At 39.0% G+C, this 72,089-nt stretch overlaps 1 long non-coding RNA gene across 2 annotated transcripts; it reads left to right on the top strand.

The window, feature by feature from the left end:
• The first annotated feature begins 29,530 nt into the window (after nt 1-29,530).
• On the top strand, nt 29,531-65,410 carry LOC123571798 (uncharacterized). Of its 2 annotated transcripts, XR_006696036.2 has the most exons (3): nt 29,531-29,582; nt 40,778-40,945; nt 65,334-65,410. It is a non-coding gene; the product is annotated as an uncharacterized lncRNA (long non-coding RNA). The 2 variants fall into 2 exon arrangements; XR_012431376.1 differs by lacking the exon at nt 65,334-65,410 and having other exon boundaries at nt 40,778-41,776.
• Nucleotides 65,411-72,089: the final 6,679 nt, after the last annotated feature.

Here is a 72,089-nt window from a genome sequence, read left to right as displayed (position 1 = left end):
GGCAGCAACATCTGCCGTTCTGCAGTATTTGCTGTTCTGCAGCCTCTGCTGGTGATACCCAGGCAAAGAGGGTCTGGAGTGCACCTCCAGCAAACTCCAGTAGACTTGCAGCTGAGGGTCCTGACTGTTAGAAGGAAAACTAACAAACAGAAAGGACATCCACACCAAAATCCCATCTGTACGTCACCATCATCAAAGACCAAAGGTAGATAAAACCACAAAGATGGGGAGAAACTAGAGCAGAAAAGCTGAAAATTCTAAAAATCAGAGCGCCTCTTCTCCTCCAAAAGAACACAGCTCCTCACCAGCAATGGAACAAAGCTGGACAGAGAATGACTTTGAGAGAAGAAGGCTTCAGACGATCAGTAATAACAAACATCTCTGAGCTAAAGGAGGATGTTTGAACCCATCGCAAATAAGCTAAAAACCTTGAAAAAAGATTAGATTAATGGCTAACTAGAATAAGCAGTGTAGAGAAATCCTTAAATGACCTGATGGAGCTGAAAACCATGGCATGAGTACTACGTGACGCATGCACAAGTTCAGTAGCTGATTTGATCAAGTGGAAGAAAGGGTATCAGTGAATGAAGATCAAAGAAATGAAATGAAATGAGAAGAGAAGTTGAGAGAAAAAAGAGTAAAAAGAAATGAGCAAAGCCTCCAATAAATATGGGACCATGTGAAAAGACCAAATCTACGTCTGATTGGTGTACCTGAAAGTGACGGGGAGAATGGAACCAAGTTGGAAAACAATCTTCAGAATATTATCCAGGAGAACTTCCCCAACCTAGCAAGGCAGGCCAACTTTCAAATTCAGGAAATACAGAGAACACCACAAAGACACTCCTTGAGAAGAGCAACTCCAAGACACACAATTGTCAGACTCGCCAAAGTTGAAATGAAGGAAAAAATGTTAAGGGCAGCCAGGAAGAAAGGTTGGGTTACCCAAAAAGGGAAGCCCATCAGACTAACAGCGGATTTCTCTGCAGAAACTCTACAAGCCAGAAGAGAGTGGGGGCCAATATTCAACATTTTTAAAGAAAAGAATTTTCAACCCAGAATTTCATATACAGCCAAACTAAGCTTCATAAGTGAAGGAGAAATAAAATCCTTTACAGACAAACAAATGCTGAGAGATTTTGTCACCACCAGGCCTGCCTTACAAGAGCTCCTGAAGGAAGCACTAACCATGGAAAGGAACAACTGGGACCAGTCACTGCAAAAACATGCCAAATTCTTAAGACCATTGATGCTAGGAAGAAACTGCATCAACTAATGAGCAAAATAACCAGCTAACATCATAATGAGAGGATCAAATTCACACATAACAATATTAACCTTAAATGTAAATGGGCTAAATGCTCCAATTAAAAGACACAGACTGGCAAATTGGATAAAGAGTGAAGACCCATTGGTGTGCTGTATTCAGGAGATCCATCTCACATGCAGAGACACACATAGGCTCAAAATAAAGGGATGGAGGAAGATCTGCCAAGCAAATGAAAAAAAAAAAAAAAAAAGCAAGGGTTGCAATCCTAGTTTCTGATAAAATAGACTTTAAACCAACAAAGATCAAAAGAGACAAAGAAGGCCATTACATAATGGTAAAGGGATCAATTCAACAAGGAGAGCTAACTATCCTAAATATATATGCACCCAATACAGGAGCACCCAGATTCATAAAGCAAGTCCTTAGAGACCTACAAAGAGACTTAGATTCCCACACAATAATAATGGGAGATTTTAACACCTTACTGTCAACATTAGACAGATTGATGGGACAGAAAGTTAACAAGGATATCCAGGCATTGAACTCAGCTCTGCACCAAGCAGACCTAATAGACATCTACAGAACTCTCCACCCCAAATCAACAGAATATACATTCTTCTCAGCACCACATCACACTTATTCCAAAATTGACCACATAGTTGGAAGTGAAGCACTCCTCAGCAAATGTAAAAGAACAGAAATTATAACAAACTATCTCTCAGACCATAGTGCAATCAAACTAAAACTCAGGATTAAGAAACTCACTCAAAACCGGTCAACTACATGGAAACTGAACAACCTGCTCCTGAATGACTACTGGGTACATAACGAAATTAAGGCAGAAATAAAGATGTTCTTTGAAACCAATGAGAACAAAGGCACAACATACCAGAATCTCTGGGACATATTAAAAGCAGTGTGTAGAGGGAAATTTGTAGCACTAAATACCCACAAGAGAAAGTAGGAAAGATCTAAAATTGACACCCTAACATCACAATTAAAAGAATTAGAGAAGCAAGAGCAAACACATTCAAAAGCTAGCAGAAGGCAAGAAATAACTAAGATCAGAGCAGAACTGAAGGAGATAGAGACACAAAATACCCTTCAAAAAATCAATGAATCCTGGAGCTCGTTTTTGAAAAGATCAACAAAATTGATAGACTGCTAGCAAGACTAATAAAGAAGAAAAGAGAGAAGAATCAAACAGATGCAATAAAAAATGATAAAGGGGATATCACTACCGATCCCACAGAAATACAAACTACCATCAGAGAATACTATAAACACCTTTACACAAATAAACTAGAAAATCTAGAAGAAATGGATAAATTCCTGGACACATACACCCTTCCAAGACTAAACCAGGAAAAAGTTGAATCCCTGAATAGACCAATAACAGGCGCTGAAATTGAGGCAATAATTAATAGCCTACCAACCAATACAAAGTCCAGGACCAGATGGATTCACAGCTGAATTCTACCAGAGGTATAAAGAGGAGCTGGTACCATTCCTTCTGAAATTATTCCAATCAACAAACAGAAAGCCAAATCATGAGTGAACTCCCATTCACAATTGCTTCAAAGAGAATAAACTACCTAGGAATCCAGCTTACAAGGGATGTGAAGGACCTCTTCAAGGAGAACTACAAACCACTGCTCAATGAAATAAAAGAGGACACAAAAAAATGGAAGAACATTTCATGCTTATGGATAGGAAGAATCAATATTGTGAAAATGGCCATACTGTCCAAGGTAATTTATAGATGCAATGCCATCCCCATCAAGCTACCAATGACTTTTTCCACAGAATTGGAAAAAACTACTTTAACGTTCATATGGAACCAAAAAAGAGCCCGCATTGCCAAGGCAATCCTAAGCCAAAAGAACAAAGCTGGAGGCATCACGCTACCTGACTCCAAAGTATACTACAAGGCTACAGTAACCAAAACAGCATGGTACTGGTACCAAAACAGAAATATAGACCAATGGAACAGAATAGAGCCCTCAGAAATAATACCACACATCTACAACCATCTGATCTTTGACAAACCTGACAAAAACAAGAAATGGGGAAAGGATTCCCTATTTCAAAAATGGTGTTGGGAAAACTGGCTAGCCCTATGTAGAAGTTGAAACTGGATCCCTTCCTTACACCTTATACAAAAATTAATTCAAGATGGATTAAAGACTTAAATCTTACACCTAAAACCATAAAAACCCTAGAAGAAACCTAGGCAACACCATTCAGGCCATAGGCATGGGCAAGGACTTCATGACTAAAACACCAAAAGCAATGGCAACAAAAGCCAAAATTGACAAATGGAATCTAATTAAACTAAAGAGTTTCTGCACAGCAAAAGAGACTACCATCAGAGTGAACAGGCAACCTACAGAATGGGAGTAAATTATTACAATCGACCCATCTGACAAAGGGCTAATATCCAGAATCTACAAAGAACTTAAACAAATTTACAAGGAAAAATCAAACAACCGCATCAAAAAGTGGGCAAAGGATATGAACAGACAGTTCTCAAAAGAAGACATTTATGCAGCCAACAGACACATGAAAAAATGCTCATCATCACTGGCCATCAGAGAAATGCAAATCAAAACCACAATGAGATACCATCTCACACCAGTTAGAATGCTGATCATTAAAAAGTCAGGAAACAACAGGTGCTGGAGAAGATGTGGAGAAACAGGAACACTTTTACACTATTGGTGAGACTGTAAACTAGTTAAACCATTGTGGAAGACAATGTGGTGATTCCTCAAGGATCTAGAACTAGAAATACCATTTGACCTAGCCATCCCATTACTGGGCATAAACCCAAAGGATTATAAATCACGCTGCTATAAAGGCACATGCACACGTGTGTTTATTGTGGCACTATTCAGAATAGCAAAGACTTGGAACCAACCCAAATGTCCATCAGTGATAGACTGGATTAAGAAAATGTGGCACATATATACCATGGAATACTATGCAGCCATAAAAAATGATGAGTTTATGTCCTTTGTAGGGACATGGATGAAGCTAGAAACCATCATTCTGAGCAAACTATCGCAGGGACAGAAAACCAAACACCGCTTGTTCTCACTCATAGGTGGGAATTGAACAATGAGAACACTTGGACACAGGATGGGGAACATCACACACCAGGTCCTGTCATGGGGTGAGGGGAGGGGGAAGAATAGCATTAGGATATATACCTAATGTAAATGATGAGTTAACGGGTGCAGCACACCAATATGGCACATGTATAGATATGTAACAAACCTGCACCTTGTGCACATGTACCCTAGAACTTAAAGTATAATAATAAAATAAAAGTGTAAGGAAAAAGAAAAAGAGAAGAAAAGTGTAGCTGCAAGAGGGAAATCAGTGGAGGGTCACCAAAGCAAAGGGGATGGTGGATGTTCTAGACTTCAAGGTGTTAGGGTCAGACAAAATCAAGCAGAGGCTGCTGGGTCTGAAAATTTATATTTTATCAGTGTCTTCAACAGAGGCTATTCATTTGTATTGGTAGCAGGAAATGCACAACCTCTGTTTTTCTTTTGTCTGTAGAAAATATTTCATTCATCTTTTTTGTCTTAACTTGATTATAAGACATGTGACATGCCTATATGAAGAAGAAATTCTGAATGTAATATATTCAGGAACAAAAAACGGAATCTTACTGAAATACAGTCAGGTTAAGATATTTTGCTTTTAGATTACTCTGTGCTGTGCAAGGCTTTTACAAAAAAAAAATTAGCTAATTCCCTTAGTTCATCATATCACGTAAGAGTTCCTTTGAAAGTATAGGAGCTATGTGTATTTTTTTTTAAAGGAGCTGTGTGTATTTTAAAGAAGGGCACAATCCTGTATCTTTCTATCACACGCTCACATTAACACCATTTGCTTCAGAGAAGCCTGCCCTTACCTCGCAATTCCATAAGGAACTGCGAGATATGTACACGTTAAGTTCCTTCAAGGTTATATAATTTATTGCTATAGTCTTATTTATCATCTGGTACCTTCCTGAGCAAATTTCCATTTTTCATGTGGACCTTAAGTTTTTTGTCAAAAAATTTTTAACCTTGTCTCTATTAATCTCGTAGAACTTCTTGAAGAACATAGCTTTTTACAAATATCTTAAATTTCTATCTCTTCAGAAAAAGCCTACTTTATAACTTTTATATTTTATAAATCTTTCATGGTGATTTTTATAATTTATTCCCACTTTCCTTTTACCAATCAAAAGCATAATCTTTCAGAATTTTCTGGAAAGAAAAAAATTGCCCTAAGTCATTTCCCATTATTTCCGGGAATAGAATTAAATTAATGCAATAAAACTTAAAGAAGAAATTTAAAAAAAATTTTTTTTCTCATCCTCTGTCAGACTGACTCCCTTGAGGATTAAAAAAACAATCTAAATTGCTCATTTATCATTGGAATTAAATAATGAAGGCACACAGAATTAAATAATGAAGGCACACAGAATTAAATAATGAAGGAATTAAATAATGAAGGCACACTGGAATTAAATGTTTGAAGGCACACAGAATTCTATTTTTCTTGTGATATTTGCATGGTGACCAAGAAGGCCTAATGTTTCCATCAGCTTGGAGAAACTTTAAATAGACTTCTTCCTGAAACTAGGCCCCTAATCTTCCATTTCTTAAAGCATTTTCCTTAGAAGCTTGCAAATGTAAATTCTTTCTTTGTCTTTTAAAAATATAAATTTTCTCCCAGCCTTTTGTCAGTTTTGCTCAGGAATGCCTTTCTTAAGAACTTGAGAGCCATCCCTTCCCCTTCGAAATGTCATCATCAAGAAAGATAGGGCCCCTATTTCCTAGTCTCTGTGGGAGAGTGGAAACCTAATTCCCTTAAGTGACAATTAACAACCACCAATAATCTCCTAATCACATGGAGCAACTTCCTCCCTAACATTCTTCATTACTTTTCCATTAGCTCACTCTAGTGTTTAAAAATCCTTTTGTTTCAGTGAAGTCCAGTTCAACTATTGCAATAGTCTAGACCCCTGTTGCAAGGGTCTTGAATAAAGTCTTCTTTGCCATTTTAACAAGAGTCCAGTGTAATTATTTCTTACAAAATTGACAGAATATTCAATAACATTAACCATATGGAAGCAACATTGTTATAATTTATAGTTAAAAACAAACAAACAAAAAACCTGGAGTTATCCTTAACTCTTTCCTTTCTTATACTCCACACTTACTCTTATTAGGAAATCAGCCTGGCTCTAGCTTCAAAACATATTTAGATTCTGACCACATCCCACATCGCCACTAAGCCACCCTGGTCTGAGCCACTGCGCTTTCTTGGCTGGATTATTACAATAGCACCTTCACTGGATTTCCTGCTTCCTCCCTTATCTCCCACCGCCAACTCTACAGTCTATTTTTCACGAAGTAGTCAGAGTGAGACAATATTAACTCTCTATTAATTATCTGCCAGTCTCCTTCCATATTCTATGAAGGAAGGCTACCAATGATGCCCTTCGCTTGAGCCCAATAGTTCTCAGAATATGGTACACGGACTAGCAACATCGGCATCACTTGGGAATGTTGAGTAATGTGAATTCTTAGGCACTACTCCTGACCTGTTGAAAAGAATATTCTTGATGTCAGATCCAGCAATATGTATTTTAAACGAAGCCCACTGGATGGCTTTGATGTATGTTAGAGTTTGAGAACCCTTTCTCCACCCTATTTCTCTTCTTGAAATGCTCTTCCTCCAGTTATCTGCTGGGCAAACTCCTCCCCATCCATGAAGCCCTTGCTCAAATCTTGCCTTTTCCTTGAGAATTTTCCTTCCTGCATTCCTTTTGCCTATCACTCAACTCTTCTTTCTCCCCTGTCCATGGCATTTAACAGCTTCTAAAGTAATGTTTACTTTTTCCTTACAATATATTATTTCTTATCTATATTATTTCTTATCCATTTCCTACCTGCCTGGAATATAAGCTCCATGGGAGTAAAAGTCTTTATTTGTTTTGCTCACTCTGTACTCTAGTTAGGTGTCTAAAACAGTGCCTGGTCTAATGTACACTTGATAAATAATTCGTGAGTGTTATTGAGGAGCAAGTCACAGCTTGGGTTAACACCTCTTTAACTTTTGCTGATGCCCCCCTACCCCCCGCCTTTTTTTTTTACTTTACAAAAAAGACCAGATCTCAGACTGAGAGCCTTTGTTTAGTAAGAACATTTAGTTGGAATTTTAACAAATCAACTTTATTTTAATTGTATTTACTTTACAACCTCTGTGTTTGGCAATAGATTCCAGTTCTCCACTAACCAGTAATTTAAGACTTCCTTTTGAAATAACATTAAGGAACTAAAAATATATATTGAATACATGGCTGGGTGCGGTGACTCACGCCTGTAATCCCGACGCTTTGGAAGGCCGAGTTGGGCGGATCATGAGGTCAGGAGTTCAAGACTAGCCTGAGCAACATGGTGAAACCCCGTCTCTACTAAAAACATTTTAAAAATTAGCCAGGAGTGGTGGTGTGTGCCTGTAAGCCCAGCTACTCAGGAGGCTGAGGCAGGAGAATTGCTTGAACCCAGGAGGCAGAGGTTGCAGTGAGCCTAGGTTGTGCCACTGTACTCCAGCCTAGGTGACAGAGTGAGACTCTGTCTCAAAAAAAAAAAAAAAAAAAAAAATATATATATATATATATATATGTGTGTGTGTGTGTGTGTGTGTGTATAACATAGGTAATAGTGCAGAAGATGTGACAAGATTCGCGAACGATGTACAAAAATGACAGTCACTTGGGAAATGCTGATTTTGGCTGCAAAGGAATGCCTAAGAGTTGTGACATGAGAGCCCAGCAAGTGGGAGATCTCTCGGGGCAGGCGAGCCTTCTAGATAGCTTCTGTCCACTTCCAGGCTGTGATCCACCCCAGGTGGGTAGGATGGGAGCTGGCAGGAAGACAAGCCAGCAACTTGATATTTTTTAGTCACTCATATATTTTGATCCCCACCTTTTGCTTTCCCTCTTGGAGTCTAAGAAACATACATGAAATAGAATTTCACAGTTCAATATTTGTATTTTATCTGGAGTTCTTGTCTTGTCTCTTTTTGTGATGAAGAAAATTCTCCTCTGTGGCTTCATTTCTGGCCAAAAGCAAGAGGCTAAGAGAACACAGGCTGCATTCCACCAAACACTACTGTTCATTAATTTCCAAATACGTCCTTTTCAGCACTGCCGCTATAGCCTGCCAAGATCTTGCTCTCTTGTGACACTCCAAGGACAGAAATTTGATCAAAATTTCTTGCATTTCTGAGAAAGACACTCAGTTCTATAGAGATGATTTAGTGTAGGACCGAGAGGTTAAGTGTTCCTCCAAGTGCTGCCAATGTCACTTAGACATACTTGAAACTCAAGATGAAGAGCACAGATGCTTTAATAAAGTAATTCTTGAAAACTATTCTTGCCTTCTTGTTTTGTATTCCAGCTTTAATTCTTTCTAGGGATGTCCAAAAATTCAGTCTAGTCCAAGGATTGTTTTAAGACAAGAAGGAATCCAATGCATGTTCATCAGTGGATGAAATATCGGACCAGATACCAGAGACCTCAGGTAGAATTCTGACAGCTGTAGCAATTGCTTGCCACAGGAAAGTAGAGTACTCTGATTCTCCAGTAGCAGATGCCGGAGGTACCTTGCCCATATCTCCTTAGTATTCAGCATTGGTGTATGTCATTAGTTTTCTATTTATTATAAGCATTTGCAATTTTCTGTCTAGGACATCTCTGACTGTAGGGCCTGATTAGTCTACAGGTAGAGTGGACTGGAAGTACTTGGGAAGTACATTCTCAGGAGCTTCCCTTAAACCACGAGGGAAAGAGCTGGTGGCTAAACATCTCAGCTTCCTCAACCTCTGTGGGGCAGCTCTGAGGGGTGATCTGTGCACTCCAGCAGGACTAAGATCCTGTTGTTCACATTAGCAGCCTGCTCATTAATATGCTCTGTCCTATCTATCTTTCCTTACCTAACTCTCTTCTATATTATATTTTTTTCTGCTGAGGCTTCCTTTCTTCCCAAAGCAACTGCTTACACTCAAACTCTTACTCAGGGTCTGAAAAATGGAACTAATAAATTTTCTAGCTGCCTCATGAGGCTTTCTTGAGGACCTGAGGGGATACTTCTTAGAAAAATATTTTCATATCATTGTACAGTTAGAAAACATGAAATATGAGGCACTCAGTGGTTAGAATCAGAGGGAAAGTCTAGTCCAGGAGTCTTAAACTTCAGAACCACCATGGTAGTCCTGTGGCCAGCCAGGGTATAAAAATGGAGCATACCCTCCAGTTCTTCACAGACCCCACCCACTGTCTTGACCTATGTCCCAGTTTCTTCTAATAATCATGCTACCCATCTTGCCCTTAAAGGCACCTAGCCCTCACGTTCTACCAGAAGTAAGGGCAAGGGTTCTTTATAATTTTATACCACCAGGATCTTAATGCTTATCCACCCAGGAGTAAAAAGGCTGATTCATAAAGAATCACCTTCACTTAGAAACATCTTCATTGCTTGTTGGTTTGTGTTTTAAGCAAGGCAAATAGTATTATAATTGGAACATCTATCAAGTACCTACTATTTGCAGAGCATTACATTAAGCACCTATTTTATGCCAACTGTTGCAACTCTTGCACTATTGAAAACATGGGGCTTAAAAATTGTTCTGGCAGTCATGATGTTAGGAAAAGCTGGCCTGTACCTGATGGGTTTCTCCTTTTCATGGGAAAAATAGGAAACTAAGTGAGAAAATGCTAAGGCAAGGTACCAACAATGGTAAAGGTAATTCAGAGATCCTTCCCTCCCACTCTCAGTTGAAAGGAGGCCATTTGCTCCAGTCACCTCTGGTATAAAGAGCAATAGTGAGAATTGTGAAGAAGCAGCAAGCTAATAAGAATAAAGAGACACTACTAAGGGTCCTTCAGGACAGATCCCTTGCTAAATTTGTCACCGTATATAATACAAATCCTTAGCTCTGCCCTGGATGACTAAAAGAGCAAAGAACACAGTACAGAAAGCAACCAAGCACCAGAGAATCTAGAGGGTAATGTAAAACAGATTTTTCCTTTAATTCTCAGAAAATGAAATTCTCTCTTCTTCTTGCCGCCTCTTCCTCTCTTAATCTTCTCCAATTTCTGTCTTCTGCCCTGTACATTCCATGAGTTTTGACAAATGTATAATGACATGTATATCTTATAGTGTCACACAGGTAGTTTCACTACCCTAAAAGTTTTCTGTGCTTCACCTATTTATCCCTTCCTCCCTCCAGACCCTGACACCCACTGATTTTTTGCTTGTCTCCTTAGTTTTAAGGCAAGTATTTTATTAGTCCCATTTTGAGATATGGAAAGTGATTCTTGAATAAATTAGCTGACTTCCTTAAGGATGCAGTTTGTGACTGAAAGACAGGGCATTAAAACCAAGGTCTGCTGAACTAATTCCCCACCAGAAGTCCAAACTAAAACTCCCACCAGGCTGTCTTCCAAACAAGATCAATGAACTGACAACACAAACGTCCAATGCGGTTGTCTTGAAGTTGACGCATGGGGAGAGCCTTACTTCCCTTGGATTCCCTATAAAGAGTTGGTTCCTGCTTCATCTATCAGTGTAAGCAAAGGGGAAGGTGCATGGAAGGAGAAACAATCAGGAAGCAGACCATGGTGAAGATGAGCAACGTAGAATTTCGCTGCACTCATTTGTTCAGCTACCATTTATGGAGTCCCTCCTCTGTGCCAGGCATTCTGCTGGGTAAACATATATCTTGGTGCTTGTTATTGAGACTGAGGCATGACCACATATGGCAATGCAAAGAGAGTCAGCTGGGAGGCTAAATGGTAGGTAAATCCTGGAATTAGCATACGCTTCCTACCCTAGGCTGGGGGGCCTTGGCCTTAGCTTTGCAAATCAAAATCCAGGCCAAGGGCTTGGAGCTGCTTAAAGATTGATCCCCGGAGGTCGCTGAAAGCTGCTAAGTGAATGTTCCCACTCTCCATCTGTCCCTCTAATCACAAACCCCTGTACTCCGGTTAGTCCCAGCAAGCTCCCACATGGAAGGCGTGGGGCAGGCAGGACCCACTCCTGCCAGATCTTTGTTAAAGCAATTCTCTGAAGGCACCTCTCCAACCTCAGAAGGAACCTGGAACTGCTGGCTTGGGCTCAAGTTCCCAAGAGCAGCAACTCAAAGACATCGTGTGGTCAGAACTAATTAGACCTGCCAAGCCCACTACCAAAGACAGCCAGCACACTAAGGCAATTAGTGATGATTTGGCCAGTGTCCACCATCACCAGATGGCCTCTGCAAGTTCTCCATGTTCCCAGAGAAATTACACATAGAGGCTAAGCTTATGTCCTGTAAAAGCACAGGAGGAATAAAGATTCTAGACATGCAATGGGAAGAAGAGATAATACCAATGATATTAATCATAAACATAGGTGCCATCTATGGAACAGGAACTACATGCCAGGCTCAGTGCTAGACATTTTACAGATTATCAACTCAACCCTAACATCAATCCTGTGGAGTGATAAGATTATGCCCATGGCTAGGTACAGTGGCTCAGGCCTGTAATTCTAGCACTTTGGAAGACCAAGGCAGGAGGATCACCTGAGCTCAAGAATAACCTGGGCAACATGACAGAATGCCATTTCTACAAAAAATACAAAAGTTAGCTGGGGTAGTGGCATGTACCTGCAGTCCTGGGTATTCAGAAGGCTGAGTTGGGAGGATCCCTTGAGCCTGAGAGGCAGAGGTAGCAGTGAGCTGAGATTGCGCCACTGCACTCCAGTCTTGGTGATGGAGAGAGACCTTGTCAAAAAAAAAAAAAAAAAAAAAAAAAAAGATTATGCCCATTTTACAGAAGAGAAAACTGAGGATTTAACAGGTTGGTTGTCTGAGTTCACTCAAATAATTTTTTTAAAGCTGGAATTCAAACTCAGATCTGTCTGGCTGCAAAGCTTTGGAATCACACAGATTATTCTGCAATAACTTGGTAGGAAAATCTTACTTAAATGTCACTTCCCCAGCCTAATTATGCTCCTCTTGTGGCTGCTCTTATAGCCCATAATAGGCATTTTTAAAATATAACCATAACTGTCATATGCTTAAGGCATGCATCTCCCATTGTACTAAGCTCAATGAAGGCAGGACTTCGTTGTTTTCTTCACTACTTTATCCACAACCCTTTGCATGATGCCTGGTATATAAAAAGTGGTCAACAAATACTTGCTTAGTGAATTAATAAAAGGAAACAAATAGGCAAGAAAAAGAAAGTGAAAGAAAGAAGACAGAGCTCTTGGGGATATGGGAAGATCATTAGGTTTTATATTTACAAATATGTAACAGTGGTGTGCTGATAAACCAGTTATTTGGGGGAAATAAAGCACCCTGATTTGTAGCATTTGCCAGTTTCCATTGTGTGAATGCTGCCACTACAACCAATTTTAAGCTCCCAGTGTGATATCACTGAATGCAGAGTTGGAAAGACATGCCCAGTGTTGACTTTTGCCAGCTCTTGTGCCACTTTCTCAGGTTTTTTGTTTTTTGTTTTTTGCTTTTTGTCTAGAGAAAATCAATCTCTCCTCTGATTTTAATTCTCCTCATCTTCTGGATTAGAGGCTTCTATTAGCTCTATTAGCTCTGACACTCTATGAGCCTATACATGATGTCTTTCATTATTTTGTCCTTCCACTAGATTCGGGTGCTGAGGTGATGGGTTAAGTATGAGATGGAGGACTAAGTCCCAAGTCGATCAAGTAAAGTGTTCAGACCAATAAATAGTTATAGCACATCAGCTCTCTCTTTTCCTTTCTCAGAAATATGTCCCAGTACATTCAAAATGCACCACTTCTGATATCCAACTAAAGGAATCCACTTGTTTGTTCCCTAAGTAAAATACAACTACATCTCACCAGTTTCAAAAGTCAAGCACCAGTGGATTTTGGAAAGCTAGTACTTAGCATTAAAAAACAACTGAAGGTAAAGCACCCAGTTACAATGTGTTGGATAACCCAGTTACACTCACAACTTCTGTATCTGAAAAAGACAAATGGATGCAATGAGAGTATGGTGACATCTCTATTTTATGCTCTTCTGCTCACTTGACCATCCCCTCCCTCCTTCACCATTTACAGTACACACACAGGCTTTCCATCTCAAGGTAAACTTAGGATGTTGCAGAATATTCCAAGGAGAATAGAAAACTGCTATTGTGATTGTAAGCTATAAGAACTGTATTTCTACCTTTGCAATATTTTCAAGGGACCCAACAGGACTGCTAAGTCACTAGTCCGAGTATTTGTCCAATAGAAAATTGAAAAACATAGGTTTCTACAAACATAAAGTTCTTTCAAGTAGTCACTACAATTTGGATAGTTCTGCATAGAAAGCCTATTTCAAGAGATTTAGAGATTTACAGACCGAATGAAGCACAAATGTTTGCCCTCTTATGGGACTCAATGGAAAATGGATTATTTTAGAGTGCTGGCAGTCACCCACATAGTCAGACTAATTAGATCTTTTGCCTTGAAGTTTCTCTCCACCCTTAGTCAATATGCATAATGCATTCAGTTCAAATTTAGATGCAGAAAGCATTTGTTGAACCATCAGTATCTGCCAGGCATGTTGATAGATGAGGGAGGGGAAATGGGTAAAGGAAACCTATTTCCTTTTCTCCATGAGCTCTCAGTATGGCACCAAAAGACAGGTATAAATGAATAACCAAGGAGAAAATATAATAAGAATGAAAACAGAAGTATGTAGGAGAAACACAGGGCTTTTGGACATGTGGTTAGAAAAGTAGGCTCTGGAGTTAGATTAAGTTTATTTGCTAGCCATATAACCTTAAATAAGTTACTTAATTCCTTTGAGCTTCAGTGTTCCTATATGTAAAATGGGATCATAACTCTCATGCCTAACTATCAGGTTGTTTTGATGATTAATGAGCTAATGCAGCTAATGCATGGAAAGCATTCAATACAGTCCTGACATATAGTAAGCACTCAATAATATCAGCTCTTATTGGTTATTTTCCTTGCAGTAGCATTTGGAGTAAGATAAATGGGGGTGTTATGGGTAGAAGCGGGGATAAGAAAGGCATTGGGGACAGAGTGACAGAGACATGAAGGTATGAAAGAGCAGGGATGCTTGGGTAACATTTAATAGACAAAACTGATCTAATTTGTATGGAATGAGTGAGAAAAAGACGACTGAAGCAAGCTTGGAAAGGACTGAGAGACCTGGTAAAGAGAATGACCTCAACCTGAAGGCAAAGGACATCCACAGGCATTTTTAAGGCAAAGCACAGAATTGTGTATTAGAGAGTTTGTTCAAAGTGGCACAATGAATTGAATGGGGGAAGAGTTTTGAGGCAGAGAGACCTGTTAGAGGACTTTTGTGCAGTGACATATATTAGGAAACCATTGGTGCTCAGCAGTAGTTGACACCATGTGAATGGAGAAAGATCACCACAACAAATGTAGGAGGAAGAGAGTCAAAAGAAGAGGCTAAGGGAATCCTACGTCTCAGGGATGAACAGAGAAATAAGTGCTGATGCTAATGCAGGAGACAGCTGGGGAGCAGTCAAAGAAGAGACTAGGGAGAGAGAAATAGGCTGGCTTTATAAAGTCAAGGAAAATGATGGCTCTGGGAGGATGGAGTGGGCTAGCAACGTCTAATACCCCTGAGATGCCAAGAAGGCTGAGACTTGAAAAAAAGCCAAGAGTTGAAGCAATTAGTGGTTCATTGATGGTCTAATTAGATCAGTTTGAGTGGAGTTTTTGGTTGCAGCTGAAAAAGAGAGGGTAAGGAAATGAAAGCAGTGAGTGTAACCAACCCTCCAAGGAATTGGAAGGCAACAAACAAAGAGAAAAAGTTAGTAACCGAAGGCTGGGGGGGAAGAAATTGGAAGTTAAATAACATAAAGCAAAAAATTGGAATACTCGAACATTTTTAAAGTGGTAGGTTTGGTTAAGAAACAGAAAATTTTAAAAACAGAGAGAAGAGATGACTGCAGAGCCCAAAGAAGAGAAGATAAAAAACTGCAACTGGAGCAATTTGTCTCCAGTGGGAGTGGGGAGTCTCTTCCCCTGTGTCAAGAGGGAATAAAATAAGGTTGCATAGGCCAGGCGCAGCGGCTCACACCTGTAACCCCTGCACTTTGGGAGGCCGAAGTGGGCGGATCATCTGAGGTCAGGAGTTGGAGACCACCCTGGCCAACACCCTGCCTCTACTAAAAATACAAAAAAAGTAGCCTGGACCATGGTGATGGGCGCCTGTAATCCCAGCTACTCGGAAGGCTGAGGCGGAAGAATCGCTTGAACCTGGGAGTCGAAGGTTGCAGTGAACTGAAATGGCGCCCCTTCACTCCAGCCTGGACAACTCCGTCTCAAAAAAAAAAAAAAGCATAGAGAAATAGCTAAAATTGGAGGGGGTGTGTGGGGTGGCATACTGGCCCGTGTTTTCTCTGTAGAACAGGTAAAGTTGTCTTTTCAGTGTAAGGAGGTGGAGATGGAGCATTTATACATTAGTAAATTTCAGCAGCACCCATGGACAATGAGGAAGAAGGTGAAAAAAACGTTGAGGAGGAGACCTGAAAGCATCAGTAAGAGCTCTACTCAGAGCAAAAAACATAATGTAGCAAAGAGGGCACAATAATGACTTTCTCTCCAGCCTTTGTGGGAAGCCTGGGAGCAGTAGTTGAGAAAATGTATAGGTAGGATGGATTCAGGGTTGCTAATTTCAGGTTGGCAGGAAGCATATGACAAAAGGGCCATAGGATAAAGGAATGGGGGATCTCCAAAATATTATCATTGAAATGGCTATTAGTGGGGACCAGACTGGCAGGGGAAAAAGAAGAGCTAGGACATGTAGAGGGGATTACATACCAGGGCAATAGGAAATTGGCAGTGAACACGAGAAGGTGATCAAAAACAACCAGTGCTGAAAAGTAACACCGCAGAGCATTCTGGACCAGTGGAGGTGACAGGATTTATTCACTGGATAGTGTCTATAGTGAGCATAGGAATGACTAGAGCCTTTTTCCCCCCTTTCTCTATCTTGCAGAATAATGCCAAAAGGATTGGTATCAATTCTTCCTTGAATATCTGGTAGAATTCTGCTGTTAATCCATCTGGTCCTGGACTTTTTTGGTTGGTAATTTTTAAATTACCATTTCAATCTCGCTGCTTGTTATTGGTCTGTTCAGGGTATCTAATTCTTTCTGATTTAAGCTAGGAGGTTTGTATTTTTCCAGGAGTTTATCCGTCTTTTCTAGGGTTTCTAGTCTATGTGCGTAAATGTGTTCATAGTAGCCTTGAATAATCTTTTGTATTTCAGTGGTGTCAGTTGTAACATCTCCTGTTTCATTTCTTAGTGAAGTTATTTGGATTTTCTCTCTTCTTTTCTTGGTTAATCTTGATAATGGTCTATCAATTTTATTTATCTTCTCAAAGAGCTAATTTTTGTTTCATTTATCTTTTGTATATTTTTGTTTCAATTTTGTTTAGTTCTGCTCTGATCTTGATTATTTCCTTTCTTCTGCTGGGTTTGGGTTTGCTTTGTTCTTATTTCTCTAGTTCCTTGAGGTGTGACCTTAGAATGTCAGTTTGTACTCTTTCGGTCTTTTTGATGTAGGCATTTAGGGCTACAAACTTTCCTCTTAGCACTGCCTTTGCTGTATCACAGAGGTTTCGATAGGTTATGTTGTTAACGTTGTTCGAAGAATTTTTCAATTTCCATTTTGATTTTGTTTTTGACCCAAGGCTCATTCAGGAGCAGTTTTTTAAACTTCCAAGAATTGAGGCTTGTTTTATGGCCTGTCATATCATCTATCTTGGAGAAAGTTCCATGTGCTGTTGAATAGAATGTGTATTCTGAAGTTGTTGGATGAAATAGTCTATATATATCTGTTAAGTCCATTTGTTCCAAGGTATACTTTAAATCCATTGTTTCTTTGTTGACTTTCTGTCTTCATGACCTGTCTAGTGTCATCAGTGAAATATTGAAGTCCCTCACTATTACTGTGTTGCTATCTATCTCATTTCTTATGTCTATTAGTAATTGTTTTATAAATTTGGGAGCTCCAGTTTTAGGTGCATATGTGTTTAGAATTGTGACATTTTCCTGTTGGACAGGTCTTTTACCATTACACAATGTCCCTTTTTGTCTCTTTAACTGCTGTTGCTTTAAAGTTCGTTTTGTCTGTTATAAGAATAGCTACCCTTGCCTGCTTTTGGTGTCCATTTGTCTGAAATGACTTTTTCCATCCCTTTACTTTATGTTAGTCTTTATGTATTAGGTGAGTCTCCTGAAGGCAGCAGATAGTTTGTTGGTGAATTCTTACCCATTCTGTGGTTCTGTATCTTTTAAGTGCAGCACTTAAGCCATTTACATTCAATGTTAGTATTGAAATGTGAGGCACCATTGCATTCGTCATGTTCTTTGTTGCTGGTGTACTTTTTTTTGTTTGTTTTTTACTTTTGCTTTTTAACTTGTATTTTTGTTTGATAGGTCCTGTGTGATTTATACTATAAAGAAGTTCTGTTTTGATGTGTTTCCAGGATTTGTTTCAAGGTTTAGAGCTCCTTTTAGCAGTTCTTGTAGTGGTGGTGGTAATAGTGAATTCTCTTAGCATTTGTTTATTTGAAAAAGACTCTGTATTTTCTTCATATATGATGCTTAGTTTCACTGCATACAAAATTCTTGGCTGTTAATTGTTTTGTTTGAGGAGGCTGAAGATAGGTCCCCAATCCCTTCTAGCTTGTAGGATTTCTTCTGAGTAATCAGTTGTTAATCTGATAAGTTTTCCTTTATAGGTTACCTGGTGCTTCTGTCTCATAGCTCTTAGGATTCTTTCCTTCATCTTAACTTTGGATAACCTGATGACAGTGTGCCTAGGCAAAGATCTTTTTGCAATGAATTCCCCAGGTGTTGTTTGTGCTTCTTGTCTTTGGAATGTATAGGTCTCTAGCAAGGCAGGGGAAGTTTTCCTCGATTATTCTCCCAAATATGTTTTCCAAGCTTTTAGATTTATCTTCTTCCTTGGCAACACCAATTATTCTTAGGTTCTTTTTGCAATGAATTTCCCAGGTGTTGTTTGTGCTTCTTATATTTGGATGTCTAGGTCTCTAGCAAGGCAGGGGAAGTTTTCCTCAATTATTCTCCCAAATATGTTTTCCAAGCTTTTGGATTTCTCTTCTTCCTTGGCAATACCAATTGTTCTTAGGTTTGGTTGTTGAACATAATCCCAGACTTCTTGGAAGCTTTGTTCATATTTTCTCATTCTTTTGTCTTTGTCTTTATTGGATTGGGTTAATTTGAAGACCTTGTCTTTAAACTCTGAAATTCTTTCTTCTACTTGTTCAATTCTGTTGCTGAGACTTTCCAGAGCATTTTGCATTTCTAAAGTGTGTCCAAAGTTTTCTGAATTTTTTATTGTTTTTCCTTTAAGCTATATATTTCCTTGAATATTTCTCCCTTCACTTTTTGTATCATTTTGGATTTCCTTGCATTGGGCTTCACCTTTCTCTGGTCTCTCCCTGATTAGCTTAATAACTAACCTCTTGAATTCTTTTTCAGGTAAATCAGGGATTTCTTCTTGGTTTAGATCCGTTGCTGGTGAACTAGTGTGATTTTTGGGGGGTGTTGAAGAACTTTGTTTCATCATATTACCAGGGTTGGTTTTCTGGTTCCTTCTCATTTGGGTAGGCTCTGTCAGAGGGAAGGTCTAGGGCTGAAGGCTGTTGTTCATATTCTTTTGTCCCACAGAGTGTTCCCTTGATGTAGTAGTCTCCCCCTTTTCCCATGGATGTGGCCTCCTATGAACTGAACTGCAGTGATTGTTGTCTCTCTTCAGGGTCTAGCCACCCAGCGAGTCTACCCACCTCTGGGCTGGTACTGGGGGTTGTCTGCACAGAGTCCTGTGAAGTGAACCATCTATGGGTCTCTCATCCTTGGATACCAGTGCCTGTTCTGGTGGAGGTGGCAGTGGGGTTGCAATGGACTGCATGAGGGTTCTTAGTTTTGGTGGTTTAATGATCTATTTTTGTGCTGGTTGGCCTCGTGCCAGGAGGTGGTGCTTTCCAAAGAGCATCAGCTGTGTTAGTATGGAGAGGGACTGGCAGCCGGCGGGTCTGTAGAACTCCCAAGATTGTATGCCCCTTGTCTTCGGCTACCAGGGTGAGTAGAGAAGGACCATCAGGTGGGGGGCAGGGCTAGGCATGTCTGAGCTTAGACTCTCCTTGGGGAGGTCTGACTGTGGCTGCTGTGGGAGTGAGAGTGCCAGGTCACTAGAATTTTGTACCTAGGAGGGTTATGGCTTCCTCTGCTGAGTCATGCAGGTTGTCAGGGAAGTGGGGGAAAGCCAGAAGTCACAGGCCTCACCCAGTTCCCATGCAAACCGAAGGGCTGGTCTCACTTCCACCTTGCCCCCTCACCAACAGCCCTGGGTTTGTTTCCAGGTGGAAGGCAAGACTGGCTTGAAAACCTACTCCAGGCTACCTGCCTCTCAGCTGTGAAAGAAAAGGGCTTGAGTGTTCCCCCGCCTGTGGAGTCTGCACACAAGATTTGGGCCCTCCCCTGAGTTCAGGCCAGGAGGCTTCTCGCCCCATTCAAATTGTTAGAAAGTTCAGCTAGAGATTTCCTTCTCTTTGTGGAGTTTACCTGCTGCTCCTCTGGCCACCCTCCCAATGGATCCCTGTGGTGCCAGGCAGGAATGGGCTGCTAGGGGACTCAGCAAGCTGCTAGGGCCTTTCTGCTGCTTCCTCTATTCCTGTATTTCGTTCAGCTCTCCACATTGACTCAGCTCCAGGTAAAGTCAGAAACTTCTCCCTCAAACAGACCTTCAGCTTCTCCAGCAGGGGTGTGTGTTTGGGAGAGGAGGGTCTCCCTTTCCCACTTCCACATTTAGGGCACTCACATTATTTAGGGGGTCAGCTGGGTCCTGCAGGAGCAGTCCGCTTCCTTGAGATGGTCTCTGGGTCTTCTCGGGATTGCTGGTTTGTTCTTTTGCAGTCAATCTGGAGATAAAATTCACAAAGCAAGCCTCCGCTTGCTGCTCTGTCTGGAGCTGTAATCTAGTCCTGCCTCCCCCCAACAATTATTAATTGGTCTGCTACTATATATACTGGTTATGTTTTGCTCTAAGGTAGCAGTTTGGCTTTCTCATTTGCCTTGTAAGTGGCAACATCTAGGAAATGTGAATGAACTCCCACTGGGGAGTCTGTGTTGAAGACTGAGACAGGAGTCCACGCTTCTTTCTGTGTACTGCCTTAGACCTTTAAGGATAATCAAGGGTTTAGGGGGAGAATATTGAATTATCACACATATTTGAACACACTCTTCTGCCCGAAAATTGCATAAATGGCTTCCCATTAATCTTAGTATAAAATCTAAACTCCTTACCATGGCCAAAAAGCATATGCAAAGTGTTGCCTCTTCATATCTCTGCAATCTCCCTTGCTCAAAGCAGTCTAACCATAGTGATTCTTCTTCAATCCCTCCTGTAACCGGCATGTTTTCCTACCTCAGGACCTTTGAACATATTCTTCCTCCTTCTTAGACTGTTTTTTCTCCTACTCCTGTAATGGTTTTTATCTCTCTTCTTTATCTCAGAAGCTACCTCTTCAGAAATGCCTTCCCTGAACCACCTACATAAAATAGGTACACCTGTTTTTATTTCACTGAAAATCCTGTTTAATATCTACATAGCACTTACTTAAAAGTGGAATTACTTTAGTTATTTGTCTGTTAACATAATGGTAGGAACCTTGCTTATTTTTTCCCCTCCCCATTGTGCACCTCAACATGGAGCTTAGCATATTGTAAGCATTAAATAAATATTTGTTGAATGAATGAAGTAATAAAAAGAATAACAATAACAACAATGCCGTTTTTATTGCACTGTTTCCAGATGCCAGACAACTTGTTAAGCAAAATCCATATACTGATGTCAAGCAACTCTACCAACAGTTTCTCAGTGGAGATTATTATTATTCCTGTTATTGAGATTAGTAGACAGTTGTAGGGAGGTTAAGCAATTTGCCCAGTGATTTTTTAAATTGTTAAGCTTGAATTTGAGCTCTGTTATACATTTGTGCTATCAGCTATGATGCTTTATATTTATTGCTGATATGGTTTGGATGTCTTGTGCCCTCTGAATTTCATGTTGAAATGTGACCACCAATGTTGGAGGGGGCCTAGTGGGAGGTGTCTGGGTCATGGAGGCAGATCTCTCATGAACAGCTTGGTGCTGTGCTTGTGGCAATGTGTGAGTTCTTACTCTATGAGTTCACCTGAGATCTGGTTATTTAAAAGAGGCTGGTGGCTCCTCCCTTTCTCTTTTGCTCACTCTCTCCATGTGACACACCGTCTCCCCTTCACCTTCTGCCATGAGCATCAGCTTCCTGAGGCCTCACCAGAGACAGGTGCTGGTACCATGCTGCTTGTACAGCCAAATACACCTCTTTTCTTTATACATTACCCACCCTCAGGTATTTCTTTATAGCAATGCAAATGAACTAACAAAATTGCCAATTTTTAGGAATAGCAGATGGCCGGGTGGTGGGGGGGTCCAAATTAAAATGGCTCAGAATTCCATTCAAACACAATAATTTGCCAAGTTTTTAAAATCCTACAATTAGTTCTCCAATTTCCCCAAATCTGCACCTCATTTTGGTGGCACTGAGCTGGTCTCAGTACTGAGTTTAATTATTAAGGAAGTTTCCTGAGGCATCTTTTCCCCTCTGATTCAAATCCCATCTCTCTGTGCCTCCCATTAAAGAAGTACTGAGAGGCAAAAAATCATGGTGAAATATGTGTTTTAACAGGTATTTCAGCTGCATGGGAAATGTGCAGAATTCTGAGAATACAGAATCCAAACCTCTGCAACAGCCAGTTGAAGTGGTATTTCATCAACCTGGATTTTTATTCCTTCTCAAGATCTCGGAGTCCCTGGAGCTGTTTTAATCTTGGCTCATTAAAAGTTAATATAATTTGGATTGGTGCTATTCATTTTGTTTCTGGCCACCTCATTTACCCAGCTCTGGCTGGGTTTCTGTGCACCAAGTCTAGGTGAATCGCAGATGTATCTACCTCACCTTCATTCACGTTGTGGACCCAGATGGCAGTAATCAATAGCTAATCATTGATAAATGATATTCATTACAAAGAATACAGATCCAAGTGTCAGCCACAGAAGAGATGCCAGTTATTTGTTGTTGGGTAATTCAGGAATGTCAAGAGGTAACAAAGAGAGACTGCTATGCTGCAGTCATTACCTAGCCCAGGGGAGGAGTGTTAAACATTAATACTTGAGCTGTAAAAGTATCAGAAACTTGACTGTCAGGCAAGCTTTGTAAGGGGGTGAAAAAACTCAGTAAGCTCAAATTTCTTGAGCAGGTGCTGCAAACAACTACTAATGTGCAAAATCCCCTTCTTAGGAGTTACAGTCATCCTCTCTGACTCCTGTAGTATTGACATTGGATAGAATTTTTGCCTGGAGGGTTACTATTCCAGGGTAGAGGAATGGGATGCGGTTTGGAAGGAAAGAAAAGAGGAAAAGCGGCATTTTTAGATTGAGGAATGGTGTCTATTCATACTACAGACAAGTTCCCAAGTGGTGACTACTATTTACTTTAGGATCCACAGTTATTTGCTTCATTTATGCATTTTAAATGTTTATTTATTTATTTGTTCATCCAAAACAATCCCCAGAGGTCCTATACATACATTTGCTACAATAGGAATGTAAAAAACTTAAAAAGCTAATGCATGGACCTTGCCTTTTGAGTGGCTATGGTCTATGAAAGGGAAGAATGGACATCAGCACAATAGTTATTAAAATATATTGTGGTCGGTTCTGTGACAGAAGTTCCTGGAATTATCAGAACATGAATCTGAGTGTATGTTAGGTGAGTGATAAGGTGACGGAAGAAAGTGTCATATATGAAGAGATTTTACATATTGGTCTTAAGAATGAAACCTACATCATTCACCATGTGGAGCAGGTAGACAGGACGTGCTAGGAAGAGAGAACAGCAAGTGTAAAACTGTCTGGGTAAGAGCAAGTAGATTCATTTGCTTGAAGAAACATGGCTTGTGAGCTGATACAGTGGGAGTTGAAATTGGGATAAGCAAGAGAAATGTTCCTTTTTGTTCTGGTGCTCAATAGTTCTTACAGGTTATTTTTTTTTTTGAGACAGAGTCTTGCTCTATTGCCCAGGCTGGAGTGCAGTGGCCTGATCTCGGCTCACTGCAAGCTCTGCCTCCCGGGTTCACGCCATTCCCCTGCCTCAGCCTCCCGAGTAGCTGGGACTGCAGGCGCCCACCACCATGCCCAGCTATTTTTTTGTATTTTTAGTAGAGACGGGGTTTCACTGTGTTAGCCAGGATGGTCTTGATCTCCTGACCTCGTGATCCACCTGCCTCAGCCTCCTAAAGGGCTGGATTACAGGCATGAGCCACTGGGCCCGGCCCTCATAGGATTTTAAGAAAGGAAGAAGTGGTCTATATATCGCCATGTTTTATATGAAGCCCCCTCTGGAGGTCTATGGTGAATAGATGGTAGGGTAGGACTCTTTCAGTCTTTGGAGCTAGGATGTTAGTGAGAGGTCAGCTTAGAGATGTTGAAGGCTAGAGAGGCATGGCCAATGTTAGCGTTATTCACTGAGATGGAGAACATGGAGGAAGAATGGGGTAAGAAGGTGAGTAAGGAGTCTGGAAAAAGAACATGTTGACTATGAGAGTGCTATAGGAATTTCTAGCAAGGATGGAAGAAAGAAGTGGAAGTATAGGGTTACAGGTGAGCAGAGATATCAGGGAGGAAGATTGGGGTTTGGAATAACTATGTAATATGTATCCTGATAGTTGATAAAATTATGGGTGTGAGGAATCACAGGTAGGTGAGAGAAGTTCTAAGGATAAACATGGTGCCTGTCCACATCCACTTGGATGAGCAGAGGAGAAGCCAGTAAAACAAACTAGATGAAGTGTTCAAAAGGTCAGAAGGCAATTCTGAGGGAAACCCAAAGGAAATTATTTTCTTCCACAACTACAAAAGCAAAAGCCCCAGTAAGGAAGACTCTAAGTTGGTTCTTGTAATGAATATGTTTTATTAGATACTAGATTTTGCAAACTTATGTTTATAACCTTTATTGAATTTTCATTGAACATCTACTTTATGCTAATGGAAAATAATGAAATCTAATTGTATTGAGGCTAGTAATTATTTCAGAAGAAAGCAGAAATTGGTTGAAAGGTTCAGACAGAAAAGCTTACATCATCATTATCTGAGAGCTTTATTCACTTCTCACATGAAAATCTCATTATCATACTTATTAAGGTGGTGTTTTTTTAATAATAGAAAACTTTTAGATAATTCCTACATTGTAGATTGTAATGAAGCTTGGGTTAAAACTAGAAAGAACACTCATCTTAGTTTTATAGTTGACCTATGGGCACTGAGCCAGACCTGTTTGTTAAGTTATATTTATACAAATTCATAGTTGGATTCATAGTTGGATAGGGATGCTGGTTAAGTAGTGCCTCATTTCTCACTAAATTAATTTATTTAGCCAGTGTTTATTAAGGTTCCAAAAGTTGCTGTACACTCTGAGACTAAAGCAGTAAAAAATAGTCACTATCTCTACTCTCATAGGGTTATATTTGTATAATGTCAGGGGAGAGAAATGATCAATCAATAAATAAAATGTCAGATGATGATAGCTGTTTTGAAAGAATAGGGTAGAATAAGGGATAGAGGTGAAATCCTTGCATTTAAGAACAAAAGTCTCCTGGGCCCCACACCCTATCTGCTCTATCAGTGGAGATGTCAGCTAATGGGAGTTCAGTGAGAATTTCCTGTGATTGAAGTCACACAGCTGAGCAATTGCTCTCAGCAGAAGCTTCTCTCATCCATATTGTCTCCTCTGTTACTCTTCCGTGTTGACTCTCATGTTCAGTAGCTTGTAGACCCTAGAATCTTACAGAAGTTTTGCTGCGTCTTCTCAGTTTCTTTCATCTCTAAAGCAACTCTGCTGCCACTCAACTGCTGGACAGTTCATCTTTAAACATCCCACAAAGGGCAGCTTGTGGTGGGCTTATCATGGCATCCTCTAGCTGCAGATCTTTGAATTAAGAGCTTTTTGGCTTTTAGTATTTACTTATGTTTTAAACTAGTTGAAAAAATTATAACTATAATATTTAACAATGGGGAAACATTCAAATAATACAGAAGAATATTTTAAAAACAAGTTTCTTTCCAACACACTTTCCCCAGGTTCAAACTATTCCCTGGAAGAAACTACATTTTTTTTTTTTCTTTTAGACACAGGGTCTTGTTCTGTCACTCAGGCTTGAGTGCAGTGGCACAATGAAGGCTCACTGCAACCTTAGATTCTTGGGTTCAGAAGATCCTCCTACCTCTGGCTCCCAAGTAGCTGAGAATATAGGCACAAACCACCATGCCTTGCTAATTTTTTATTTTTAATTTTTTGTAGACACTGGTTCTTGCTATGTTGTCCAGGTGGTCTTGAATCCCCAGCCTCAAGCAATCCTCCTGCCTCAGCCTCCCAAAGTGTTGAGATTACAGGCATGAGCTACTGTGCCTGACCAGGAGCTACTTTTAACAGTTTCTTTTGTATTTTTTCACATATATAAGAGGTAGAGACCTAATCCCCATTTTTACAATATTGAAATGTCTTATCAAGGATATAATTTCGCTATGTTTTTACCTCAATGGCTCAAAAAGTTCTCTGGGTATCCCTGTAGGTCATCAGGCTAGAGGAGCAAAGCATATACTAATAAGGGCCCCACATAATACTGATGCAATGTGAAGTAATAGACTTTGCTAACAAACCCAAGACTTTTAAGAGAAAGAATCGACAAGAATGTGTAGCCTTGTATGGGGCAAAATTAACTCTGTCTTGGTCCAATTCCAGAAGGCATTGTGACATGAGTACAATAAAAACAATAAGAACAAAGGTTTGCTCTGTACTTCCAGTTCTCCCAAAACCTCCGCTGATGGTCGTCTCCTGAGTTTGAATGACTACCCATATGACTACCCATATTCTTGATTTCCTTTATAAAGTCTGAGCTCTGTTTTTCCAGATTTTGTCCTTTTTTTTTTTTTTTTTTTTTTTTTTTTTAATCGCAGGCCTCTAAGGCTTCTAATTTGCAATAAATTAAATAGGCTAACTTTGCATATTTCAGTAACAGGTATACCTTGTTTTATTGCACTTTACTGTATTGTGTTTTGCAGACATTGTTTTTTATGAATTGAAGGTTTTTGGCAACACTGCATCAAGCAATTCTATCAGCACCATTTTTCAAGTAGCATGAGCTCACTTCATGTTCCTGTGTCACATTTTGATAATTCTCACAATATTTCAAACTTTTAAATTATCAAAGATATATTATGGTGATCTGTGATCAGTGATCTTTGATGTTACTATTATAATTGTTTTAGGTGCCACAAACCATGCCCATATAAAGCAGCACATTTAATGAATAAATGTTGCATGTATTCTAACTGCCCCACCAACCAGCCATTTCTCATTTCTATCTTTCTCTCTCTCTCTCTCTCTTCAGGCCTCCCTATTCTCACAACAATATTGAAATTAGAGCAGTTAATAATGTTACAATGGTTTCTAAGTGTTCAAAGGAAAAGAATAATGCATCTCTCACTTTAAAACAAAAGCTAGACATGATCAAGCTTAGCAGGGAAGACATAATGAAAGCTAAGATAGGCCATAAGCTAGGCTTCTTATGCTAAACAGTTAGACAAGTTGCAACTGCAAAGCAAAAGTTCTTGAAGGAGATTAAAAGTGCTATTACACTGAACATATGAATGATAAGAATGTGAAATAGCCTTATTGCTGATATGGAGAAAGTTTTATTGGTCTGGGTAAAAGACCAGCCAATCATAACATATCCTTAAGCCAAAGCCTAATTCAGAGCAATGTCCTAACTCTTTAATTCTATGAGGGCTGAGAGACGTGAGGAAGCTGCAGAAGAAAAGTTGCAAGCTAGCAGAGGTTGGCTCAGGAGGTTTACGGAAAGAAGGCATCTCTATAACATAAAAGTCCAAGGTGAAGCAAGAAGAGCTGATGGAGAAACTGCAGCACATTATCCAGAAGATGTAGCTAAGATCATTGACAAAGGTGGCTACACTTAACAACGGATTTTCAATGTCAATGAAGCCTCATATTAGAAGATATCATTTAGGACTTTCACAGCTAAAGAGATAGGAAGCCAGCTGGGTGCAGTGGCTCACACCTGTAATCCCAGGACTTTGGAGGCCAAGGTGGGCAGATCATCTGAGGTCAGGAGTTCCAGACCAGCCTGGTCAACATGGTAAAATCCCATTTCTATTAAAAATACAAAAAAATTAGCTGTGCGTGGTATCAGGCACCTGTAATCCCAGCTACTCAGGAGACTGAGGCAGGAAAATCGCTTGAACCCAGGAGATGGAGGTTGCAGTGAGCTGAGGTCGCACCATTGTACTTCAGCCTGGGCAACAAGAGCAAAACTCCATTAAAAAAAAAAAAAAAAAAAGCCCAAGAGATATGAAGTCAATGTCTGGCTTCAAAGCTTCAAAGGACAGGCTGACTCTCTTGTTAGGGCCAATGCAGCTGGTGACTTTAAGTTGAAACCAAGTTTATTTAACATTCTGAAAATCCTAGGCCTCTCAAGAATTATGCTAAATCTACTCTGCCTGTGCTCTAGAAATGAAACAACAAAGCCTAGATGATAGCACCTCTGTTTATAACACGGTATACTAAATATTTCAAGCCTCTGGTGGAAATCTACTGCTTAGGAAAAGAGATTTCTTTCAAAATACTGCTGTTCGTTGATAATGCAATGATAACCTATTGATAAACCTAGTCACCCAAGAGCTTGGGTGGAGATGTACAAGGGGATAAATATTGTTTTCATGTCTGCTTAACACAGTAACTATTTGACAGCCCATAGAATAAAGAGTAATTTTGAACCTCAAGTCTTTTTTTGTTTTGTTTTGTTTTTTTGAGACGGAGTCTTGCTCTATCACCCAGGCTGGAGTGCAGTGGCACGATCTCGGCTTACTGCAAGCTCAGCCTCTTGGGTTCATGCCATTCTCCTGCCTCAGTCTCCCGAGTAGCTGGGACTACAGTTGCACGCCACCATGCCCGGCTAATTTTTTTGTATTTTTACTAGAGACGGGGTTTCACCGTGTTAGCCAAGATGGTCTCGATCTCCTGACCTCGTGATGCACCTGCCTCGGCCTCCCAAAGTGCTGGGATTACAGGCGTGAGCCACAGTGCCCAGCCCCAAGTCTAATCTTTTAAGAAATACATTTCATAAGGCTACATGGATAGTAATTCCTCTGATAGATTTGGACAAAGTAAATTGAAAACCTTCTGGAAAGGATTTATCATTCTTAATGTTATTAAGATCATTTGTGATTCATGAGAGGAAGTCAAAATATTGACATGAACAGGAGTTTGGAAAAAGTTAATTTCAACCTTCATGGATGACTTTGAGGAGTTCATGGCTTCAGTGGAGGGAGTAACTGCAGATGTGGTGAAAATAGCAAGAGAGCTAGAATTAAAAGCAGAGCCTGAAGATGTAACTGAATTGTTTTAATCTCATGAAAAAACTTGAAAAAAATAAGGAGTTGCTTCTTATGGATCAATGAAGAAAGTGGTTTTTGAGATAGAATTTATTCCTGGTGAAGATGCTGTAAACATTGTTGAAAGGACAACAAAAGATTTACAATATTGCATCAATCTAGCTAATAAGGCAGTGGCAATGTTTGAGAAGATTGAGTCCAGTTTGAAAAGAAGTTCTACTGTGGGCAAAATACTATCAAATAGCATTGCATGCTACCCAGAAATCTTTTGTTAAATGAAGTGTCAATCAATGAGGCAAGTTATTGTCTTATTTTAAGAAATTTCCACAGCCACCTTGATCAGCAACCACCACTTTGATCAGTCACCAGCCATTAACATAAAGTCAAGACCCTCCACCAGCAAAAAGATTATGACTCATTGAAGGTTCAGATGATCATTAGCTTTTTTTTAACAATAAGTATTTTAAATTGATGTGTATGTTGTTGATCTTTCATTTTTCACCTCAAGATCATTGAATATATATGTAGTTTTAGACAATGCTACTGCATATTTGATAAACTACAATACAGTGTAAACATAACTTTTGTATGCACCGAGAAACCAAAAAAATTTGTATCTGTCTTTATTGCAGTATTTGCTGCCTTGGTTTGTTCTGGAACTGGACCTGCAATATCTCCGAGGTATGGCTGTAATTACTTCTTTTAATAAATATGTGTTTTTAAAGGAAGTTTTATATAATCATACACAGAAAACAAATACATATTTGTATAAATAGAATACAAGTAGAAAAATAAATGCTATTAAATAAATAATATTATTAAATTATAGCTAGATTCCATTGCCAGCCAAGTCCCAGAGCCTGAAGCCTACTATTTTCCTGTGGGGAGAAAAAAAGACATTTCTCTTGGAAGTATTCAGAAGAATAAAAAGGGAATGAAGAAAAATGACAAGAAAAAAATTGTAAAATACCTTTCCACTTAGGGATGCACAACCCAGATCCTCCTTCAAGGATTGATGGGATGTAGAGCTGCAGGGAGTGCAATCAGCAGATGGCTTCCAGCTGTGGACTCCTTCAGTGCTGTCTCAGCTGCAGAAAGCCACCCTATCCAATTCAAGTCCTTCCCAGAGCAGTGCACATCCAGTAACTGAGTGAGTCATGGGTATAAGGCCTGGCTGATTTGGCCCAATGAGAGATTACTCTGACAGGCAATACTTGTACTGGAGTTTCCTGCAGGGTGGTTGGGCCTCCTTCGTTAGGCCTACATCATGGTTTGACTTTTTCCTCTGCTCAATCCCAATTTCTTTCTGTTTCTTCCACAGATGTAGATATCTCAGAAATGTCTCTACCGCAAACTCCACCTCAGCATCTGCTTCTGTAGATTCTAGCCTGGCATAAAGGTTTTTTTTTTTTTTTTTTTTTTTTTTTTTTTCAGATGGAGTGGAGTCTCCCTCTGTCACCCAGGCTGGAGTGCAGTGGTACTATCTTGGCTTACTGCAACCTCCACCTCCTGGGTTCAAGTGATTCTCCTGCCTCAGCCTCCTGAGTAGCTGGGACTACAGGCACCCACCACCATACCCAGCTAATTTATGTATTTTTAGTAGAGATGGGGTTTTATCATATTGGCCAGGCTGGTTTTGGTGTTTAATATTGGGTCAGTTTGCCACTAGAATGTAGTCTAGTGCCACAAAGAGAACTTGAATTCAGAGTCAGAAAAAAACTAAAATTTAATGTTCTAGTTGCATTTGATAAAGTTTTTTCACTTCCAGATTTTCACAGTGTTATTAAATCTCAAATAACAATAATAATTCCTCACTGAACTTCTTTATTCAATGAATAAATACATATAAAGAATTTAAGACAGGACTTGTTCCAGAGACTATTCTAGATCTAGATTATGTACTATAGCATATTTTCATTGCTCTCAAATAAAAAGTTGAAACGAACCACAAATTTGAACCACGTATGTGGTTTAAATTTTTTAGTGGGCACATAAAAAAAGTAAACTACAGTTGAAATTAATTTTAATAATATATTTTATTTTACCAAATATATTCAAAATATTATCATTTCAACATGTGGTCAATTCAAAAAATTGTTCATGACAATTTTACTTTTGGGGGGTATACAAAGTCTTCAAAAACTGGTGTGTATCTCAGCACTTGGCTTTCATGTCATTTTGCATGTGCCATGCTTCAGTTGCTCATGAACAACATATGGTTGGTGGCTGCCATATTGACAACACAGTTCTAGAGCAAACCTTGGGTTATATCTCCAATCCATGGTGAGCCTTCCATAAAAATGGAGAATTATAGAAGCTAAAATGTCACAGGAAATCTACAGAAGGCTGGACTAGGGTGAAGTCAGTGAGAGGAAATACCTTGAGAGAGCTCACTTTCTCTCCTAAATGCTCTTGGTCTGAAAGTTGAGAGTCTCCTAGATAGCATGCTAGACAGATAATTAGTGGAAACATAAACTTCATTTATTCAGAGAAATTCCTTCTCCAAATTTAGCAGAAATATAATTCAAGGTTATAAGTACATAGTTGTACTCTTCAGCAAAGATCTTATGTATAGCAAAATGTGAAAAAAGTCCCATTCTCCAGGGGTGGAAAATAAAATAAAAAACGTAAAAGCAAATTTGAGTATAAGAAGATATGCTGATGTCCCAAGATGTCTTTTTGAGACTGCTAGGATGAAACAATATTATTTGTGATATTCAGAAGGAGCAGGGGAGAAATTGAAAGAGTTAAAACAAACAAACAAAAAAACATGATAAAGAAGGAATATCAGCCTGTTATTATCACCCACTCATTTATTGAATCAATGAATAGTGCCTGAGTATCTAATAAAAGTATGAAAGAGTTAGCATTTATTGATAGTTGAACATGTGTCACTCACTGTCTTAAGTACATGCATGGATTGAACAATCACATTGTAGGTATGATTATAATCCCAATATGATGTATGAAGGAATTGAAGTAAGAAGTTAATCAATAAACCCAGGGTCACACACCCAGTGTAGGATAGAATCAAAACTATCTCAGGCAGTCTAATTCCAGAACTGTACCCTTAACCACCATGAATTGCTAAGTGGAAAACAAAGATGAATCAAAGTTAGTTATCACTTTTTAAAAACTTAAGCCCTAGAGAGAGGGATAAGCATACAAATAAATCTTATAATAGAGAGAGTAAAATGTATGAGGCCAGGAGAAAGTTCAGTGGGAGCACCTGGAAGAGTTTAATATGTTCCTCCTTATCTTACAGATGAGTAAAATCAAGTCTAGCAATAGCTCACTAATGTGTTCAAATATTATGAAAGAACCCTGTTTAAAACAAAATCTTGTTTCTCCCAGGGGTACAGTGAGGAACTCTTAGTCCATTCTCTGCAAAGTGGTGGCTGTTCTTCTAATAATATCACATTTCAGTTTCTTCCCCTTTTTCCAAGGGCTTTATGCACAAACTTTCCAGTTTTTCAAGGTTTCCATTTTGTTCAGTGCTTTTTGATTAACATTTTACTGTACCAGGTCATATGCAAATAATATCAGTAACTCGGGCAGTAACTCAGGAAGTAAATATAGTAAATATGAGGAAAGAAAACTGTCACACCTACTCATGTGCTCTTGTCACTTGAGAATATGTGTGGATGATAATTAAAGGATATTTCAGCTGAAAAGTGGGAGGATTTATTGCTCTCAGGCTGTCATCTTACATTTATGAGAGTGGATTTTATGTTTCTCAAGATATCTTGCTCATAAAGATAACTCATTTACAATCCAAGCATAGCTCCTCTGATTATCTTGGGAAATACGTCTGCAGATGCTGTGTTGAAACAACTGGAGACCCCAAGGCTACATTTTTCAATATGTAAACACTCTATTATTCCTAAATGACATTATGTCATCTACAACTGTTCTTGTTGACATATGTGAATTCCATAAAGCAGTATTTCCCAAAGTGTCCTTAAGGTTTTTTGTGGGGGAAAAGTAGTTCCAAAATAAAAAACATTGGGATATATGGGTTAATTTATTTATTTCATAATTTCTCAGGGACTTTAATATGCTAATGTGAAAACTATATTTACAAGTACTTGCCAAAAATATTTGATCAAAATCTTCACCCATACCACCCCTGTTTATTTTTATTTGTTGAGGAATGTTTTCTAGATTTAGGGTTGGTCTAAATATATGAATTTAAACCATATACAATTGCCAATATTTGACCATTTTTATTTTACAAAAATGGTAACATGATGCAGTTCTATTTAAATAGTTTGGCAGCACTGCATTAAAGCTGAATTCTAAGAGCTGTTCAGGGATTTAGATTATACTTTGATTTCTGCTTCACAACCCTTCCTAATGTTCACTGACCCCTAACTTAATCTAGGTTTGCTCTTGATACAAGAATGTGTTCTACTTGTCAGAATGTCTCTGTAGGTATTGACTCTCCATAGTGGCCGCTCACAGACAAGTGGAACTTCTTTATTATTATCATTATTATCATCATTAGATTAATATAATTTGGACCTCCTACCTCTAATGATACATTTTACCAGAAAAAAAAAAATCCATCTTGTTGCTTGAGAAAGTTGAATGCAGGCTCTATACTCAATCAATAAGTTCATTTAATTGGCAGGAAATCAATAATCATGACACAATTAGTGGTGGTAGTGGTATGACAGTTTTAGTAATACCAGCTAATGGAAATCACAATCCACTCAAATTTGAAACACAAAAACTTAATCTATTTCTTTTTCAAACAAGAGAGAAATCAAGAGCTGCAAACCCTTGCTAAGCAAAGAATGCTTTTCTATGGATATTTGGAGAAGTGTAGAATTTACATTAAATCTAAATAAAGCAGTGCTTTTATTGACTAAAAGTAAAAGGGGACATGTGAGAGGAAAGGCAGGGTAAAAACTTCCAAAAATAATCTCCTTTATAAAAGTAATGAAAATTCTGGCAAAATTAACTTCTTTTGTAACCACATGCATTAACTAAAGTCTTAAAGCAATTTAAAGGACATTTATTGAGGAAAATGGCTGAATATCTTGACAGAAGCAACCTTTGTCATGTTTCAACTTGTCCTACTCTTAGCCCTTTCCCAAGATTCATGATAACCTTGCAAAACAACAACCCCCAGTTATGTTAAAATCAGCACCCTGGCAGCCACTAGAGAAGGCATAATAGAATTGGAACTGAACTGCTTCAAAGCATCCTCCCCCAAAATTGCCATTATTTGACCTGTCTGGTGGTTCCCTAGAAGAACTCACTTGCAAGGATTGTCTTTGCCTGACTTGGAAAACATCAAATGCAAACACTGTTTTCCTTGGGTATGTTTTTCAAAAACAATTAGCAGCAAATGTTTAATATTGCAGCTGCCTGAGGCAGTAGATAACATATAGGGAAAATAATAGGCTACTTAAAATAATTTAAAAGGAAAAGCTGGGGAATGAGATGTTCATAGGGTTTTTTTTAAAATGTCAATGTAATCCTGAGGATCTAGATGGCTACATATATGTACAGGGCTCTGCACATGCCCAGAGTTGTGTACAACCTCAGAAAAGACCTGAGAAGGCCCTGAGATTTTAGCTTGGAAAGACATGAGACTCTGCAAATAGAAAGTAAAGTCTTAGGCAGAGTTGTAAACTGCCTGATTGAGTACTGAAGGCATGCACACACACACACACACACACACACACACACACACACACACGCAAAACTCCACAGCAAAAAGCAAGAGATATACTAGTTTCAGGCATTTAAGGAAATGTTGGTCCAAACATTAGCAGACCACTAAGCTAACTGAGCAGAGACTTCATGGCCACACACAACAGAGAATACAGACTTTATAGAATTAGTTTTAAAAAGTCACTAAACAAACAGCCAGCAACAGCAATAATATCTTGCAAAGCGTAAGAATCTGATTTCCAGAGCTCCCATATTACATTACTTAAAATGTTCAATTTTCAAAAAATAAATTACTAGATATGCAAAGAAATAAGACACATCTAAAATGCAGCTGGTCCTGGGGGAAGACCAAACGTTATACTTACTAGAAAAGACTTCAAGTCAACTGTTTCAAAATGTTAAAAGAACAAAAAATAAGCTATGTCTTAAAAAACTAAAGAAGGTTATGATAATAATGGCTCACTAAATACAGAATATTAATAAGAGATAGAAATTACGTTTAAAAAGAATCAAATAGAAAGTCTAGACCTAAAAGTATGATAATGGAAATGAAAAACTCGCCGGAGCATTTCAACATCGGATTTTATTAAGCAGGTCAAAGAGAAAAGGTCAACTGAAGTTATTCAGGATGAGGAATAGGAAAATCAAAAAGAACAAAAATGACAAGAGCCTCTGAGACCTATGGGACACTTTCAAACATGCCAATATATGGATAATGTGAGCTCAAGAAAGAGAAGAAAGACAGAAAGGGGAAAAATATTTTTTAGAATAGTGATTAAAAACTTGCCAGATTTGACACACACACACACACACACACACACACACACACACACACACACACACAGAAAACCTTTACCTACACGTCCAAGAAGTCAACAAATCCAAGTAGGATAAACTCAAGGAAATCCATATCTGCATACATGAAAATCAAACAAAGACAAAGAGAGAAGTGACATCATATACAAGTATCTGCATTAAGATTAACAACTTATTTCATATCAGAAACCATGACGAACAGAACTCAGTAGGATAACATACTCAAAGTGCTGGACAAGGGGGCCGGGGTCACTGTGAATTGATAATTCTTTTTTTTTTTTTTTTGACCTGGAATCTTACTCTATCACCCAGGCTGGAGTGCAGTGGTGCAATCTCGACTCACTGCAAGTTCTGCCTCCTGGGTTCACACCATTCTCATGCCTCAGCCTCCCAAGTAGCTGGTACTACAGGCACCCGCCACCATGCCCAGGGAATCTTTTTTTTTTTTTTTTTTTTGTATTTTTAGTAGAGACAGGGCTTCACCGTGTTAGCCAGGATGATCTTGATCTTCTCCTGACCTCATGATCCGCCTGCCTCAGCCACCCAAAGTGCTAGGATTACAGGCATGAGCCACCGTGCCTGGCCTGATAATTCTATATCTAGCAAAACATTCCTTCAAAAATAAGGAAGCAATTAAGATATTCTCAGAAAAATAAAAGAAAATTTGTTGCTAGCATATTCACTCTACAAGCATACTAAAGGAAGTCTTCAGGATAAAATGAAAAGACACTAGAAAGTATCTCAGATCCACATAAATAAGAGCTCCAGTAAAGGTAACCACTTAGGTAAATATAAATGTATAAATGTATTTTTGCAAGTAACTTATTTTCCCTCTTCTATCTAATTTAAAGGCCATTTCATAAAACATTGATTATAAAACTGCATTAATGGTTATACAATGTATGAAGATTTACTTTATATGAGAATAAGAGCATAAGGGAATAAGGAAGGAACTGACCTATGTGGAATCAAAGTTTTTTTGCAGTATTGAATTTAAGTTGGTTGTTAATACAAACTAGATTGTTATAAGCTGAGATGTTAATTATAATGCCCATGGCAATCACTAAGAAAAAGTAACTAAATATCTAAAAGAAATGGCAAGGGCAGTAAAATGGCATGCTAGAAAATATCTACTTAACACAAAAGAAGGCAATAGTGTAGGAACAGAGGGAAGAAAAGACAAAAGGCATACAGAAAACAAATAGCAAAATGTGAGATGTAAATCTGACCTTATCAGTAATTGCATTATCTATGAATGGATTAAGCATTTCAATAAAAAAGCAGAGATTGATAGAATGAATTTTTTAGTAACATAATACAACTATATTTTATCTGCAAGAGACACACTTTAGGTTCAAAGACACATATAAGTTAAAAGTTCAAGAGTGAAAAGAGATGTGCCATATAAATGGTAACTAAAAGAGAAATGGAGCACCTATACTAGCATCAAACCAAATAGATCTAAGTTGAAATTAACTTAGCAACAAAGAAGGACTTTTTATAATAATAAACAGGATAATCCATTATGAAGACATCACAACTATAAACATGTGTGCACTTAAAATTAGAGTCCCCAAATAAAGGAAGCAAAGCTGACAGAATTAAAGGAAAAAAGAGACAGTGAACATTAACAGTTGAAGACTCAACACCTTACTTTAGATAATGGCAAAACAAATAAGAGGGAAAATTATCAAGGAAATAGAATACTTGGACAGCACTATAGACCAATGAAACTTAACAAATACATATAAAACATTCTGACAAACGAATAATACACATTTTTCTCAAGTGCACATGAAATCATTTTCAGAATAAAGTGTATATTAGGCCATAATACAAATCTTAATACAATGAAACATACTTTGTAATCATACAAAGTATGTTTGCTGACGACAATGAAATAAAATCTGAAATCACTAACAGGAAAAAATTTTGATAACTCATAAATGTGTGTACATTAAACACTTTCCAATGTAGCCAATGGGTGAAATCATAAGATAAATTAGAAAGTACTTTGAACTGAATAAAAATGAAAATGAAACATATCAAGCATATGGAATGTGCCAAAAGAAATGCTTAGAAAGAAATTTATAGGCGTATGAGCCTATCTCATGAAAATGAGATCTCAAATCAGTAACCTGATCTTCCACATTAAAAGATTAGAAAAGAACAAACTATACCAAAAACAAGTAGAAAGTTTTTAAAAAGAGAGAGTAGAGAAATAATAAATTAATAAAACCCAATTTTTTGGTAAATCAACAGATTTGATAAACATTTATTTAGACCAAGCTTGTCCAACCCATGGCCCGCAGGTCACATATGGCCTAGGATGGCTTTGATATGACCCAACACAAATTGGTAAACTTTCTTAAAACACTATGAGATATTTTTGTGTGTGTCATTTTTTTTGAAGCTCATCAGCTCATTAGTGTTAATGTATTTTATGTGTGGCCCAAGACAATTCTTCTTCCAATGTGGTCCAGGGAAACCAAAAGATTGGACCCACTGAGACTGAACAAGTAAAAGAGGGAGGAGTGTGAAGTCACAAAAACCAGGAATAAAAGAAGAAATATATAATTAAAATCCCTTATAAAAATAAATATTCCTGTGAAAATCACATTTGTTTTTTTGCTAATATGAACAAACTGTTCTAAAATTCGCATGGAAATGCAAGGGATCCAGAATAGCCAGCATAATCTTTAAAAAGACAAACCAAGTTGGATGGCTCACACCTTGCAATTTTAAAACTTAGTATAAAAGTAAATAACCAAGACTGTGAGACATTGACATAAGGATAGACATATCCTTATGATAAAATTGAGATATCAATGGGATAAAATTGAGAGTCCAGAAATCAATTCATACTTTTTTGTTCAATTACTTTTTTTTACAAGAGTAGAAAGATAATTCAATAGAGGAAAGAATAGTCTTTTGAAAAATAGTGCTAAAACAACTGAATATCCACATGAAAAATAATGAAGTTGGATGCTCTGCCTCATACCATTCACATGTATTAACTGAAAATAAAGAACTAAATGCAAAAGCTAAAATTATCTTCTATAAGAAAACCTAGATGTGAATCTGTATAAAGCTGGATTAGGGAATGGCTTTAATTTTAATTGTGAAAAAGGATTTATGAGACTGGTCTTAAGCTGTAGCCAATCTTATGTGCTTTGCATATGTGTATGGTTTGTAGCAGACTTCACTGAAGGCCTCTGTCTTGTTTTACCTCCTGGTGATGTGGCCTGTGACCCTGTGGGAAGGCTTCGTTTAGCAATTTTGCCTTAGGGAATGAGTCCTTTCTCATTTAATATCTGCATGTTTTCCTAGCCCTGTCTCTTAAAGGCCTCCACCTAGGGACTGGGTTTACCTGTCTGTTTGTGTAGTTATATATGTGTTGTGTGTATGATGTTTGTAAAAAGAACTCTAATTAATTTGGCCTAAAGGAAGACAAGCACTTAGATCAAATATATTTTAAAAGGAAGATAAAAGTTGTGGTACCCTTCAGTTCACATGACTTTAATCTTTGAGATACAAAAACAGCCTTAAAAATTATTGGTGAAATGCAGATACCATCAAAATGTAAATAGGTGGACTAAATTATGCAGGTCAGATGCAAGGTTTGGCAAGTGTTTTAAGGTTGTATTCTGCCTTTTAATTTTTGAGAACTATTTAACTTGCCTGTTCCACAGTCGATAAGGCCTGGGGACCATATAAAACTAATTATGCTCTTAATTATGCTGGAAGGAGTCAAACCTTGGCTGCATTTAGCACTCAATGAAAACAACTTACCAGGTTTTACATTAAAGTTAAAAATTGCTAGAAGTTACTATCATAACACGTAATTGAAACTACTGGAAATAGATTTACATGCGAGGTCTGTGAGAACAGTAAAATGTGTTTTTTAGTAAAAGGTTATAAGAAGGCATGGAAATGTAAATATTTGCCTAAGGTTAAATGATTGTTTTAAATTAGATAAGATAAAGCTGAAGGTTCAAACAAGTGGTGAAAGGTTTCTAAAAATTAATCTTCAAAAAAGAAATTCTGTATGTGAACACTGAGTGGAATTCAAAAGGTTATTACATAGTTTTTTGTAAATTGAGCATTGAAATAAAAGCACAACAAGGTTTTCTTAAGGCACTAATCTGCTCTGTAGCAAAATTTGTAAAGGGTTATAAAAGGTTTATAAGAATCTTACTTCATGGTCAAATTGGTTGAGATTAGGTAGAATTGTCTATAAGGTTTCATTTAACAATTGGGTTTGACAATAGTAGACTAATGTTAAGGGTGAAATTTTGGATTTCTCTCCTTTATACAAGATTTTTATGTAATAGTAAAGGATAGTGAAAGATTTTCATTTGCCTTAAGAATAGACTGCCAAGTCAAAGGAAGAGAAGACAGGAGACAAATTGTTTGAAAAGCTGTCTTCTCTCCTAATGAGTACATATTTTTGCTTCTTGCTTCTTTAAAATTCTGAGTCATCATTTGGCAAAATAAATAATTTATGGCACTGTGGAATTCTATTTCATAACATCAAGTGTTTTAATCCTCTAACATATGTAACAGGCTTCCCCAAATCAAACTTCAGTTTCAAAATTGTCTTTCTTGACACCTGGATTTTCAGAGGCTCCAGAAGAGCCCCTGGAGTGTCTAGAAAAGAGAGGTAAACAGGATTAGTTGACATGTTTAGGTACATGGGATTGCCAAAATGGTGTTCCATCCTCTTTAGGTTATATTTTGGTGAATAATACAAATATGTGTTCCCAAATTGTATAGCATTTAAAAAATTCTGATGTCTAAGAATATGCTATCAATCATAGTTTAGGTTGTTATGTTAAGTTATTGAAAACCACAGAGATAACCAAACCAAACACTTTCTAACTGTAGCTACCCTGGACATTTTGCTATTCACAGACATTTTTTTCCTTGTTTTAGTCCTTTTTAAAGGACAGTTTATAATAAGCTACAGAATATTGACAGGTGTTCTCAAATACAGGTTTCTGATAACTTTGGAGATTGTAACATTAAAATAAAGGAAAAATGTACAGGACTCAAGAAGAGCTGATACGTTCATGAATATTGAGCAAAACAAGAACTCAATGTATTGAACTCAAAAATCGAAATAATCTTTTTAACTTTTGCTTGGAATATTGCTGGTCCTTGTTTTGTTTTCAGAGTCATGGAAACATATTTTAAACTATTTACAGCCTTTAATAACTGAGTAAGGTATACTCCTATGAACCAAATTTGGAGCATGTTTATTTCTCTCTGCCTGTTTCCTCTAGAATTTGGAAACTATCTGTGTGTATTCTTAACTTATGACAATATAGTTCTTTGCATCAGCACAGTAAGAATCCATTTTTCTTTTGCAACAGGACACAATTGGAGAAACTGGTTATTTCACCAAGGCCTTGACTGGAAAGATATGCTTACCTTTAAGGAGTCAAGCTCAAATTGCAGAGCCAATAAAAGGCCCTTGGGGAAAAACAGATTGGCCTCATACCCTTGCCTATGCAGTCCTTGTATAGGGTTCCTGACCTGTGGTAAGTACAGAATGGCACTTTCTAACAGACCTAGGAGCTCCAAGTTCATCTTGGGATGTTAAGAGGAGAGGATCACCCAACTCACAAGTATTTGAGGATAAAAACCCATGGCTGGGCTCAGCTTTAAAAGATTTTATCTGTGATTCCTTATGGAACAAAGTTCCATCAAAGGCAATCCAAAAGGCCTATGTAGAAATAGTTATTCCGGCTGCATTTTCTGCAAATAATCAGGCCAAGTATAAGAATAAAGTCTATTTTGCAAACAATTCAGGCTTATCATGATTTTTTTAATAAAAATGAGGACTGGAGAGATTGAAATTATGTTTCAAAACTTACCATAACTTTTTCATTAACTTCTAAACTCAATAGTTGTTTTTAAGTTTTTGTCTACATTTTTATACTAACCCTGCTTGTTCCTGTGAATCAACGAGCAATCTCTCGCTACAGCTCAGAAAGAAAAGGAGGGATGGGTAATGTGAAAATCTGGATCAATATTCTAGTTCTGAGTAATTATCCTGCAAATCCTGCCAGATGATAGGAATGCATAGGATGTCCATCACTTGGAGGATTCCTTTTGGAAAAGTAAGACCAAGGGAGCTAACAAAAGCCAAGCACCATGCACCTAAATCCTAGCAAGCATAACTATAGCTTCCAGTTATCTTAATGTGTCACAAGACATCCTTTTCTCTCCCTTGTTGGAGGAGGACTCAGTTCCACAGTTTTGCCTTAGCATTTAGCTATGATAAGGAGTCCATACAACCCCACTCCCTGAGATATATTTTTGTACCAAACTCAATTCCAAGCTTCCAGTCAAAGCCCTAGGAAAGAAAACTGGATCTGAAGGATCCAGAGGCAGATGATGATGAACGTTAAAAGACACAGCACAGGTGAGTATGGCTGATTCCTGCCAATTAAGCCAAGCTTCTCATTTCATGGATAAAGGCCATGCTAGTATCCATGGGCATAAATGAGGTCTAGGTAATTCAAGGCTACTGACAGCAGAGTAGACAGGGTGTACGTGGGTGAGAGTGAATAATTCCCACCTCCCTACCTGCCCTGTTAACATGGGTGAAAGCCATTTTAACACCCATGGTGGCACTTGCCAGGGTCACCAGGACTTGGGGATGCAAAGACAGAAGAGGGAAACAGATGATCTTCCTTCTCTCCCTCAGGTACTCCGGGTATCTGCTAGAAGGAGAAGGGAATCAGAGATGCCTCTTCTCCTCTTTCTAGATGGGTAGCCATTCATCTTCAGTCTGTACCCCATTCAAATGCATCCTGAAGCCCTGGGACTCCTTTGAAAAAAATGCCTTCTTTTTTCCCTCTCTCCTTCTCTGTCTTCTCTTCACAAATAGGTAATTATGTCCTCATACTATGGGACACTCCCCTCAGATGCATCCTCTAAACTGAAAAGAGTTAATTTCCCAAAGCTTAAAATGGTTGGCTTTAGGATTGGGCTTAGGGTAAGGGAACCCAGAAACTCAATACGTTGACAAAAGGTTAAAGTTTTTTACCAGTCGGATTTTTGGCCTCCCTCTCTCTGTGAAAACCAGTAAAAGGTGTCAGGATTTTTCAACTCTCTTCACCCCTCCCCTTGTTTCATTTTAACGTTTTCTAATAACCCAGTGTGTCTTTTCTTGCCTTCAGGCCATCAAACTCCAAACGATCATGCAACGGGAGCCTCTGGCGATGGTTCCTTTTGCCAGAGACCCTGAGATAGGCCTCTGAGGGAGCTCTGACTGCCGTTTCTCCAAAACAGCGCCCCCTGTCAGCAGGAAACAGTTAGGGATCCGTCTTCATCCTTATCCTTATCCTTATTCTAATGGCAGTTAGATGCACTTCTTTACAGGAGGGAATGAGACAGCCAGATGGGAAGGGGTCCCCAGAGAAACTTCAACCTACATGCACGCTAGGAGGAGTGCCGTAGAAGTCCACCCGGGCGGGAGGGGGTGTCTAGCTCCTCCTCTTCCTGGTTGGTACCTGGGATTCAATCTGTGAAGCAGGAAGCCTATACTAGTAACTCTTGCTCTGCTGAGAGTCCCTGTTTCCCTTTTTTTTTTCCTTTTTGCCCAACAAATTCCATTTTTTTCACCCTTCAAAGTATCTGCAAGCCTAATATTTCATGGTTGTGTTACAAGGACGCCATTTTTAGCTGAACTAAGGAGAAAGTCCTACAACAGTTGAATGAATATACTAAAAGTCATTGAATTGTACACTTTAGATACATTTTATAGTATGTAAATTATATCTCACTAAATATGTATACATATTTGATGATATATGTGTGTGTTTTCTCTATATAACTATAATATATATGATAAATCATATATATGTATATGTGTGTGTATATATACACACATACACACACGCATATATATACACACACACACACACACACGTACATATATATAACAAAATAAAACTAGTTTGTGATGACCTTAAAGTCCTGTTTCATTGGAGACTATAGTGTTAAAATAAATGTGTTATGTTATGCTGCCTTGTTTGCTGTGAAATCCTAATCTTTGTGGGCCCAACTGAACCAATAAAACTGAGAGTTGCCTTGTGTTCCCTGAAACCACAGGGTCAGAAAAGTATAAGACTAGTAGGGGCTTCAGTTTCTCTGTGGTAAAATGAAGATTGTTCCATTTGTAACCACTAGTTTGGAATGAAGATCATTGTTATGTTAAATAATAGTACTGGTAGTATAACAATTATTCATATTCTGTCATAGACCAGGCAATGCCATTTAATCCCTGATTTAGGTCATTTAATTCATATGGTTGTAACCATAATTGTTTAATTGCACAGTGCACACAGCAATTCAATACGCCAAGACACCAGGTTGCAGCAGAGAAAGATTTAATTGTAGAGTCACCTAACAAGGAGATGGGAGAAAACTTTAAATCTATCTCTCTAAGGAATTTGGACTTAGGGTTTTTAAGGTTTAGAATGGGCCAAAACATGGAGATTATTGATTGGTCAAAGAGTACAGGGTGAAGTAATGGAACCTGGAGATGAAGAAGCCATATTCTCATGCTTATCCTGTTCCTCTGTGAAAGGTCTTCAAATTGGTTGCTGGAATAAGAGATCTGCAAAACATCTTAAGGGATCCTTAAGCAAAAGCCTTTCTAGTGTGAGAGATTCTGTGTATAGAAACAATGGGGATGCATATCAACTCTTAAATAGTTTTATGACCCCAATGTCAAAAATCCTATCTATAGGAATGATGGGTATGCAAATGTTCAGAATCTAGTGCTAAGTGACCTTTAGCAACAAGGGATGAGGCCAAAGTGCAGCCTGATTAATGCTTAATTGTAACTATATTTCTGTCCAAAACCCAGTATGCAATTCTTGTCAACCCTCTGGAGGTGGTTTCATGATAATCCTATAAAATATGTATTATCCTTGTTTTACACATTCAGAAACTCAGGCACAATGAGGTAGAAAGACTTGCCCAAGAGAAGATCATGGAGATGTCTGGGGAGGACAGTCTCTCAGAAAGCCCCATGATACCTACCTCCTGGTAATCACACCCCATGTAATCTCCTCTCCAGAAGTGTATACAGGCCTGTGACTTGCTTCTAAGCAACAAAATGCTGAGAAGGTGATGAAATGTAAATTCCATGATGATTTTATGTAAGATTATAATGCTTGTGATCTGAGAGACCAAAATACACACCTCTTTATCAACTAGGATAGACCCTAAGGTTACAGAATCAACAGTTACCTACAGATAGAGGGTTTAGGGCTTCATTGGCATGAATAGCAACTTCCTAAATTCCTAGAGCTACAAGAGAATCACACTGTTGCCAAACTCCCTAACAATGGAGCTATCAGACCCTTCTAACTCTGGTTTACAACCCAGGTCACTAAAACTGATTAGAAGGAGGACTGGCCTTACAAACACTATTTCCTGATAAGCAACTGTAGACCTCAAGTCAGTTGCAGCAGAGACTACACAAACTGTGTATCCTAGAGTTTACCTTTTGATGTAAAGAACCAAATTCTGTCTCATCATAATGTTAAAACCCTGTCCAATGTGAACATGGGATGTACGTTACATTTATGTTTACCATTGTGCACGTGTTCAATCCCCCTCATAGATACATATAACTTTTCCTCAAACCTGCTAAATACGTATGACTCTATTATGTAATACAGACCCCGTAAGGCATAGTAACGTCAATCTCTGGTAAACTCCAGAGTCTGTCTCTTCCAGGTTTGTAAACTGGTATCACAGATGAAGCTCTCCCTTCTGAGAGACAGGATTAACTGGATTTCCTAGGCCGACTAAGAATCCCTAAGCCTAGCTGAGAACGTGACCGCATCCACCTTTAAACACAGGGCTTGCAACTTAGCTCACACCCAACGAGTCAGGTAGTAAAGAGAGCTCACTAAAAAGCTAATTAGGCAAAAACAGGCGGTAAAAAAATAGCCAATCATCTATCACCTGAGAGCACAGTGGGAGGGACATTGATCAGGATATAAACCCAGATATTCGAGCCAGCAATGGCTACCCTCTTTGGGTCCCCTCCCTTTGTATCAGAGCTCTGTTTCACTCTATTAAATCTTGCAACTGCACTCTATTCTGGTCCGTGTTTGTTACAACTCGAGCTGAGCTTTTGCTCGCCTTCCACCACTGCTGTCTGCCGCCGTCGCAGACCTGCCACTGACTTCCATCCCTCTGGATGCCGCAGGGTGTCTGCTGTGCTCCTGATCCAGCGAGGCACCCGTTGCCATTCCTGATCGGGCTAAAGGCTTGCCATTGTTCCTGAATGGCTAAGTGCCCAGGTTCATCCTAATCGAGCTGAACACTAGTCACTGGGTTCCACCATTCTCTTCCATGACCCACTGGCTTCTAATAGAGCTATAATACTCACCACATGGCCCAAGATTCCATTCCTTGGAATCCGTGAGGCCAAGAACCCCAGGTCAGAGAAGACGAGGCTTGCCACCATCTTGGAAGCAGCCCACGGCCATCTTGGAAGTGGCCCACTACCATCTTGGGAGCTCTGGGAGCAAGGACCTCCCCCCGCCCCCAGTAACACTTCTACTATTCAGCCATCCTGGTGATCTTTTGGATAACATACCCCTCTTGGGAGCTGATTTTTTTTTTTTTGAGACAGAGTCTTGCTTTGTCGCCCAGGGGAGCTGATTTTTTTCTTTGATGGCTATGATGTAGCAAGTGGCAATGTTGAGTAGGTTCACATGGCAAAAAACTTAGGAAAGGAACTTAGGAAGGCAGTCTCCAACCAACAGCCAAAAAATAAAAATAAGATAAAATAAAATAAAGGCCCCTCAGTCCTACTGTAAATGCCCAATGGGTTCACCTTGCCCACTGCCTAGACAGAGCTGATTTATCAAGATAGGAAATTGCAATAGAGAAAGAATAATTTATGCAGAGCTGGCTGTGCAGGATACAGGAGTTTTGTTATTACTCAAATCAGGAAATTTAGGGATCAGAGTTTTCAAGGATAATCTGGTGGGTAGGCGGCCAGTGAATTGGGAGTGCTGATTCGTTGGCTCTGGGATGAAATCATAGGGAATTGAAGCTGTTCTTTTATGCTGAGTCAGTTCCTGAGTGGGGGCCACAGAACTAGTTGGCAGGTCCAGGTGAGGCCATCCAGTTGTTAGAAGTGCAAAAATTTGAAAAGGCATCTCAAAAGGCCCACTTTAGGTTTACAACAGTGATGTTACCTTTAAGAATAATTGGCAAAGTTTCGTATTTTATGACCTCCGGAATAATGGCTGGTAATATTTAGAATTCCAGTTCCTCTCATTCTAACTTGGTGGCTGGTGGCCTTTCATTAATTTTACAATTAACAGTTTAGCTTTGGGGAAGGGCTATTGTTTAAACTATAAACTAAATTCCTTCCCAAGCCTAGTTCGGCTTACACTGAGGAATGGACAAGGACAGTTTAGAGGTTAGAAGCAAGATGAAGTTGGTTAGGTCTGGTATCTTTTACTGTCATAATTTCTTAGTTATCGTGTTTGCAAAGGCGGTTTCACTATAACCACAAGGAACTGAATTCAGCAAACCTCCACATGAGGCTGGAAGTGGATCCTTTCCCGGTTGAGTCTTGAGATAAGGCTACAGCCCTGGCTAATACCTGGCTTGCAGTCTGAGACCCTAAAGTAGAGGACTCAGTTAATCCAGGCCCAGAGACTGAAAAAATAAATCTGTGTTATTTTAAGCCCCTAAGCACATGGGTAAACCAAAAATAAAATTCTAAGGCCCCCCAGCCATCTGAATGGACTTCTTCCTCAGCCAGGCCTCTTAAAACTTAAACTTAACCTGAGAGTCTGTTTCAGGCCATGATGGAAAGTGGGGGTTGAATGTGCCTCGTTATACCTCTTCAGCATTAACATCAACATAGACTTTAAGTCTGATAAGAAACATTTTGCAACCTATTCTCCCTGAAGCCTGCTAGCTAAAAACTTTGCCTGCATGATTAAACTTTGGTCTCCACAGCCTCTTATCTTAACCTAGACATTCCTTTCTGTTTGAAAGCAACTCTTTAGAGAAATTCGACCAATTGTCAACCAGAAAAAGCTTAAATTTACCTTTAACCTGGAAGCCCTTACCCCGCCCACCACCCCACTTTGAGTTGTCCTGCCTTTCTGGACCAAACCAATGTATTTCTCAAATGTATTTGATTGATCGATGTTTCATGTCTCCCTAAGGTATATAAAACCAAGTTATACACCAACACCTTGGGCACATGTTCTCAGAACCTCCCGAAGGCTGAGTCATGGACCACAGTCACTGATATTTGGCTCAGAATAAATCTTTTCAAATATTTTAAAATGAGTTTCACTCTTCGTCAACACATGGTAGTTAGTTATTCAACAACACTAAACTAATATATCCACCTCATGAGAACCAGGGCTTTCAGAGTCTACAGCTGCATTGCACAATAAAATAACCACTAGCCACATGTGGCTACTGTAATTTCACAATTGTATTTTATTTCAATTTGCTTAAATTTTACTAAAATGTAAATGAAAAATTTACCTTGTGCTAGCTACATTTTAAGTGCTCAATAGTTATGAGTGGCTAGCTTCCTCAGAATGGAATACAGTCAATTCTCATTATTCATGATAGTTATATTCTATAAAGTCACCATGAGAACTGCATTAGTGAATACTGAACATTCTCTCCTAGCAGAAATACTGAGTTAGGTTCCTGTGAGCCTATGGTCATAACATTTTCATCAAGCATTCATTATATAACCTTGTGTTATGTCTTTCTGTTTAAAACACCTTATTTGATATTTATGTTGTTGATTCATTGACATTGAACTCATGGCCAACAGCCCTATAACTCATGCCTGGATGAATCAGATTTAATCCACTTATTTTCTCCGTAAGGTACAACACAGCTTTCTTGTGCTTAGGAACATTAGACAGCACTTCAGCACTACACTTGGGCACTACTTAAACAGTGGAATCACCAAAAACAAGTGCAAAAATATGAACAACATGGCACTAAAGAGACCTAAAAACAGATAGAGTATAAGAGCTGAAAACAAGAAGACAGAATGAGGCCTTGTTCAATCTCAGCTGGGAATGTATATATCTGGTAACTCACATTTTTCACTCAAATTCATCCATGAATGATCACAAAACCCCTGTGAGTATTGACTTTGGAGAAATAAATTTGACAAATAAATTTTAGCGACTGGGCAAATTTGCAAATTTTGAATCCATAAATAATTAGGATGGATGGTATTTCCATCTTTGCACAAATTTCTATTGGATATATTGCTCTAGAGAATCCAGTAGATTTTTTTCTTACTTTTACTATCTCACCTTATAAAGACAGCCATCCAATCCAAAGGCCTTGGGAAAAAATAGAGTAAAAATGACATGCATAGGGAAAGGAGCTGCTCCTCAACCCAAACCCGACCTACTTGCACATCATAATGGAATGACAACATTTCTTATTTCATAAACTCATTTGTCTTCAGAAACCAATATTATTTCTAAGACCTTAGAGAACTATTGGGTTTTGCCAGGAGTTTTGGCAAGATAATTCTTTCCTCCCTGATGTATTTAGCATTAGCTTTTTACACACCTTTCATAATTGCATTGTAATTTCCTAAGAAACTTCGCTTAAAGTCTTTTTTTAAAGTTTCATGAAGATAATAAGCAATATTACTGTTTTAACTCTAGACAAGTTGTCCTCAAACTTGTAGGCACATCAGCATGTTCAGATGAGTAAAATGCAGGTGCCTAGGTCTCTTCCTCAAGTACTGTGATTCAGTGGGTTTTGGGGAAGTCTTAGAATATACATTCTAACAAGCTTGCCAAATGGCTGTGATGTAGGAGGTCCTGGTACCAAATTCTGAAAAAAACATCATTGCTGACAATGCAGAGGAATCCTCAGAGACAAGACTCATACAAACAATGGCTTACAAGTAGTTTAAGAAAATAGTTTGTAAAATATACACAAAATGTAGAAAATAGTTTCAAAACCTAGACACAAAGGACTGTGATTTTACTGAGCTTCCAGATCAATAAGAACCTAGATTGTATTTTCAAGTGTTGAAATTTTGGAATTATGTTAATGGTCCCTAGATGACAGCACAAAATACTTAGCAATTGAAACTGCTTTGGGAATCCATCGTATGTGCTCCCAAGGGATGCCTGATATGCCTGTGTGAGTCCTTGAGAATGGCATTGAGGGTCTGAGCAAGTTTTATAGCTCAATCGTACATTCTGGGCTCTCAGAAAGTGTCTGTCTCTTCCTTACCCCTGCTATAGAATATATCTCCAGTGCTTTGTTCTGTAGTTGGTCTAAATATGCATTCATTAAAAATGTGTTGAATTGGATCAAATCTTCCTTTCCCTGTTCACCTTCTTGTAGTCAGGTCATTAAGCAGTAAATTAATCAGAACAACCCAAATTGGTGAGGAGAAAACAAATAAATTATCCAGATAACCTGAGAGAAGTGTGTGGGTTGCCTGCATTCTCAAAATTACTTCCCCAATCACCATTTTATTCAGCATGTGTTAGATAAGGTTTAATCTGACAAACTTTCAATAGCATTGTTATAAGAAACAATCCTCTCTTTGATTCTGAGTTCATGGAGACTACACAGTGGTAAGGTCATCCTCTTTGAGAGTTCTAATGCAAAAAAATCTTTTATTGGTATGACACATGTACTAATTGAACTATTTCTTCTGACCTTGATTACAAACCCCACGATGCCCCAATTAGATTTGCCTTTGAGACTACCTTGACAAGGTTTACAAATCAATTTCCTTCATAGAGATTGGTTGGGATTTTGTTTAGAAACAGGTTTTCTTTCTTTCTCTCTCTCTCTCTTTTTTTTCTCTTTTGGTTCCTCCCTGGCATCAATCTGAACAGCATCCTGAAAAAATGCTACACCTAATTTGCTTCTGCAAATGAGAGCAATTAAAATAACTCGACAAAAATGATGAAGGCTCTCGGATGATTTAAAGGCCAAGAATGAGGTACAATGACTCTGTTTATTCCTTTATCATCTGACTTGTCAGCAGCCCAGGAGTTCAGGTGTTAAGTGCTTCCAGCCCAGTTTTGACTTGCATGGTCCAGCTCCTTACTGAGACACACAGCTGTTGGTCTGAACTTTAGCACTGAGGGAACATGGGCCAGGCACTGCCAGGTCATCTTTATCCCAAAACATATGCAGCCAAACTGCAGGGATCTGCTCCTGAACTGGTATTCCCAGTTTAGGGGTGTGTGTGTGTGTGTGTGTGTGTGTGTGTGTGTGTGTGTTTCCAACTGCCTCTTAGTTCAGAGACAGCATGTGTACTAGAAAGAGCTACTTGAATAGATGGGGCATATAGTTCGACATATCTGGATTCTAATCTAATATTGATCACTTATCTTTGGGTTCTTAGGACTTTATTAACCTGTAACAACCTGTTTCCTTAGATATGACACTGACCTTCATGAGCGTTTGACCTGTGCCATTCTCCTCTCTACCTCACCTTGTCCCACTCCATGAGTTACTCTGATTGCTATGGCTTTAGTTTAGCACCTCCAATAAGTCAAGTTCTTTTCTACACAAAGGCATTTGCCCGTGCTATTCCTCTTACTTACAACCCACCTCCCACCCGTACCTCACCTAACACCCCAACTGACTAACTCAGGTCTCAGCTTAAAAACCACTTACTTACACAGGTCTTTTTTGACACCCCACCCAAGCCAAAATTAAGTTTACTCTCATTGCATATTCATCAATAGGTTCTGTGTATTATATGGTGGTGGCACTCATTACAGTTCGTAAACAAATATACATATATAGTAGTCACCCACATTCTTTATCATATCTTCCTATCTCATTGTCTTCATTTTCTTCATAGTGCTTATTAATTTCTTACATTTTATATTTCAGTTAATTATAGGGTACTCTTTCCCAGAACATACGTTTTGTGAATATAGGGACCTTGACTGTTTTATTCACAATTGCATTTCCCGTGCTGGCTACAAAGGCCCTGGCATAAAGGCAGAGCTCAAAACACATGTGTAGGTTGAATGGATGGTTGGATTAATCGTGGGTAATTATCCACTTAGCAACATAGTTCTGAAGATCAGAGATGATGCGTAAAAACACCTAATGCAGTGAGAGGCACTTGTAGCACTCAAATAAAAGGTGCTTATCATTACTGACATTAATAAACAGGCATATAACGAAGAAGACAGGAAGGGTTTCTTCTAAACAACCACATATTTCTGGAGTGTGAACACATCTAGTATAATACGCTATACCATCTACATGAATAGTTCAGCAAAATTTATGCCACAACCCTTCATCTGTGCCACCTCCCTCCTCAAGGTTCACACTCACTCTAGTACCTTGAACAAAGCAAAGTTCATCAGGCAGCCACACTGTTTCATTCCCCTGGGGCTTTGGATCCCTCTACCTGAAATAGCCCACATGAGGTAAGCTGAGGCAATATATAAAATGATTTTGGCCTTTATTCCACCCCCCAATTAAGGACATACCAATTATATTAGATTGGGGCAAAAGTAATTGTGGTTTTTGCACACAATTACTTTTGCACTAAACTAATAGGAGAGTTTCAGAGCATCTCCTCTTCTAGTCAGGGCCAACTGAAACACAGCCACGTTAGACTCTTGATAAATTGTTGGCAGCTTTTACTGATAACAACACGTTACTTTTATCTTTTTCTCCTAAATTTCCAGAGTCATCCTCAATTAAGCTTATGAAAAGTCTCTGTATTAAAGTGGAAGAATTCTCTACAATCTTTAATCTCTCTAAAATACTGAATCACAACTTATTTTCTCTCTCTTTCTCAATGTTTCTAAATTGAAAAGATATAGAAAGGATAAACCAGGGAAATATTGTGAAATACTGTGTCCACAATGGGGGCTTTCATGTTTGAGCTGGGGGTAAATAAGAGAAAAGTCATTAAATGTGACTTCAGTTTTGATAACGGAAATATTACTTTCTCCATTGGCCGTAGTTTTTCTTACTACATTAGCAACACCTTAGCAACTAAGCATCACAAGATCTCTCTTGCAGAAGGAAACTGAGATCCAGAATAATTAAGTGGTTAGTTATCAAAAGCATTTCCATCCCTGGTTCCTACCAAGGGCTTCTCTTTAAATGAAATTCTTGACTGGACATGGTGGCTCATGCCTGTAATCCCAGCACTTTGAGAGGCCGAGGCGGGTGGATCACCTTAAATCAGGAGTTCGAGACCAGCCTAGCCAACAGGGTGAAACCCCATGTCTACTAAAAATACAAAAATTAGCTGGATGTGGTGGCAGGTGCCTGTAATCCCAGCTACTCAAGAGGCTGAGGCAGGAGAATCACTTGAACCCAGGAGGCAGAGGTTGCAGTGAGCCAAAATCATGCCATTGCACTCCAGCCTGGAGGACAAGAGCAAGACTCCATCTAAAAAGAAAAAAAAAAGAAAAAGAAATTGTCTTCGTGGTACAGTTTTTAAGTGGTAGCTAGACACAATGCTAGTGGGATGTCATCCTGTGGCTTGCTAAAGCAGGATAGCAATTTAAATGCCCAAAAGAATTAGGCTGGTGATGAGTCTGAGTGATGCTGACCATGTTAAGGAAAAAGTTCATTTTCCACTTAACTCTATTACAATAAAAAAAAGAATGTCCATTCAGTGACAAATGGCAATGGACAATTGACATCAAGACTTGGGGAAAATAGGGAGTGATAGAGACTCTGGCTAATTGGAAGAGCAAGTCGAATCTGAAGGAGGCAACTATTAAGCACCATCCAATTGTCTCAAGAAGATGAGCCTTATGTTTTCAAATCTACATGTGCTTTGAAATCAGCCAGAAATCTAGAGTTTTGCATGTGATTTCCCAATTTCAATTATTGCTTTCAGTTAATTATGGTTAATTATAATGTGCTTATTTGTAAATATCTTCAGTAGTTTGAATGCTTCTGAGTGATGAAATCTTGCTCATTTTCTCTGTCGTTTCACATAATCGGATGTTGAGTCCAGAATCTCCAATGTGCATGGTAACAGTGAGTTCTTTTAGAAGAGGCTAACTGCCCAATATGAGAGCCAAGTGAAGTGCATTGTTCACTTGAGTGAAGGCTGTGTAGATAGCTGCTCAGAAGTGATTCCAGCCTAACTTATTCCATGCACCCCTCACAGATCCTTTCCCACCCCCTTGGGATCTTGAACTATCACTGAGATTCCCATCTCAGAAGGTAATCTCATTACTGAAATGTGGTGCTTACCAGCCCCCAAACCATAACTTAGATGTGCATTTAACCCCAACCCTCAATTCTTTAAGAATCTTCATCACCAGGGTTCTGGTGGTCATGCCAATCGGTCTGACTTGGCACTATTTCCATTCTTGGTCTTGTGAATTTTGTGGGCCCTGTCAGTCCAGGAACACATATTTATTGGTTCCAGATAATATTCTTACATTCTTTGATAATTTTGTTTCCTCCTGATTTTTCTTCTTTCTAGGCCTCCTGTTAGTTGAACACTTCTTGGATGGATCCTCCCAATATTATATATTTTTTATTCCAATTTTTCATCTGTATGCCTATTTATTTTATTTTCTGAGAGATTTCACAATCTTTACCTTTACCCTTCCTTTTTTTTTTGGTAGAGTCTTGTTTTGTCGCCCAGGCTGAAGTACAGTGGCTCAATCGGCTCACTGCAAGCTCCGCCTCCTGGGTTCACTCCATTCTTATGCCTCAGCCTTCCGAGTAGCTGGGACTACAGGCGCCCGCCACCACGCCCGGCTAATTTTTTGTATTTTTTTGAGTAGAGATGGGGTTTTGCCGTGTTAGCCAGGATGGTCTCAATCTCCTAACCTCGTGATCTGCCCGCCTCGGCCTCCCAAAGTGTTGGGATCACAGGCATGAGCCACCGCTCCCGGCTAGGTCTTTTTCTGTATTATCGTCTGCTACTGTTTCCCAAATTGCAGGCTTCCTTTGAATGTCTAGTGGTGTTTTGTTGTCTGCCCATTTTCAGAGCGAGGTAGAAATCTGCGAAAGAGTCCCATATGTTCAAGGGGAGCAGGGAGAGAGAACTTGTTGAATGGTGGGCTTCTCTGTAGGATGATTGGGTAGGCAGGGGACTAGCTGCTTCACTAGGGGATCTTCCAAAATCAGAGCTCTCAACCTTCTTGCCTCGGATGGTGGTGATGGGAGTGAGGGAGTGGATCTGACCCTCAGTGCTCTCCAAGCTGAACTACAAAGTGTGGCTGAGTGGTCGGGCGTGGTGGCTTATGCCTGTAATTCCATCACTTTGGGGGGCCAAGGTGGGCGGATCACCTAAAGTCAGGAGTTCAAGACCAGACTGACCAACATGGCAAAACCCCATCTCTACTAAAAATACAAAAATTAACCATGCGCAGTGGTGGACACCTGTAATCCTAGCTACTTGGGGGCTAAGGCAGGAGAATCGCTTCAGCCCTGGAGACAGATGTTGCAGTGACCCGAGATCACACCACTGCACTCCAGCCTGAGTGACAGAGAGAGACTCCGTCTCAAAAAAACAAACAACAACAACAACAAAAAATAAAATGTGTTTGAGTCTGTCATCATTCAATAGGTCTTTGCTTAAACTGTGCTCAGTCTTGTGCCTCTTGCTAGGTTTCCACGGAACTTGCATCTCACAGTTTAGAGCATGTCTGATTCAATTCCTCCACATCCAAAGAAAGACAAAATAGAGTCTGCCCATCGAAATCTGAATGTCAGATGGCCAAGGAATATTTTTAACATAAATATATATCATGTAATTATTTATAATATGAAATTCAAATTTAATTGAATCTCCTGTATTTTCTCTGGATCCAGGGGATGAGGGGAAGAGAAGGGTAGTTAGCTGGCTCATCAGTGTGGAAAGTGGCAGGGATCTGGGGGAGTCTGGAGATCTTCTACCAACTTTCAACCAATCCCTCGTTGGCCCAGCTCTTCACCCCAACCCGCATAGCACATGGTGCAGGCAAATCTTCTGTCCCTTCTGAAATTCTGCAAGGGAGCTTGACTTCCTCTCATTGTCATGTCCCTCTGTAAACTTTCAGCATTCAGATTTGTCTGTGTTGTTATCATATTTTATTCCATCTAAGATGCAATCGATTATAGAATACATTATTCATTATCTAATAAATAATTTAGAAGGAAAAATGCTGCCAATTACAACTGTAAGATATCACCAATTGTAAGAGCCATTCTGATTTCAGAAACATTAAAATGTTAAAAAGATGAATGTTTTAGAACTGATGAAATACACCAATTCCTCCATTGTCTCCCACTCTTGCCAAAATAAATTAACATCTCTTATCTACTATTATCTCTTATTTCATCTCTGCTGTTCTATATTTTTTTCTCATTTTAGAGGAATCTCAGGGGATAGTAGAGTTGTATGCATTTGGTTATTCTTCTTTCTCTACTATTCTTTAATTGAATGGAAATTTTAGATCAATCTGTGGTTTGATATAAGGAGGGATGAGCTCTGGTGACATGTTTCCTTCTATTCCTACCAGACATGTGGCAGCACTGTGGAGAGGACAGCATGCCAAGAGTGCCCGCCTGGGCCTGCCCCAGCCTCAGTCAGCCACTGCCAAGCCCCCACCAGATAACACAGCTCTGGCCACAGCTGAGACAGCCTAGAGAATAATTTACTCCCACCCCTCTGTGCTGAGTCACTGTAACTATTTCAGGCAGAACAGAACCTATGAGGTGTAAGCAGATCATTTTAAAGGGCAGAACGTCAGGTGATGAGCTCCCATGCCAAGCCAAACAGCAGGGATGACAGGAGCAATTTATCTTGTTCTGTTCTTTATGTACATCTCCCAAAATCTCAGCTTTTGGAGTTCCCTTTTTATCCTTGCAACTTATCTCTTCCATCCTGCTTGGGGTTTCTCTTATTTTCTTTCCCTGAGTTGGACCTTTGTTTTCTCTCTTTCATTCATTCAACTATGTGCCCTGTTCTTGACTGTTCTTGGCACTGGGGACACAGCAGTGACCAAAACAGGCAACAATCACCACTCACAGGGAGCTTGTATTGAGGAGTGACAGGGAGACAGAGAATAAAAGGGTAAATAAAGTATGTGATATGTTAGAAAGTGATCAGTGCTACAGGAAAGAAGAGTCTTCTAGAAGAGTGGGCAGGTCAGGAGGAAGGGGATTCCTATTTTAAACAGGGTGGTCTGGGAAATTCTCAAGTGGAGACCTTTGAGGAAAGGCCTGAAGGAGTGAGGGAGTGAGCCAGGTGATCGCCTGGGGAGTGAGGGGGCAGCATTCCAGGCAGAAGGAACAGCAAGTACAACTGCCCTGGGGCAGGAACATGCAGGGAAAGTCAAGGAAGAGCCTGGGCAGCATGGGTGGGTAGGGCAGACAAAGGGCACAGTGATAGGGAGGGGGTGAGGGTGGGGTGTCCAGATCAGGTAGAGCTGAGTCATTATTGTAATGTTTTCTAGGGTTTCTCCTTGAAGGGATGTGAGCAGTGCCGTGCCTCCACCTCTACATCTCCCCCTCCTCCCAGATGAATGTGACCTAACCTGTATCTTCTCAGGACCCTATGCAGGACATGTGCACTTCTTCTCACTTTCTAAAAATCCTCCTCATTTCTAAAGTTTCCTTTGAAAAACTGAGCCTGATGTCATCACTTCCCATGCCTCAAGATCCTCCCTCTCAGGCCAAAACCAGCCCCTTTCTCAGGGAATGACTCCAGTTTTGAAACCTAAATTTATGTCTCTGTGATCAGCTCAAGGATTGAGAATCATAAAAACCTCGTACAGTGTTCTCACGGTTTAATTTTCAGCTCAGGGATTTAATCTGACAAATTACCTTTTATCTCATTTATGGTGACTGAGATTCAGCAACTTTCCCTTGAACTAAAGGGTAAGGTAAAATACTACTTCGGGGAGGAATGAGAAGTTAAATTAGTTCCTGGGGTGCAATTATTAACAGCAAATCTAATGTAATGGTCTAGCAAGTGCCAAGTATAACCCCAGCACTTGGAGAAGTTGATCAATAAATGTAGCGTATGTTATCTTCCAGCATTGCTGGTGTAATAAAAAAAAAACATTTTAGGGTTCTCTCAAGGTTGAAAGAGAGCTCAGAGAATCTTCTCTTAATCATATTCAACAACTAGAATCATAAAACAAAGCACCCAGCTATCATGCCTTGTTAAGAAGCAGTGTCAAAGGGTCTAATTTAATCATTTAGTGCTATTAAGTAGAAATTAGGTTTCCATGGAGGCACTGGCTTTCGACTTGGCAGAATTCTGATCCTCATTTGCTCATCTTTTTCCTCTATAGAAAACAGAATGATAATCATAATACTCTTTCCTGGTTTCCAAAGCTGCACACCTGGGTGATGGCCTCTCAGGTCCAGGTGCTTCTTAGAGGGGATTTATTTTATCTGGCTGTGGAAACATGAGACAAAATGAAACGGATCTCAGATTTATTATTGGCATCGGTTAGGGGTCTGCAATTAGGAGTCTGAAGTTCCGGGTTATTCTGTTGGTTCACCTTACAGCAGGATCAAATGAATCATGTAGCTGAATGCACTTGGAAGAAGCAGCAGCATCACTGACTGTTTTATATTTTTGACCTACCCAACACATAGACACATTCCCATTCTACTTTGAGTGGGAAAAGAATGGGTTTCCTTCCCCTTTGGTCGTTCTCTGCTATGGATCTTGTTTCCAAAGCCAGAGTTTATTGAAGCTGGAGGCAGAACAGACTCCCCTACGCCTCTACCCTGCCATCCCAGAGCTGAGCCTCAAGCTGCGCTCTCCTCTTAACTGCTATAACTTCCAGAGAGAATCCTGCTGCTGCTACAGAGAAGATGATTGTGTTAATTGCCAGTGTTCACCTCATCCTGCAGCACACAGGAATGCTGCCAAGTTAACAACGGACCACATGCGACTGTGGCCAACCAAATCTTACCGGATGGTTTGCCTTTTCCTAGTCCTCCCCATGTCTTGGAATGCAAGCGTTTGCTCTTAGGCTCACATGGCCATCAATTCAAACACTAATTGGATGACCCTGTGGAGATATTTTAGAAGCAAAAAGCAGGGAAGCTAGCTCAAGTTTGACCAGGAACACGTAAACCATTTAACGCTTCCCTTTGCAGTATTATATAGATTAAATTTTCATTTACTTAACAAATATTTAATAAGCACCTACTATGTGCCATTAGCACAATGTGACATTGTACTAGGTACTAAAGAAAACCATAAGTATTTTAAAAATCTTCCTTGTCTGAGATAATTTGTAACAGCTACATATTATTAAAAATTCAATAGCCATTTTCAGAAGGAAGCTCTAAATACGTCAAGTCCAGCTTATGTTGATATAATTATAAAATATTGGGTCTAGAAGGAGATTCAGTCTCAAGATTCTTGTCCAACTTCTCATTCAACCCTTTTATATTACTTCAAGTGGTCAGTGTTTTTTTGTTTGTTTGTTTTTTGCACACATCTATGAATAAGATGCTCCTGTAATAGCTACTGCACTTTTAGAAATCTAGAATTTCTTGAAAGAATCTCTTTTGCTTGAGCTAAACCTAAGTCCCTCTTACAGCATTCATTTCTCCTTTCTGGGCCAATATGGAACAATTTTGCTGTAGCTTATAATTTTACATAAGCTGCCTTTATATCTAAAGTCGGACTTTTAATCCATAGTGGTAGTCTTAACACTAAGCACCTCTTCTCTCCTTGATTCCTTTAATTCCTGCTCCATCTTTCTGGTCACTTCCTGATGTCTGCTTTTATAGCCATATTCATACTGTCTTGCCTGAGACCAGATAGATGACAAAGATGATAGTGGTAAACTGAGAACCAAACCCATGTCCCCTGACTGCCAGCTAAGTGTTCTTTCCATGGTAACACGTCATTGCTCAGCCTACCTCTTGGTAATAGGTGCTAGCCACATAGAGTTGCTATCAACCTTAAATTTAGAAACTATGATTACGTATAGAGTTTATTTGAGCAAAAAGCTGAGAATAGCCACTCAGGAAACACAGACTCCAAAGGAATAGAGTCAGTGCTCCAAAGCAGATAAGTGAAGGTTTCATTTATATAGGGAGAAGCAGAGTTTATAAGGGTTAAAACATTCTCCATCAGTACATATATTATAATGATTTAATTGGTTACAGCTTGCTGTAACTCAAGGAAGATTGCTGTGACATTCTATAAGAGGGGGTTCATGATCTCCAGGGGTCTTATCTTTGTCACTATTTGGTCTTTCCTAATTATTTACAAGAAAAAGCAAAAGTTGCAGCTAACTGCTATGTGACTCAGGCCACATAGCCACTTTCCTCTCAGGGCTCAAAATAGTTTAAAGTTCCAACACCTTCAGGTTTGAATTATTTAATTTTACATTCCCCTAATAAATTGGACTAAACGGTGCTCCTCACTAATGACAGTTTATCTTTCTCTGAGAAGCATTTCATAAGGGATGCATTTGGAGCATCAAGGAGGAAGTTGACTCCTTAGATAAGCCCTACCAACCCCAGAGTTCTATAGACAGCAAGATGGCACAGCCAGGTCCCTCCTTCCTCTCTCACTGCCATGTACCAGAGGTTGGCAAACTTCAAAAAGAGCCCATAGCCTGTTCTTATAAATAAAGTTTTATTGGAACACAGCCATGCCCATTCATTTACATATTATCTGTGCCTGCTTTTTAAATTTGAAATAGAGTCAAGTAGTTTCCATGGAAACCATATATTCTTCAGAGCAGAACATTTTTACTATCTAGCTGTTTATAGAAATAGTTTACTGACCACTGCCATACAGAGGTATGAATTCTAAGAGTGATTCTGATAACAATCCTCACATTTTTGTTAATATGCCATGAGATCTCTTTACTTGACTCTATCAAGATATTTCTGGGTAATGTTCATTTAATTGTACACTTTAAATCAATACATGGTGTGTAAAGGTGCCAAAAGTCCAGTTTAGGTACAAAGAATATATATGCTGTGACATAATTTACGTACATTATAGAGAAGCAGTAATCAATACTATCTTATTTATAGATACATATACATTTAGTAAAAATACAAAAATATGCACAATAATGATAATCACCAACTTTAGAGCTCTGGTACCTATACATGGGAGGGGGCAGGGCAAGAAAGAGTGGGAAGAAAGACATAGCTTTAATCTGTAACAAAAAATAGAAGTTTTGAAGAAAATACAATGGGATGCTAATATTGGCTACATTTGGCCTTTGCATACTTAGGAGTCTTGTGTCGTTTTCTATATGTTTTTTATGTTTTATATGTATTTTTATATATATTTATGTATATTACATATATTGAAACTCAAAGTGAAGACAGGCAGGCTTGAGTAAGTCATTTAGAGTCTCTGCATCTTAGAGGAAACCCTTAAGTAGGAGGATTTCCAAAGTCTTTTGTGAAGTGTTTTGTTCCTCTATGGAACAGAGGGTAACAGGGGGCAACAGGCATCACATTAATAGAGAGCAAGATTCCATTAAGACATTCTGGCCAGGTGTGGTGGCTCACATCTAAAATCCCAGCACTTTGGGAGGCCAAGATGGGTGGATCATTTGAGGTCAGGAGGTCGAGACCAGATTGGACAACATGGTGAAACCTCACCTCTACTAAAACTGCAAAAATTAGTCTGGTGTGGTGGTGCATGCCTGTAGCCCCAGCTACTCAGGAGGGTGAGGCAGGAGAATCACTTGAACCAGGGAGGCAGAGGTTGCAGTAAGCCAAGATTGCACCACTGTACTCCAGCCTGGGTGACAGAGCGAGACTCTGTCTCAACAACAACAACAAAAAAAGGCATTCTGTTTGTTTAGATACTTAATGCTCTGTATTCTAAATCCAGGCACACCTTGGAAATACTGTGAGTTTGGTTCCAACCAATGCAGTAAACCAAATATTCAATACTTGCATGTGACACAATTTTTTTGGCTTCCTATTAGATACAAAACTTATACTTACACTATACTGTAGTCTAATAAGTGTGCAATGGTATCATGTCTAAAATTCTTTAAAAAATACTTTATGACTAAAAAAATGCTAATGATCACCTGAGTATTCAGTGAGTAATAATGATTTTGCTGGTGGAGGGTCTTGCCTCAATGTTGATGGCTGCTGACTGATCAGGGCAGTGGTTGCTAAAAGGTGGGGTGGCTGTGGCAATTTAGAGTAAGACAGTGAAGTCTGCCACATTGACTGACTCTTTCTTTCACAAAAGATTTCTCATGCAGTGCTATTTGATAACATTTTACCCACAGTAGAACTACTTTCAAAACTGGAGTCAATGCTCTCAAAACCTGCCACTGCTTTATCAACTAGGTTTATGTACCATTTTAAGTCCTTTGTTGTCATTTCAACAATGTTCATAGCATCTTCATGAGGAGTAAATTCTATCTCAAGAAACCACTTTCTTTGCTTATCCACAAGAAGCAACTTTTTATTCATTTGAGTTCAATCATGATATTGCAGCAATTCAGTCACATCTTCATGCTTCATTTCTAATTCCAGTTCTCTCGTTATCTGGAATACCCATCCCCTCCATTGAAGTCTTGAACTCCTCAAAGTCCCCATAAAAGTTGGAATCAACATATTTTAAATTCCTGTTTATGTGGGTAGTTTGATCCACTCCCATGAATCATGAATGTTCTTAATGGCAACTAGAATGTTGAATACTTTCCAGGAGGTTTTCAATTTACTTTGTCTGGATTTATCAGAGGAATTACTATCTATGTAGCCTTATGAGATGTATTTATTAAATAATAACTTTGTGAGTCAAAATTACTCTTTGATCCATGGGCTGCAAAATGGATCAAAGTGTAATTTTGTGTTAGCAGGCATAAAAACAACATTAATGTCCTTGTACATCTCCATCCAAGTTCTTGGGTGACCAGATATATGGTCAATGAGCAGTAATATTGTGCAACAAATCTCTTTTTCTGAGAAGTAAGTCTTAGCAGTGGCTATAAAGTATTTAGCAAGCTATGTTGTAAACAGATGTGCTTTCATCCAGGTTTTGTTGTCCCATTTCTAGAACACAGGCAGAGTAGACTTTGGATTCTTAGGGTGGTAAATGAGTAATGACTTCAACTAAAAATAAGCAGCTGCATTAGCCCCTAACACAAGAATCATCCTGTCCTTTGAAGTTTCAAAGCCAGGCATTGACTTTTCCTTTCTTGCTATGAAAGTCCTAGATGGCGTCTTCTAATATAACCCTGTTTTATCTATAATGAAAATCTGTTGTTTCAGGTAGCCACCTTCATTAATTATCTTCACTAGATCTTCTCTGAAAAACTTTCTATGGCTTCCAAGTTAGCACTTGCTGCTTCACCTTGCACTTTTACGTTGTGGAGACAGCTTCTTTCCTTAAATCTTGTGAACAAACCTCTGCTAACTTCCAACTTTTCTTGTGCAGCTTCCTCACCTCTCGCAGCCTTCATGAAATTGGAATTGAAGAGAGTTAGGGCCTTGCTGTGGATTAGGTTTTGGCATAAGGGAATGTTGGGGCCGGTTTGATCTTCTATCCAGACCACTCAAACTTTCTCCATATCAGCAATGTGTGCTTTGCTTTTTTATCATTTGTGTGCTCACTGGAGTAGCAGTTTTAATTTCCTTGAAGAACTTTTCCTTTTATTCACAACTTTGCTGTTTGGTGCAAGAGGTTTAACTTTATGCCTGTCTCAGCTTTTGACATGCTGCCTTCCTCACTAAGTTTAATCATTTCTAGCTTTTGATTTAAAATGAGAGATGTGAGACTCTGTCTTTCACTTGAACACTTAGCAGTCATTGTAGGGTTATTAATTGGCTTAATTTCACTATTGTTCGTTGTGTCTCAGAGAATAGGGAAACCCAAGGAGATGGAGAGAGACAGGAGAATGGGTAGTTGGTGGCACAGTCAGAACACACATAATGTTTATTGATTAAATTTGCCATCTTATATGGACATGGTTCATCGTGTCCAAAAACAATTGTAACGGTAACATCAAAGAACACTGATCACAGATCACCATAATAGATGTAATAAGAAAAAGTTTGAAATAATGTGATAATTACCAAAACGACATTTACACAGAGACATGAAGTAAGCACATGCTGTTTGAAAAATAGTGCCAATAGACTTGCTCAATACAAGGTTACCAAATGTAAATGTGCAGTATTTGCAAAGATCAGTAAAGTGACATGCAATAAAATGAGGCATGCCTGTACACATTCAATTACATACTCCTTTACACAATTCATTATAGCATTTGAAACTCCACTACTGTTTCTCAACCCAACTACAGGTATTACTGCACACAGTTTTTGATCATATCCTTTTGTCTCATTTTATACATCTATAAAACAATGAACACATGTTTTCTGCATAGTAAGCTCATATTTTATGAATTATTCTAGGGCCTTCATTTTTCTTGGAGATAATTCTAATTCAGTCTGCCTCTTTCCATAAAATGATTCAATAGCATTTCATAGAAATCAAGAAAAGAATATTTCTTCATAGTGCAGCACCAGGACATTTTTCTATCAGTCTTAAAAGTTTTCAGGAATGAAAACCCTGAAGCACATTGCTATTCCATCACCTAACCCCTAGCATTGCGTTGGTTACGTAGCTGGAGGCAGTCAAAGTTTAATGTACATAATTACAATACACCTTTTTCTATATTGCAAGATTTCCTTGTTATAAAAAGATACTAAAAACTCATCTTAATCATTTTTCTATTCCCCAAGAGAGTTTAAAATTTTAATAGCTTCTAAGCAAGTGGATCTGAGAAAGGTTGTTTCAAAATGATTACACCAGTACTTCTTCACTGTGAGAGGTGTGACTTTTTTGGATCTAAATTGAGGTGGAAGTATGATTGAAGAGAAGTTAGAAAATTCACAGTTAAACCAAATAGAAAGGCCTAAAGCAATTCTCTGTTCTTTGTAAAATGAAGCTCCAAGGGTATTAATTTAAACAACAAAATATCTCCCCCAAATTAATAGAGAATAAAGCTGGATCTAGCCCAGTGGTGGTTGCCTAGCAACAAAGCTATGTGTTAGGAAAAGGATGGGAGTACTTCAGACATTGGGCATCACTTCAGGCATTGAGTTTCCTTGAAAAATGTGAAGAAACATTTCTGCTCTTTTGAAATTGTCTGTTTAAAGATGCCTATGATCCATACCACATGCTAGGACACTCTTCCTCTTTTTAAGTCAGATTCACATTAAAATTCAGCTCAGTTGCCACCTCTTCCATGAAGCTTTCTCTGGCTATCCCCAAGGACACTCAGACTCTGAACCATGTCTGCTTCCTCTGCACTCCCCTCGCCTTCTGCATTTCACTACCTTTGCTCTTCTTTAAATGTTTGGTAGAATTCAGCAGTGAAGCCACTGGGTCCTGGGCTTTTCTTCACTGGGAGACCTTTTTATTGTGGCTTCAATCTCATTACCTGTTATTGGTCTGGTCAGGTTTTGGATTTATTCGTGGTTCAACCTTGGTAGGCTGTATGTGTCTACGAATTTGTCCACTTCTTGTTGACACTTATCATGGTGTCCATCACTTATCATGAAATCATTAGCTTGTTCATCTCTCTGTTAATGTGCCCAACCAGATTATAGTTAGGGACTGTCTGTTGCTTTTCTTTGTATCTCACATGCATAATCTCATGCTTTGTAAAGGCCCTAGTACAGTTTGTTGAGTGGATGGGTGGATGGATGATGAAGAAGTAAATGAACTAATGAATAAATTAGAAAATCAGATTTCAGTAAGAATATGATCTATAATCATGGCTGTATTGAGGACTCTAATATGTGTAAATGTGATGGAATAACTCCAATACGTACCGCTGTGAGGGATTTTTGTGATAAGCCTGTCTCAAGTCATGTTCAGAAAAGTTTATTTGAATTAAGTCACCTTTTCCCTATTTTCTGTTCTCTGCCCTACAGGCTGCCTGAGCAATTGTGGCTGATTCGTGAAGTGAGTTCCCATTATCATCCAATTGGCCCTGATCTCGCATCCCAAGGTAGGCATGCCTGCCTGCTTCTCCCTGCTTATTGGACTTTGCCTGTGGCTTATTGCTCTGTTTATTATAACTCAACTGCTGCCTCTTCCCTTTCATTTTGATGTGAACTATTCTTCATCTCAGGTTGGCACAAGGAAGTTTTCTTGGTGGTACTCTTGAATCCCTGTAGCTGTTAGCATCTTTATTTATGACTGTAATAACCTTAGAACTCCCCTGGATAATCCTCAAAAAGGACATTATACATGGGGCTGTTTCCTGAGGTAGAGAGCTATAAAGGGAGCTGATTTATTATATCCAAGTCTTCATATCCAAGTTTTTGAAGGCATTTTGCCTTAATAAGGGTTCTGGCAGGAAGCAGATGACACACAGCTGTGTAGTTTCAAGAGCACTTTAGAAAGAGATTCTTTACCATGGCATGGTCAGAATGTGGGAACGCCAAAAGAGTTTGGGTATCACCTTGGGGCTAGAAATAGGCTGGGCCTGAGTGGGGAAGGGAAAGGAATAGTTACTAAAACCTAAAGAAAAATAAATGGAGAGAAAGAATGATAGCTGTTAGGAGGAATGCCAGGGTGGAAGGAGCATGCGCTTTGTTAAAACCCATGGAGACTCTGGGGAATGCATGGCCTAAACATGCTCGTCTCCACCCCTCTGGTCTCCTGCGAAATGTGCTCCAATGGCCAACCACACTGGAAGTGGTCCCACTGGGCAGCCTCTTGGGGAACAGAGAAGGGTGAAAAGCAGTGGAAATAGGATCTGGAAGGAGAAGTAGAAGATACACTGTATAGCCCCCAGAAGAAATGCAAAGATAATGGTGCCTGTGCATGGGAGGCATGCCTCCAATGACTTCACTCCAAAATAATTTTGGGCAAAGTATGTTGATATTTCCTTATGCATTTTTAATTGCTCCTGAAATTTTTTGTTATCTTGTTCGTAACTGGCACTTGATCTTTACTAATTTGTCCTCTTAAAGACCATAACCCTTTACAAAAACAAATAAACACAAACACCCTTTAGCTTCCTGTTACCTCAAGGATAATGTATGACTTGATTGTGTTGAGCTTTTTGCCTTAGCTGGTTTGCTAACAAATCAAGGTTCTCTGTGCATGCCAGGTTACAAATATGGATCCAATGGCTTTTCTATCAGTAGAGCTAAGAAATTTAAAACCAGAATAAGCAAAAAACTTTAAGGCTCTAGAGATTTGCTTCATAACTTGCTTTAATTAAAGTCAATTCCTATATTAAAAAGAGACATATTTCTGATTTAATATTTTTCCCTATTTTTCTCTTAAGGAGGGCATCTATAACATTTTTTTAATAATTGAAAGTATTAGATGGGTTTCAAATCATCTGCTCTATCATCATTTCTTTGAAATCAGTCTTTCCTGTTCATACCTAGTTTATAATGTGAGCCTGCTGATTTGTAAAAGAAATTAACGATCATGAGGTTATTTTGAAATTCAAGGAGTTAAATTGATGTAAAGGAGTTAGAGTGCTGCCTCGATGGAGCAAGTACTCAATATGTGGTCCCTGTTTTTTTTTGTGGACCTTCTTGTATCATGTTCGTGTAAGAACATGGAGATCAGAAGACTATTCTTATAGCAGTATTCAAAAAGATTAGACCAACTAGTAGGATGATTTCTTAGGGGACAGATACGAGGTTTTACTCCAGAAGATTCAGTCTTTGGGAGTCTTTTCCTTGGGAGCTAAATGATGGATATTGGAATACTACAAAGCAGAATAACAAATATTTGCTTTTCCTTTCTTCTTTTGTGATTGTCCTGAGCCGGAAGAAGTAACAAATTATATGGTCATTTTGGTATTCTCTGGCCATTCTTTTGGGTATCTTGCCTGATTCCGTTATGCCTTATACATTTTAAAATGTGATTGAAGTCTCCATACTGTTATATTCCTGAGTCCAAGAAACATAAAATGAAACATTGAGTGGAAGCCTGTATTAGCTAGGATTCAGTTCAGCCATATATTTTTTTAAAAACATCAAATAACAATGGGTTAAATAAGACAAAAAATTGTATTTTCTCTCACATTCAAGATGTCTAGTTGTGGGCATTCCAGATATGGTATGGTAGCTCCATATTTATCAAGGACCCAGGAGTATTCTCTGTTTCTGCTCCTCTATCCTTAGTATGACACTCATCGTAGAGGCCACTTTATGGTCATGAGATGCCTATTGTAGCTTCAGCCATCACGTTCAATTGAAAGGAGTAAGGGGCAAACAGTGTGGTTTCACACTGAGTGAGCCGCCTTTAAAGTGCTTTTTAAGAAGCCCCACACTTCTGCAACTTTTGCTTACTATCCCCAGGGAAGACAGGAAATACAGGTTTCATCTAGAGTTTGTCAAAAAGCCATTCACAATGTGGAGGTGCATCCACACCATCTTCGTAAGCTGACCATGTTTGAGCTATATTTGCAGTTATTTTACATAGTCGTGGGCAAACTGCACTACGTGAGCTAAGGAATCAGACCAATCTGTGTTTGAATCCTGGTTCTCTCTGACCTTTACTATCTGGATGTCCTTGAGCAAGTTAGGTTAACTTCTCTGAGACAATTTGATCAGGTCAAATGAAGATAGTAAGAGAGCCTACTTAGAGCAGTGGTAAGAACTGAAAGAGCATATATATACACAAGTTGTAACCCAATTAATAATTTTCAAAATGTGTACTTGTAATTTTATTTCTTTTAATTATGGTCAAAAATTGTGCCAGCCTCAACAAATGATATTTGAAAGCTGACAACACAGCAAGCTTTCAAAGTATCTACAATTAATAAATCAGAAACTCAAAGAGGCTAAGTAACTTGACTAAGCTTATGTAGAACCAAAATACACTCCCCTCCCTCAATAAACAACAAAAATAAAGCCCAGTCCTTTCTGACTTGAATAATTGCCCTTTTTCTTTCCAAAGTACATTGTCTCTTTCAAACTCAGGTTGCAATTGGCTACATAATATATACAGGTTTATGTAATGACAAACTGGGTTCTAATCGCATTTTACTTCACTGATTGAACTCACTCAGCAACTATGGAGAACTTCCAGAGATGGGGAAGTAGGGCTTCAAGCCAAGACTTTAGGCTGGCCATGTCCTGGAAAAAGAAGCAGAGCCTGCTATAGCAAAAAAAAAAAAAAAAAAAAAAAAAAAAAAAAAAAAAAAAGTTTTTCTGCTCAAGGCACAAAGCCTCCTTGGGTCCTGATAATATACATACCCTTTGACTTAACTAACCTGGTTGGGTGGCCAAATCCTATTATTTTCTGTATTCTGATGTCAATTTGATTTGAAAAATGTAAATGAGGCTTGCTCATCAAAACAAGTTTAGGAAAAATTTGAAAATAAATAAATGGGAAATCTGCTGTGCTAGTCATAAGTAGAGTCAGACTAACATTTTGCATTTTTAAGGAAATATTCAATGACTATAAGAGTTGCATAGATGGTAAAGGGTGCTATGATAGAAAAGTCTGGGATTCTGTTAGTGCAATAAAAGGTGTGACAAAATTGACAAGTGGGAGTTGAGCAAGAAAAGCAATTTCCAAGCTGGGACCTGAAGAATAAATATGAATTTATCAAAGAAATAGTGGGTGGAAGAATATTCCTAGCAGAAGGGATAGTGTATGTCTCTGACTCTTGAGTTTTGACTTCTGGACACTTATTCCCTGATTACTTTTACCCTTACTTCTGACTCTTGCCTTGACTCTGCAAAGGCTGGCTTTTAGCCTTCTGGTAGCCCACCATCAAGCACTGAGGCCACCACCTTAAACGCCTTTCCATTGGAATTATGTCCATTGGAAGCCACTGTTAACAAACCAATCTACAGGACTGTCCTAAAACAGAAATGGCAGCTAGGCTTCATTTCCTGTGCCAATGTTAATAGCTTTTTTGTGGCAGCCTGGACAAATCAAAAGGATACTGAGGACCAATAGAAAGTGTCTCACAATTAATTAGTGAGGTTTCCCTAGTTTAGAAACAGAGAGTTCTGACACACAGGCATTGGCATTCTTGGGTACAACACTCTCTTCCCTGCCTTTCTATTATGCTTGAATGAAATTAGGAAAAATGTCAAAGAAGAAGCAGGGTGCAGGCCAGAAAGCACTGATGCTAATAATGCCTGGCATCTCTTGCCTGTACATATCCAACTTCCGCATTAAAAATTTGGCTCCTACTAATAAAAAGTTGTCTGTAATTTCCCTGGGCCATCTCAATGGTCGCTGCATTTACAAGCCCTTTCAGACACCCAGCTGCTGCTCCTAATTTACTTTCTGACAATAAAACACCTGCCTCTTATGGGAATGGCTGGGGGAAGTTGAGAATACTGTCAGTAGTCACAGACTTGAGGTTGCTATCAGTCTGAATAGACTGGATGCTAGGATCCCTTCCCCAAAACAAACTGAAACCAGCCCAATAGTTCCACAGACAGTCGTTCTGGGATAAACATAGAAATTGACCCTTCTGATTTTAAAACTTGAAATTTCATTTGTTTTATTTGAGTTCCTTCCTCAGGAAATAACTTTCAGGCCTCTTAAAAAGGTATCAAAGAACTGAAACTCACCAGATCACCCCATCTAGACAATGAGATGTGGGAACACTCATTCATCATGATTGTTTCCTTGCCCCATCCCTAGTTCCTGTTTTCTTACGCATTGTTACATTTCTTCCCTACTATAGAAACCCCTAGTTTTAGTCAATCAGAGAGATGGATTTGAGACTGAGCTCCTGTCTACCCAGCTGCAGGGCACGGTTAAAGCCTTCTTCCTTGGCAGGATGAGTCGTCTCAGTCATTGGCTTTCTGTGCAGCAAGCAGCAGGACCTAGACTGAACCCCTGGTGTTTTGGTTACAAAGCTACAGGCAACAGTCTCCTGTTGTGGAAAAAAAATGTATTTAAAATATTTCTCTGCTTAAACATTTTTATTGTTGCCTGCTCACTGACCACTCTAGGTCCTCCATCTTGGACTCTCCATTCCAGCAGTAAAATCAACTGAAATGTGCTTTCTGCCTCATTATTTGACCGTCTGTACCTTTCTGCATTCAGTCGTCTTTACCTAGACCCTTTTAAACTCCCCTTTGTCCATGTCGTAATTCCTGTGCAGACTCCAGACCTAACGTGAGCATGCTCATCTCTGCAACCTCTGTCTGCCCATCCCACTCTGTTCACCTTTCTCTCATCAGTGCCATCTCTACACTTTTTATAGATTTATAATGTACTTTTATTATTGCCCATATTGCTATGTTGGTTGTCAATACGTCGTACTCCCTAGAAGACAGTGAGTTTTTTGAGAGTTTAGAATTTTCTTCTATAGCATATGATTTATTTGACCACCTTCATCTTTTTTTTTTTTTTTTTGAGACGGAGTCTTGCTCTGTTGCCCAGGCTGGACTGCAGTGGCCGGATCTCAGCTCACTGCAAGCTCCGCCTCCCGGGTTTACGCCATTCTCCTGCCTCAGCCTCCCGAGCAGCTGGGACTACAGGCGCCCGCCACCTCGCCCGGCTAGATTTTTGTATTTTTTAGTAGAGACGGGGTTTCACCGTGTTAGCCAGGATGGTCTCGATCTCCTGACCTCGTGATCCGCCCATCTCGGCCTCCCAAAGTGCTGGGATTACAGGCTTGAGCCACTGCGCCCGGCCACCACCTTCATCTTTTAACAGGCATTTAAGTCAGGTCTTTATGACCTCAGATACTGAAGTTAACTGAATGAGAAGAAGAAACACTAAATATTCTGTTTTTGTACACTTTTGACTGGGCCCTGTGTATGTCTGTAGGAGTGAGGAGATTTTGGGTTAATCAAAGATAGAGATGCCTATTCCATAATATCATTGAATTTTCTTATTTCATAGATTATAGTCAGGAAAAGAAAGGCCAGGATTAAAAAGTAAACATTTTTAGTTACCTTCCTGTGATTTGGAGGAACATGAGGACATTTATTTTTCCTTTGAATTTTTACCAAGAGTTTTCATTTTTATTTATCACAACAGGGTTCCAGACAACATCATGCATACTCATGTTAATTGAATTATTCTGATTGCTCATGAGTTAATATTGTCTTATTTCATCTTTCTAGTTCATTAACTAATAACCAACATCTAAGTAATTAAGGTATTTAGAAAATGTCATTAAGTGCCATTGAATTTTCTCATCCCCAAGTTTCTTGAACAGTTGGGAAGAAAACAGTTAACCCCGGCCTTTTGTTACCTTCCTGTCCCCCTGGATTTTTCCCAATGCACTGGGCTAGTTTTCTCACTGTGGACTCTTGAGGCTGTTTCTCCTGTTAACTTTTGTGCTGTTTGGAAACATGTTGTCAGAGTCAAAAGAGAGGAAGGAAGAAGATCGTGGGATCTCACTTGTCTAAACACGCATATTTGTTTGCTTGTCTTATCAACATTTGATAAAGACAAATATAAATATATCCCAAGTGCCCCAGATGCCATCAGCCTCTGCTAGAGAATAAGGTTAAAATGTATTTTTTAAATATCAAAATTAAGACATGAGTCCCCAACACATTTGGCTGCAAAAAGCCCTGTCTTGAGATTTTATTCCTTAGGTCTCTCTGGTCATCCGCAGCAAATGCTTACATATTCTACAAATTCATCCCACTGGTTCTCCTGCCCACTGTCAGGCTATGGATTCCTGTCTCTTCTGCTATTGGTTGCATCATACCATCTCTCTGGTCACT

The sequence above is a fragment of the Macaca fascicularis genome, chromosome 2 (assembly GCF_037993035.2).
Source record: "Macaca fascicularis isolate 582-1 chromosome 2, T2T-MFA8v1.1".
Taxonomy (NCBI): domain Eukaryota; kingdom Metazoa; phylum Chordata; class Mammalia; order Primates; family Cercopithecidae; genus Macaca; species Macaca fascicularis.
The sequence above is the reverse complement of the archived record's forward strand: the minus strand, read 5'-3'. Positions and strand labels throughout refer to the sequence as shown.